This window comes from Grampus griseus (assembly GCF_964374135.1).
Source record: "Grampus griseus genome assembly, chromosome: X".
NCBI lineage: Eukaryota > Metazoa > Chordata > Mammalia > Artiodactyla > Delphinidae > Grampus > Grampus griseus.
In genome coordinates, this window is record NC_138999.1 from 102,860,973 (window position 1) to 102,932,773 (window position 71,801).

Genomic DNA, 71,801 nt, shown 5'->3' on the forward strand with positions numbered 1-71,801 from the left:
AAGGAGAATCAACTGTATCAAACAAGTCACTTAAAGAGAGAATTGTTGGGATAAAGCAGAAAAGGGGAGAGTGATGAAAAAGCAAACATATATTTAGAACTTACTGGGTTCCAGACACTCATTCCTTCAATATTAAGTAATCATATCTGTCTATCATCTACCATCAAGGCAGGCTTCACAAACATGTTAGTGTTTGAGTTGTGTCTTTCTTGAAGACCAGGCACTTGCCAAACAACAGGAGAGGCACAGTGTGAATACAAAAGGAATGGTTATTACAGGCTTAGGGTTCCAGGCACAGACATGAAAGCAGTAAACACCATGTCATATTTTGGAAACTGTACACAGTTTGACACTATCGGTAGTTAACTCATTTAATCCTCAAAACAACTCTATGGGAAGGTATTATTATCTCTATTTTACATATGAAGAATCAGGCTCAAGGTCACACAGCTAAGTGGGAGTACCAGAATCCCAACCCACTCACATCTGCCCAAGTCTTTGTTATTTCCACTATACCTTACTGTGGTTTCTTTTTATACTTGTGTAGTGACCTTACTAAATCTGTGTAGCTAAGCATAACTCAGTGGAAGGGCTCTAGGACTGAATGAATGCCGTTTTTTATCTTTTTTAAAATTTATTTATTTATTTATTTATTTTTGGCTGCATTGGGTCTTCGTTGCTGCACGTGGGCTTTCTCTAGTTGCGGCGAGCCGGGGCTACTCTTCATTGCGGTGCGCGGACTTCTCATTGCGGTGGCTTCTCTTGTTGTATAGCATGGGCTCTAGGCGCGTGGGCTTCAGTAGTTGTGGCACGCGTGCTCAGCAGTTGTGGCTCGCGGGCTCTGGAGCGCAGGCTCAGTAGTTGTGGTGCACAGGCTTAGTTGCTCCGTGGCACGTGGGATCTTCCTGGACCTGGGCTCGAACCCGTGTCACCTACATTGGCAGGCAGATTCTTAACCGCTGCGCCACCAGGGAAGTCCTGGTTTTTTATCTTTTATTGTCATCAATTAATATATATTAAGCATCCACAAGATTCTTGACATTTTAACACAGGAGAGGACAGTTGCTGGCCTCATGGAATTCATAATCAGGTTCAAAAAAGGCAAAGGCAAGCAAACTGACACATGGTTATAAAACCTGATTCCATTATCAGCCAATCAAAAATCTTTTTAGAATGTGAAACAATTGATACCTCCAAATCCATTTGATAAAGGTTCTTGTCTTTAAAAGCTACTATGTTGTTTGAAGTAGGGTTAAGCCTTCAGATAAAAAGAAAGTGAAAGGTGAAATAACTTGTTGAGAAACAGAAAATTAATGAAACTTTCCAAAGACCTTGTCCCAAAAGCAGCTGTTAAGGCCACTCAGATTTCTTGGTCTGCTCTGCTTTTCCTACCAAAAAATTCCTTTCCTGATCATTGGATCCCTTTTAATTATAGGTAACTTTTTTCTTTTTAAATTTTTTTAAATTTGAAGTATAGTTGATTTACAATATTGTGTTAGTTTCAAGTGTACAACAAAGTGATTCAGTTATTTTTATATATATATTAATTTTTTCAGATTATTTTCCATTATAGGTTATTATGAGATATTGAGTATTGTTCCCTGTGTTATACAGAAAATCCTTGTTGCTTATCTACTTTATACATGGTAGTGTGCATCTATTAATCCCATACTCCCAGTTTGTCCCTCCCCCCTCCCTCTACCCTTTGGTAACCATGAGTTTGTTTTCTATGTCTGTGAGTCTGTTTCTGTTTTGTATATAGATTCATCTGTATTATTTTTAGATTCCATATATAAGTGATATCATATAGTATTTGTCTTTGATTTATTTCACTAAGCATAATACTCTCTAGGTCCATCCATGTTGCTGCAAATGGCAATATTTCCTTCTTTTTTATGGTTGAATAATAATATTCCATTGTATATATATGTACCACATCTCTAAGCCAATCATCTGTTGATGGGCATTTGGATTGTTTCCATGTCTTGGCTTTTGTAAATAGTGCTGCTATGAACATTGGGGTGCGTGTATCTTTTTGAATTACAGTTTTTGTTTTTTTACTGATATATACCCAGAAGTGGAATTGCTGGATCACATAGTAGTTCTATTTTTAGTTTTTTAAGGAACCTCCATACTGTTTTCCATAGTGGCTGCATCAATTTATGTTCTCACCAACAGTGTACAAGGATTCCCTTTTCTCCACACCTTCTCCAGCATTTATTATTTGTAGACTTTTTGATGACAGCCATCCTGAATGGTGTGAGGTGTTATCTCATTGTGGTTTTGATTTGCATTTCTCTAATAATTAGTGGTGTTGAGCATCTTTTTTTGTGCCTATTGGCCATCTGTATGTCTTCTTTGGAAAAATGTCTATTTAGGTGTTCTGCCCATGTTTTTGATTGGGTTGTTTGTTTTTTGGATATTGAGTTGTATGAGTTGTTTTTATATTTTGGATATTAACTCCTTGTCAGTTGCATTGTTTGAAAATATTTTCTCCCATTCTTTTAGTTTTGTTGATGGTTTCCTTTGCTGTGCATAAGCTTTTAAGTTTGATTAGGTCCCATTTATTTTTGCTTTTATTTCTTTTGCCTTGGGAGACTGAGCTAAGAAAATATTGCTACGATTTATGTCAAAGAATGTTTCACCTATGTACCTTTCTAGGAGTTTTATGGTGTCATGTCTTACATTTAGGTTTTTAAACCATTTTGAGTTTGTTTTTGTATATGGTGTGAGGGAGTGTTCTAATTTCACTGATTTACATGTAGCTGTCCAGCTTTCCCAACACCACTTGTTGAAGAGACTGTCCTTTCTCCATTGTATATTCTTGCCTCTTTTGTCATAGATTAATTGACCTTAGGTGCATGGGTTATAGGTAGCTTTTAAATTTTAGCTTAGTTTTTGCTGAGTTAGGGGCTGAGCGACATGGACAGAAGGGAAGAGACAGTTTCCTGCACTTCGAAGTAATAGGCCTTCATCATACCTCAGTTGTGGCTCCACACTTTTAAAGCCCTTTCAGGAAAGGGACAAAGGGAAGGCAATTCTGTTGGGGGCCTTGGTGTTGTTGGTGCTGGTGCAAAAGAAAATGTATTGCATCTTACAATTTACTGAGAGGTAACCAACACACATTTGATATCAAGAGTGGCAGCTACTGCCACTGTGATCTGTATTTCAAAGAAATGTCTCATTTTAGTTTTAGTCAACTAAGCTACTGAAAGATAAATAGATCCTAAACTTTCAAAATGTACTTTGTCTTATTTCCTAATTTTTTTTTTTTTGCTACTAAATTTTGGGGGAGGATGACTCAGAAAAATGGTCATTAATCTGCTAACTAGTTTTGTTAAATGCTCAGTTACCAGGAAAATACTACCATCTGTCTTCGTTTCTTTTACAACAGCACACTCCTATTTTCCATGAAATGTTTTTATATTAAACAATAAAACTTTCATAATTTTAAGGCATAATCAAAAACTAATAATGCAGTAATTCCCACATAGATTGTTTTCCCACAATACCAAACCTTGGAGAAACGCCTAAGGAATTTCATTTGGATTTCTTATCTCCATGTGAAAATACAGCTGTATTACACTACTTTGATGTTATGCTATGTGGCTTTACTTTATTGAGGAGAATGTAGAATAGATGAGAGATCGATAGATGATGACATCTTTGTCTGATTTTATGTTGAAGAAAATTAGAGATAGTGAGTAGCCTGGTGGACATTCCAACTGAATGGTAAATAAGTGCCAATTCAAGTTTTTGGAAACTGATGCAATATTATCCTATACGTATTTTTTAAAAGAAAATGAAGGTAGTGCATGGCTCTAGTTGTTGAAGAAAATGCTGCTATTTTGTTCTTTAGTTGAATATGATCAATAACCAGCCTAAAGGGAAATATTTTGCTCTCCAAACACCCATCCCATTGCTCCATTCATCGTGGTACTCAGTCGGAAGTGTATTACCAGAAGAGTTTTTAAAATTAGCACAACTCATTCATATATTCATTCACTAAACAATTATTGAACACCTACCATGTGTCAGACAGTAAAGCCCTCTGAGGAGGAAATGCTATGTAAATAAGAATAATAAATTAACAATGCAAGTGTTAATATTATTTATCTTTCAAGATGCAGCTCAAATTCAGTTTGCTACTCCTTTCTCTGTGTTCTGTACCTTACAAATATTTTGTCGATGTTTGAGTACCTATCTACTGAGCTCTTTGAAAAGGTAGAGACCTTGGTTTATTCATTTTTGTATTCCACAGAACCTAACATAAGATTTGGTACAGATCAAACAGGTGGTCAGAAAACGATAGTTGAAATGAAGGAATTAACATAGTGTTGCATCATTTAGTATTCAGTTAAGAAGATAGTACTTGTCCAAAAACTGAATTTATTTCTTCAAAGTATATATTATAATGCAGTTGTCATCGTGTTATCCTAGAACTTGGATTATCATAAATCATAATGAGTTGATACATTGTTTGATTATATTTATTCTGATTATATTTCAAGGTGGTTTATCATCTAACAGGCTATTAAATAGAGCAGTTTCAAACTTTCAAAAGAAATGAAACCCGTCTAGTCTCTCAGTTTTTACTCCCTAGAAGCTTACACGGAACGTAGACGAAAGCGACTACCTTCCCTCGCATCCCAACCGTTTGTGACCGCATTACCCCATCTTTCCTTTTTCCCACCCTTTCGCCCTCCGGAAGGGGCCGAGCTCTCCCGGTACTTCCCAGTCTTCCTCCGCCCCCTGCGGAAGGAGCCGAAGGCGGAGTGGGACGCCGAAGCGGCACGGCCTAACGCTCGGGCCCCTCCGGAAAGAGCCGAACCGCACTCGGAAGAGGAGGGCGCCTTTGCCTTTGGCGCCTCGCCCCCGCGCGGTGCCCTCTGTCGGCGGCTTGGGGCAGCTGTGGCAGTGGTGGCGGCGGGAGGTGGTAGCCGCGTCGACGTCGACCAAGACTGGAGCGACGTTTAAAGAAGGAGCCGAGTCGCCGCGGAGTCCGGCTTCTGGTTGTTGGAGGACTCCCACCCTTCCGCGCGGCCCGACGACGAGAAGCTGCAGCGCCGGGAAGCAGGTGAGGAGCCGGCCGCGACCCGGGAGGGGGCGAGGGATCGCGCCTGCTTCCTCCGTCCCTGGGCCGCGCCTGCCTTCGCTTTCTCCTCACTTGAACCAGGAAGCGGCGGAGACGGAGGCTCCGCTCCTCCGGCCCTTTCTTTGTGTGGGCCCGGGAGCGAAGGAGGGGACGAACCGGGAGGGCCGCGGCGCGGTCCCCTCCGCCGTCAGGGGCCGAGGGTCTGCCGGCGCCCGGGGTAGGCCCGGAGCGTGGGGAGCCCACCGCGGAGAACCGCTCGGCGTTTTCCTCGCCCCTCTGCCTGCCTTTTTTGCGCCTCTTTTCCCCTCCTAGCCCTTTGATTTAGAGCTTTTCGGCCTGGCCCATCCTCCCCTTCCGTCCCCTTCCCAGGGCATAACAATGCCGCCTGCTTGGCCTCATCCCCTCCCAACACCCCACCCTCCAGTTCGCCACCTTCTACTTTCCCCGGCTCGCCTCGCCTTACTACCCCCGCCCTGACTGTGCTGGCTGGACCTCCATCTGTATTTGCGAGAAGCTGCTTTTCCGCGTGAATGGGGGTTAAAAACCTCGGTTGCAGCCGGCCGGGTGCGAATGGGAAGAGGGGGTGGAAGGAGGAAGATGGGGTTCAGCTGCCGCAGGGAGCCGCGTGTCGGTTGTTTCAGTCTCGCGGGTGGTGTTTCTCTTTCCCACCTTCACCTGCCCTCGGTCAAGGATTTGTCTCACAGGAATGAGGAACGGCTTTTCCACAGTCGGGTCGCAAATCTTGGTTAGGGTGGGTTCAGACCGATTTGTGCTGTTCCTGGGTCCACCTTAACAGGGAAGAGGAGGTAACCTAAACAACAAAATGAAACCAAGTCCCGGTGTCACCTGGACACGTACATTTAAATCATTCCCCCATTGGGAACACCCATGTGCAAACGACAAAAATAGTGGGACCGTATTCAGAAAACCTATCTATCCACTGAAAAGGGACTTGTGTCGAAATCCCCATATTTCGGTAGCCCAGGTTGCTGGCTCGCTGTCCAAAGGTCACCCTTTCTGATGAATGCCTTTATGGTAACCTGGAATTCCTTGGTACCGTTAACAAGCAATGCCTTATAACATGATGTTTTAAATCCTTGATTTCTAGACTTTTCTCCTATTTTTTGTTTTTAAGCTATTATTTTGAAAAATTTAGAAGATATTTGAGACGCCCTGTCTTCCACGTGTATATAACTTAAGAACTGTGACAGTGGTACTACTTTGGTAACTCTAAAGAGAAAGAATATTAGCAATAAAAAGTGTTTCTTTACCAAAAGTACTTATCAACTAATTTTTCCCCCACTTATCTATTTTATTTTATTTTATTATTTTTCAACATCTTTATTGGAGTATAATTGCTTTACAATGTTTAGTTTCTGCTGTACAGCAAAGTGAATCAGCTATACATATACATATATCCCCATATCCCCTCCCTCTTGCGTCTCCCTCCCACCCTCCCTATCGCACCCCTCTAGGTGGTCACAAAGCACCGAGCTGATCTCCCTGTGCTATGCGGCTGCTTCGCACTAGCAATCTATTTTACATTTGGTAGTGTGTATATGTCCATGCCACTCTCTCACTTCATCCCAGCTTAACCTTCCCTCTCCCCGTGTCCTCAAGTCCATTCTCTACGTCTGCGTCTTTATTCCTGTCCTGCCCCTAGGTTCATCAGAACCATTTTTTTTTTAAGATTCCATATATATGTGTTAGCATACGGTATTTGTTTTTCTCTTTCTGACTTACTTCACTCTGTATGACAGACTCTGGGTCCATCCACCTCATTACAAATAACTCAATTTGTTTCTTTTTATGGCTGAGTAATATTCCATTGTATATATGTGCCACATCTTCTTAATCCATTCATCTGTCGATGGACACTTAGGTTGCTTCCATGTCCTGGCTATTGTAAATAGAGCTGCAGTGAACATTGTGGTACATGACTCTTTTTGAATTATGGTTTTCTCAGGTCAACTAATTTTTAATTATATATACATGTATTTATTTATCTATTTATTTATTTAAATTCCGTGTCATTGTTATTGGATATATCTTCTGCAAAGTGCCAAAAATTGTTTTGGGGGTGGTACACAGCAATACTATTTATTGACAGTCCCCCTCCCCTTTTTTTCTAGAGTGATGTCTGCTCTATTCCAGTAAGTTTATATCTTAATTTTCACTAGTTCATTTGGTGTGAAGAAAGTTCTCATATCAATGCTCATAATTCTTTACCAACAAAATTCAATGTTTTGTGTTTTCATGCAAATGAGCTTTAAGAAATGGTAAACTTTTCTTTTCCTTTGTTTTATTTTTTCACAACAGCATCTGTTGACTTCATTTGGCACTCTGTTTAACATTCCATCTCTGGAGATTGTAAGGGTAGGCAGGTGAGGGGAAGTGGCAAGGGGAAGAAGAAAGAGGAGAGGGTAAGAAAGGTGTTTCATAGTTTATCCAGATGAGGCATCCCAATCAAAGTAAGAATAGAAAAATAATAGAGGTAATAATTGCCAGTGTTTATAAATTCTGATTTAGTCACTGGCTGCAGGGAATAGCTGTTGAATATGTTCTTAAAGATAAGTTAAAATTTAGGAAGACTACATATTTTGGACTCAGTGTTGCACACACCAAGCTTTTCTGACATTCAAAACATTCATTTACAGGTGAAATAACTTTTATGTGTTCATGATGAAGATTTTTCTTAAAGTTTTAAGACAGTTAAAAATTAACTCTTAACTCTTCTTGAGGAGAAAATCCAAAATTGGAACTAAGAAAATTAATTTTAGTCTTTAAAACTAGCCTAGTGGTGATGCATGAATCTAAGATTCAAAGGAAGAGATTAATGTTCAAATCTGTAGATCAATTTAAAACTGGCTTGTCTCTTCTCAGGGGAAAGTCATGAGATTTGACATGTGGTCCAAAAACCAGCCTGTAAGAATAATTTATATAAAAACCAAAAAGTTATATCAAACTTCGGGTAAAACTCCAGTAAACTAGTTAATGATGCTGTAGCTGAAATTCTGAATGATGAAGTGCTTTTGTCCTTCTTTCCTAATCTCCCATCCTCCCCCTCCCTTTCTCTTACAGGCATGGAGAGTAGAAAACTGATTTCTGCTACAGACATTCAATACTCTGGCAGTCTGCTGAACTCCTTGAATGAGCAACGCGGCCATGGACTCTTCTGTGATGTTACCGTTATTGTGGAAGACCGAAAATTCCGAGCCCACAGGAACATCCTTTCAGCTTCTAGTACTTACTTCCATCAGCTCTTCTCAGTTGCTGGGCAAGTTGTTGAACTGAGCTTTATAAGAGCAGAGATCTTTGCAGAAATTCTCAATTATATCTATAGTTCTAAAATTGTTCGTGTTAGATCAGATTTACTTGATGAGTTAATTAAATCAGGGCAGTTATTAGGAGTTAAATTTATAGCAGAGCTTGGTGTCCCATTGTCACAGGTTAAAAGCATCTCAGGTACAGCTCAGGATGGTAATGCAGAAACCTTACCTCCTGGTTCTAGTGACAAGAACCTTGAAATACAAAAATCAAAAGATGAAGCCCAAGAAAATGGGGCCACTATAATGCCAATTATAACAGAGTCTTTTTCCTTATCTGCTGAAGATTATGAGATGAAAAAGATCATTGTTACCGATTCAGATGATGACGACGATGACGTCATTTTCTGCTCTGAGATTCTGCCTGCAAAGGAGACTTTGCCAAGTACCAATACAGTGGCAGAGGTCCAGCCTAACCCAGGCTCTGTTGCTATTTCAGATGTTGCACCTTGTGCGAGCAATAGCTCTCCCCCTTTAACAAATATCACACCTACTCAGAAACTTCCTACTTCTGTGAATCAGGCAACTCTGAACCAAACACAAGGAAGTGAAAAATTATTGGTATCCTCGGCCCCAACACATCTGACTCCCAACATCATTTTATTAAATCAGACATCACTTACTACACCACCAAATGTCAGTTCTTCACTTCCAAATCATATGTCTCCTTCAATCAATGTACTTGTGCAGAATCAGCAGCCACCAAACAATGCTGTTTTAACAGGAAACAAGGCCAATGAAGAGGAGGAGGAGGAAATTATAGATGATGATGATGACACTATTAGCTCCAGTCCAGACTCGGCGGTCAGTAATACATCTTTGGTCCCACAGGCTGAGATCCCCCCAAATACCGCTTTTGATGGATCGTTGATACAGAAGATGCAGATTCCTACACTTCTGCAAGAGCCACTTTCTAATTCTTTAAAAATTTCAGATATAATTACTAGAAACACTAATGATCCAGGTTTAGGATCAAAACATCTAATGGAGGGTCAGAAGATTATTACTTTAGATACAGCTACTGAAATTGAAGGCTTGTCGACGGGTTGCAAGGTTTATGCAAATATTGGTGAAGATACTTATGATATAGTGATCCCTGTCAAAGATGACCCTGACGAAGGGGAGGCCAGACTTGAGAATGAGATACCAAAAACATCTAGCAGTGAGACGGCAAATAAACGTATGAAGGTAAAACATGATGATCACTATGAGTTAATAGTAGATGGAAGGGTCTATTATATCTGTATTGTATGCAAAAGGTCGTATGTCTGTCTGACAAGCTTGCGGAGACATTTTAACATTCATTCTTGGGAGAAGAAGTATCCTTGCCGTTACTGTGAGAAGGTATTTCCTCTTGCAGAATATCGCACAAAGCATGAAATTCATCACACAGGGGAGAGAAGGTATCAGTGTTTGGCCTGTGGCAAGTCTTTCATCAACTATCAGTTTATGTCTTCACACATAAAGTCAGTTCATAGTCAAGATCCTTCTGGAGACTCAAAGCTTTATCGTTTACATCCATGCAGGTCTTTACAGATCAGACAATATGCATACCTTTCTGATAAGTCAGGCACCATGCCTGTCATGAAGGATGATGGTATTGGGTATAAGGTTGATGCTGGGAAAGAACCTCCAGTAGGGACCACATCTACTCCTCAGAACAAGCCAATGACCTGGGAAGATATTTTTATTCAGCAGGAAAATGATTCAATTTTTAAACAGAATGTAACAGATGGCAGTACTGAGTTTGAATTTATAATACCAGAATCTTATTGAACTCCTTTGAAATATCAGAAAGTTTTGGTTTGGATTAAGGGTCAGGGCTTTCAGAAGACCTGTAAAACAAAGGTGAAAACAAGTTGATTTGATCTGCCATGTCATCTGAAGGTAGTCTAGTTGGATTATTTGTTGATAATTTTTTAGAAGCAAATTATTCTGAAAGTTTGAATAGAGATTGAGAAGTTTTTCCCCCCCAAGTATCCATTTTTATAGTTAGCTTTCAGCACATTTAAAAGAGGCAAAAAGAAAAAAAAAGCTTGGAGAGATAGTTTCCTGAATAGAATTTGAAGCAGTCTGAATGTTCTTTGAAAATAACTGGAGTTATTAGCATACCCTAGTATATCTTGCAACTTTCCCCTTCCGTGTTAGCACTTTACTGATGATTCTCAATTTTCTTATTATTGAGACTATAAATGTGTCGTGTCTTATATATGGCATAAAAAGTAAACAAGAACTTCTAAAGTTGTCCTGGAAATTTTCAGAATAAATCTCTGCTTGGTTGTGTATTCTGCTAACCCAAATGGATAGCAACCTCCTGCCCCTCATGAAAATGGCCGTGCAGACAAATCTCTCATTTGAACAATGAAGTAGTTTTAGCTAATTAGAATTAAACCTTGCTTTTATTGCCATAGTCTGGAAAAGACCTGTGGCTGGACTACTGTATATATACCTTTGCAGTGTGGTTTCCATGGGCAAAAATACTAAAGGAAAACAAATCTCTGTAGTGCAGACAGGAAGAGGTGAAATGATCTGTCGCATTTGTTTTGAATTCTGCACTCTTATATGATAGCGACAGAGAATGGAAGTAAATGGAGATTTCCTTTTTGCTTGTTATGGTTAAAAATATTCCCATGACATTTTTCAAATTTTGAATCTGAAAGCCACCAAATTAATCTTTATGTATAAATCTTTATAAATGACAAATTTCACAAATGAGACGCCTGTATATTTTGGGCGGGAGGCTACTGGCATATATTTTTAAATGTTCATATTACTTAGAATCTCTAATAGGAAGTTTTTATTTGACATAGTTGAGTCAGTGATCTAGTATTTTCCTTTCAGCAAGACCTTTTAGGTTTTTACTCCTTCTAAAATAAGTTCCATTCCATCTGCAAATTGCTGCAGTATTATAGCATTCAGAAGCTATACGTGGAAGTTAAATAGGCTTGTTGATTCCCATTTATCTTGAGAACAATAAATACCACCTTTCTCCCTTTTAAAATGACACATATTTAAACACTTAGAAAATAAAGTAAAAACTTATTGAAGTGCTAGTACTAAAAGGGAAGCAGGTTGGAACAAATATATAGCCTAGCATTTATAACAGGATTGACTTGTCGAACTTCTGTAAATGAATTTTTGCAAAGGAAAAGAATTAATAGATATTGAAAAAGATTGTTGTGCATAGTTATTAGTCATTTGTAACCTTGCTTAAGTATTTCTTAATTCAACATAGATATTTTCTTTCTCCTTAACCACGTATTTTTGAAAATAGTCTATTTCTTGACTTTGAACTTAAAGCTTTAATCATAATTTCTCATGTATACGTCATTCTTACAGTAATCTAGACTTGAAGATAATGGTTTCAGTGTTTCTTAAGATGGTAGCTGAGGGTATCAGGCATCAGTATTTGCAGTAATATGAGAAGAAAGAAAAATAATATACTCCTTTGCTTTACCAAGGATTAGAATGATGTGCATCTTTCCGTTTTCTGTTCTGTGAGTTGAGACCTTAAGACCATTTTGTAAACTAATCCTTGGAAATTTTTAAATTACCTTACAACTTAAGAGTCTGATCTCTGGAATTGCAATATCTGTTTCCTTTCTTTGTAGGTACTGATAACATTACTCTTTGACTATAGGGTACACTCTGAAATCTTTTCAGTGGAAATTTGTTTGTTTCATTAATGCTGTTTTACCAGTTAGACATAATTCTTCTACAAGTGTGACTGATACTGATATCAGCAGAGCTTCCAGTCCTTTCAGACTAAACTGCTAGGTAAATTAGTTTGTCATAATAAAACTTGGTGGTTTCTACAAGGCCATTATGACAAACCAGGAGTTAATTCTATAATGGAAAACTATCCATTCTTAATTATCTGGATATAATTATTTGCTGCTGCTGTGCTCTATGTAAATTCTGAGGGTGAAATTTCAACTTGGCCTACTGAAGGTATCTTCTAGAGTTTTTTGGGAGGAGGAAAACTGGAAAAATCACTTTAAATTGTATTTTTGCCAGAAGACTTTTACTTGCATGTATGTCAGGGTCTTCTGTTTTTCTACAAGTCTCTATATACAAAGTTCAGAATTCATGCAGAATACTCCTTTGGGATTAAAACCATTCACCCCCAATATTTATGGGGTTGGAAATTTGTGGCAAGAGGCTGTTCAAAGCTTGTCATGGGGTGTTCCTATTTTATACTTAGTTTTCTGGCAATTGAACTTCCTTTTTTTCCTTTTAAGTTGGCTTCAGATTTGCTCCTATGCTAAATTACCTATAAATATTCTGGATAGGAACTTTGAAATAGCAATTTGTTAAAAGATGACAAAATGAAAGTGCTCAAACAAAGCAAAGATTTTTTTTTTTTTTTTTTTTTTTTTTTTTGCGGTACGCGGGCCTCACTGTTGTGGCCTCTCCCGTTGCGGAGCAACAGGCTCCGGACGCGCAGGCTCAGCGGCCATGGCTGACGGGCCCAGCTGCTCCGCGGCATGTGGGATCTTCCCGGACCGGGGCACGAACCCGTGTCCCCTGCATCGGCAGGCGGACTCTCAACCACTGAGCCACCAGGGAAGCCCCTAAGCAAAGATTTTTAAATGTTGTAGCAATCTTGCAAGATTCACTTTAGAATAAATCTTAAATGATTATCATTTTGGTGGTAATGATCCCACACACACAACCGCTATGAGGAATTGATGCTGGGTTTTTCCCATTGTACCAAAAAGATAAAACAAATGGTAAAAATGATGAAGGTATTTTGTATTGTCAAGGCGTGCATATTCTAAAGAATTAAATACTAATTCAGCAGCACTGGCTTTCTCATCTCTGTCAATCATATGAAACCTTGTTCATTTCCATCCAATACTGTAATGTTCATACTTGTTCACTCTTCTCTGTCATGACTTTAAGTTCTACTTTTCATTAACCGTTACCTGATATTAGTTCGTAGAGCTTCTTATGGCAAAAATAAAATGTTTTAATTCTGATTTTTGAGTGCATTTTTTACAAGATGTTCTTTCAGAAATTACATAGCTTATGTTCTGTTGTTTTTCAGTTTTTGTAGCAGGAGACTGGAACTGTATTTCTGATGACGGCATGACAGAATTTCCCATTAGGTTTTATATGTTGGTTAATCACATGCCCATTGTATCTTGAACCATAATAGTCAAAAGTGAGTCAGCTGCTGTCAGTTGCTTTAGAGTGTGATACTTCTGTTGATTCCATGAAGACACATGTAAGTTGATAAGGAGGAGGATAGTTTTATTAATTTGAAACATCACAAAAGCAGTCTGGGTTTCCAACATGGCAGTGATACAGATTTTAAGCAACATCCAGTTATACAGGTTCTGGATTAATATTTTAATGTTTCATGCCCAGTTCAATACTTTAAAGCAGAATTAGGAATAAAGCAGTAAATATTACAAAATGCAGTCAAGGTACATTTTGGAAATACAAATTCCTTCATTACAGCAAATGTTTTTGCAAAAGAGTAAAGCAGCAAATATTAACTTTTCTAAGGTAACATGCACTTTTTATAGTTCAATGTGATTAAAAAAAGAAGCTGCTCAAATTAAGTGTTACAAAATCTATACTGTTTCAAGTTACTTTGTAAAGTAAGAAAAATACATAGAAATGAGTCATAGAATCTTGACACTTTAAGAAATGTGATAAATGTAGGATATACTATGTAATGGTGCCTTTAAAAAAATTAAATACCCATACACGTTCACTAAAGCAAAATGTAAAGTGTAAACAGCAAGAAATTTCATTGAGTATTACAAGTTGATATTTGTATAGTAAGTCAATTGGTTATTAGTCCCTTTTTGAAATCCAATAGAATTTTAATATGCTCAGAACTGTAGAAAATAATAGTAACTTTATATAACGCAAAAGGATTATAGTTGTTCAGATTTGAAATCCAGATGAGACATCAGTCGTGATGCCGAAAGTTAAACTGAATGTTTTGCAAACATTTACTGTGAACAATGAGCACACTGGTTGTACCTTGGTAACTCTTGATGGCTGGGTGTCTACAAGGTAGATGGGAGCACCAGCATTTGCCTGCTACCTCTAATCCATGAAGTTGGGAGGTAGCGAAATTGGCTGGAAATTTTTCCTGTATGTGTTCTGTGTTTGCAGAACTGTCTAATTAGGTACCCTCCTGTAGCCCTGTATTTTTATGTTGTACAAGTATAGGATTATCAATCTTCCTTTAAATCAATCGATTCTCAGGTTAACATAAGATCACAATGAAAGTGTTCATTCTGAAATGAAGGCATGGTGCCGAAGTGTTAAATTCATCAGATTGAGGTTTAAAGCTATGTATAATTAAAAGAACTGTACAAATACCTACCACAATGTGCCAGATGGATTTTAAATCTACGATAACACTTAAGAATTTGTCAAGTTGGCTACATTTGAGGTATTGCAGACAAAGCGGCATTGTAACACTTTCATAACCTTGAACACTGTCATGATTGGTCTCAACAGAAAAAAGGACCAATAAGAGCAGTGGCATTAAAATACAGATGATTCTTTTGGGGTGGGGTGCAGGATACGTGCGGTTTGCTGGGATTGAAGCACAATATTTGAAGATAAACAGTCACAAAGATTAGTAACAATCATAACACGACCCAAGAACCTAATCTAGCATTTTTGAACTCAATTTTAACCGTAAGATTTGTATCTCCTGCAGCAAATGCAACATGTAGTAGAACCGCTGTCTCCTAAGTTACCCGATGTATAACTGAGATCCACTTAAAACATCTCACATGTTCTGTGTATTTCAGTGCTTCTTGAACAATCAATCCTGTTCCCCACTACTCAAAGGACTATTGCACTTTTCCCTTTGGGAGGTACCAATCACAAAAGCTGAGCTGAATGATCACAATAGCCATTTTTACAATACAGAGAAGAAAGGAGTAAGAGACATGGGCAGCTTTTTTCAGCATCCAGACACAAGCAAACAAAATCTTAGAACTCTCTGCATTGGAACTACCGTGTAGCCCCATCATCTGGGAAATTTTCCTTAGGGACTGACTTTAGTGGTAGGGAAAGACAGGGCCTATAAGCCAGGCGCTTCAACCAAGGTGCTAGGGTGGCGATCTGCCAACGGCCGGAGGACAACACTCCATTTACACAAAGTGAAGCAGATGGCAACCACACTTCTGCTGCACACAGAGGCGGGGCCATAGGGTAATGCAGGTCCAAACAAGACAAGCTGCTTGCTGGGATGGCTCTCCAGCCTTGCGCTGCCCTTCTTGGAAGTGCTGGGCTCAGTCTAGCCACCCCTGCTCTGCACTGATAACAAATAAGCTTCTTCCCTATCTTTCCTTAGCCTGGCAGGCCATTGCAAAACTTTATGCATAAGAATCACACTTTAAAGTTTGTACCCTACACACTTCCACTAAAGCAGAAATATAAAAGCCACAATAATCTCAATAGCCAGCAGACATTCCTCTTTAGGGGCTGTAAGGCGGTGGCTTTTCAAAAGGCGGATAGTAGGGTGGAGAGTATCGGGGTGGAGCACTCGAGGACCACATATAGCTGGGCGAAGGAGAGGCAGACTGGGGCTCATCAGAAAGTCCAGAGGGTGGGGAGGATGGAAAGACACTGGAATGCTGTGTAATCAAAATAGAACAACATCAGTTTAGGCAGTGAGGTTGCATTTCTCCAATGTCAGTCATTATTTTAAAATGAATACGGACCCAGTGTGTTTCTGTTTGGAACAACCAAGAGTTCCTAAACCTCGCAGGGTTAATGAGGGGCACGAAACTGAGCTGGTCCCACCTTCTCTCAGTCACTCAGGCTGCAGAGCTCAAGCAGAGAGGCCTTGGAATCCTCCCCCACCCCTCCCTTTGGACCCCTCATTCAGTCAGTTACCGAACCCTGTTGCTCCTACTTCTGTGTCGTCTCTGGAATCCATCACTCCCTTTACCACGTTTATAACTCAAGCCTCCAACAACTACCCCCTGAGCCATGGCAACAGCATCCCAACTAGTCTTCAAAAAGGTAGTTTGGGCCTTAAGAATATTTGAGGTTAAGCCATTAATACCTGGGAAAGTCTTTGCTACAAAAATATATCATCACAGAGCCCATCTCACAGACCAAAACAAAACAAAACCAAAAAACTAAGGTCAGAGAGGTTAAATGGCTTTCTTGGATCTGGGGTCTTCTAACTTGAAGTCCAACAATTTCTATTTCATCTTAACTGTGGCCCACCACCCCAAAGTGCAGGGTATGTCGGAGGGCAAAGAGGAACAAAGGCGTGGAGGTAAGAATCACAAAGGTAAGAGTGAGGAGCGATCTACCAGGTTGCAAGGACACTGAGGACTCTTACTTTGTGCTGTCTAACTTTTGTAGTCTTTGGGAAGGGAGCGAGATATGGGTTAAAAAAAAATACCCAGTGAACTGGAGTGTTAGGAGTCATCTGCCACTTCTCTTTCCCTGGCCCATGTATATACCCTTGACCCTAATGATTTTCCTGCTCAAGGAGAGTTGGCCTGTTTTGTTCACTGCTCTCTCCCCCAGAACTCAGAACAGTGCTTGGCAAGTAGGAGGTACTCTAACTTCAGGAGCATAGAAGATGAACTTGGTATGATTTTTTTTTAAATAAAATCTATTTTCAAAGACTACGGTCACATCTTGTGGGTACTGTTGCCTTGCTCCAGTGGTGGAGCATGGCTGAGGCCTGAAGGCTGGAGGGGTCTATAGGGATGGCAAGAGGCAGGAGGCCAGTTTTAGGCTCTCAGGAAGAGGAAACGTAAGCCAACGAACGGGGCTGCAGAACTGCAATTTTCTGTTGTGCCTTAGCTCTAGGAGGAACTGCTACATTAAAAAAAAAAAGACCCACTTAAATCAAAAAATTTCTCAAGAGTTCAAGTGCTGTCTGGGGAGGTCAATGCCTTTTCTTTGTTCAGCTGGCCGGAGTCTAAGTAGATCACGTCATTTTCAGGCCTAGAGCAATCTAGAGTCAGCCTTGCCATGAGGTATCTGGAGCCCGAGACCAGTTGGCTGATTCTCCTTAGCACCAGTCCTGACCTCTGCACTCCTTAGAAAGCGTTGTCCTGCTTTCTAGGTCTTGCTTGAGACACTGAAATCTCCATCTCCCACCACATAATGTCAGGACTGAGAAGAGGCCGTAGCGGCCAACATCCCCTCCTTCCCCATCACATCCATCCTTTCGATCTGAGAGAAGGAATGACAGGGTCATAGAAAGCCTTTAAAGACAAAAGAACTTGAGGCAGTGGACTCGAGACAAGCCAGATTCCTTCCAAAAATCTCAAAATTTCTCCTCCCTCCAGGAGGAGATATGCTTTCTAAGACACTGGAATCGTGATTTCCTAGTTTTCCACTCCGCCCTGCACAACTCTCTCCTCTCTCTCCCCCCTCTTCTGTTGCTTTCCTCAACTAAGAACGCTGTCCTCTTAAACCAGAGAGGAGAGCAAAAACCCACCAGGGACAAGATCTCTGTGGCCGGGGATGTGCCACTCTGCCCTTCTAAATCCCGTTCCAGGATAGTGAGAGCCAGGAGGCCAGTTCTCTGTGGCCCAGCCACAGAAGGGAGGGGCAAGTTTCTGAAGGTGGAGCTAAAGGCCGTTCCGTCCTGAGAGGCAGTAAAAGGCTGCCGTGGGTAGCAGCTGCCGTGGGTGGCAGTTGTACACTTTGATAATAAGAGGGGGTGGTACAACGGCCTTGGGTTTTCACTTCTCAGTTTCATGTTTGGGAAAGTATTAAGGGGGAAGGGGGTGGGATGCTTCTCACTTCCCTTTGAGGATGCTGGGAGTCTTAGGGATAAACTCAAAGGGCTCCTGGCAGAGCTAGGGAGCTAACTGGCTGCAGTCCACACACATCCTTGGGATTTGTTGCGGGCGGGGGGGGGGGGTCGCCCACCGTACCAGTGCATAGTTTCCTAGCAACAGGCAGGCACCTTGGGAAAGATCTGGCTTTGTTGCAGCTGGAGAGCTGGCCCGGCGCATTTTGGTTCCTGCCTAAGAGTCGACTTGACTAGGGACAGGCAGCTCAGAAGAACAGAGCTTTGAATCCTTTCGCACCACAAAGCATGAAAAGCATGAAAAGCATCTAAATAGCCTACTGCTGGGCCTGGTCAGCTAGAGCTTCCCGAGCTGCTGCTTAGAGGCTGGGGTGGCCTAGGGCGGTGGAGCTACAGAGGAGGGAGCGGGCCCTCTCTCCCGCCTTAGCCTGCCCCTCCCTGCCCCATGCAGACCCACAGTCCGCAAGACCCTTGTGCGTTTCTGTCACGTGTGCTTCTCTCTTCGGAAGCACTGGGAGGCAGTGACTCCAAAAAGAGCCCCGGAACTGGCCGGGTGATAAAGGGTACCAGCAAAAGATGCTGTGTCCCAAGGGTGAAATCCAGGGTCTCTTGGTTCTTTGCATTCCCCCTCTGCTTCTGACCCAGAAAGCAAAGCCAGGGGAGACGGAGAGAAGAGTAGAGAAAAGGAAGAGGAAGAAAAAGGGAGGGATCAGAAACAAGAGAAAGGAGGAGAGGCAAGGAGAACCTCAGCAGGAGAGGGGAAATAAAAAGTTGAGTGGCGGCAGCAGCGGCGGCCTCCTAAGGCTCTCAGCAACCTACGCCATCTACCGCCTCCCCCCGGACTAGCGCGACTCTCTCATTCAAGGGGCCCGATTTATAATGGGTCCTGTTCAGTGGCTACGACGAAACCTAGAGTACCTTCATGTGATTTAATAAAGAGCATAAACAGAGGTGCTCGCATTTTGCAGAGGCTTTTGTTTTAAGCTAAACTTGGCGATTCACCAAATGGCTAGAGTGAAATAGCGGGTCTGGCCCAGTAGGCCAGACTGGGGAGTATGGCTGGAAGCCTTAAGGGATTTACCCCAAAGCTACACTGGGTTGAATTTCCCAGAAGTAGAAACGGATGCTTTATACCCTACAGGATATGGACTGCTTGGCCATGGGGAAATGAGTGCAAGGGGCAAGAGAAGTGAGCGCTGGGGAGGTGAGCAAGGAGGCACCAGCAGTCTTGACTTCTAAGCTTGGACGCCTTGGAGTCCAACATTTGCAAGAGTCACAACATCCTCAGGGCCGCTGACCAGACCCACGTCCTCGCTCCCGTCTGACCACAAGAAACGTTTCCCAAGCTTCCTGACTGGACAGCTACCCAATAAGAGCATGACTTTGAGGGGTGAAAACAAAACCCTATAAATCTCCTCTTCCTTCTATCAGCCTTGGGATAAAAAGGAAAGAGAAGTCTTCAAAGGCAAAGTGACATAAATAGTCCTATTTGGAAATGACCAGAATGGGGAAGTCATTCAGGAGAAAGTCTAGAAAGGTCAGTTTTCCTGCTATGATTTGGGCCCTTTTACAATCTGAGATGAGACTAAGGGAGCTCTGGCTTTTTATTTTTTGGGTAGGTCTGTGCTTCTGGTGGTTTTATTGTCAGAGATGGTGTGCGTTTTGCTGACTACTTTCTATTTATCTGGGAACATAACAGATGTTCCTTCATCCTCTTGGCTTTCTTGGGGAAAGACTGGTATTTCCTCCTATGAAACAATAAGGGAATGGAACTTGGTGAACAAAAGAAAGCTCCACTCAAATACTAAAGTGAAATACTTTGTAAGTTCTAGAAGGAAACAAATCACTTAAAAACATACACCTTAAAACCCATAAATTTATAAAATCTCCAAAAACGAAATACAAAAGACGGCTTGAACCTACAGAAAGAACCAGGAGAGGTATAAGAAGTGTCCCAGAAGTTCTTGGAGTGGGGAGCAATTTAATAGCATAATAAGAGAAAGTAAAGGGAATTCCCTGGCGGTCCAGTGGTTAGGACTCCGCGCTTTCACTGCCAAGGGTACGGGTTCAATCCCTGGTCAGGGAACTAAGATTCCACAAGCCGCATGGCACAGCCAAATGGAAAAAAGAGAGAGAGAGTAAAGAGACCCTTTCTGAGTCATGATTAGGAAGCCCATAATTTAAACCAGTAGAATGCGTAAATATCCTAAAATTAACTGGGGAAAAGATCAGTGCTATACTCAGACTTATAGCTTCTCCAAAGAATCCCTCAAGCCAGTCTCTGGCATCAGACAGACCTGGATACATATTCTTGTCCTCCACTTACCATCTCTGTGACTGTGGAGAGGTTACTTACTTCCTCCATGACTCAGTCATCTCAACTTAAAAATGGCAATGACAAGAGTTATTTCCCTCAAACGACAAAAATGAGATGATATCTGTAAAGCACTTAGCACAGTGCTTGGTACATAGTAGGTGCTCATTGAATAGGAGCTGTCATTAAAAAGCAGAGGCTTCCACAAATCCCTGAAGTGCCTGCTTTGAGCCCACGGCGTAGGGTTGGGTTAGGTGGCTAGATTTGGATCCCTTCTCTGAGTTAGGTACCCTGTGTCTGGGTTTCCATAGCACTCTGGGTAATAGTCTACTTACTGTTTTGTCCCCACTGCTGTCCCCTAACCAGTCCCCTTCAGGTCCCTAGACTGGTCTCTTAATGCAGGGCCTATGTCTCATTCAATCTCTACATCCATAGCTCCTGGCACAGTTCCTGGCACATGGGAACACAGAGTCAACATTGACTGAACTGAAACCAACAGCCTGGGCCACCACTAGCATTGGTAATCTTGTTTTCATGCCTGGGGTAGTGTTTGAATGAGGAATGATGGACAGAGAGATGGCTCCATCCCCTAAACAGGGGCTTCCTGTCTCAGAGCTTGCAGCAGCCATCACCAAGGAGGTTATTGTTACTACTTCAGGGGTTCGTTATAAAGTGAAAAGTCCTAAAATCAATATAGTCAATATAATTTACTTCGATATAAAAAAATGGAAGCAGCCTCTTGGGAGCCATGCATGGCCCCTCTGTCCCAGGATGAGTTTTTATTATGGGCGTCTCCAAAGAATGGTGACCCTCCTGTGCTAGGTTCAACATCCCTGCATTCTTTTAAAGGATTCCTTTGCCTCTGTCACTACTGCAATTACCTATGCCCTTTTAGAACTTATTTGTGTTTTCCGGTCTATATTGCCTATTTGGGGAACAAGTTCCCTGAGTTGTCTACCTGTGAATACAGTAGGCTTTAAAACAAGTTCTAACATCTTTTCCCAAGCTTTAATGGATGCCTCCTTGTGCTGGTGCTATATTTTATGACAGCAAACAAATCCATCTTCACACTATAGATACGTATTCCTATTGCCATATAGAGTCCCAGACCTCCCTGTACAGTATGTAAACCAAACCAAAGTACACTTTATTCAACTAAATAGGGGGTTTTTCAGTTTCAATTATTTTGTTAATCTGAAGTGGAAATTAGGTTGCCCAAGGGCTCTGTTTTTCTCAACTGGCTGGTTAATTGGGACCACCCCCAAACAGTCATGCTTTTATGTCCCCTTGGAGCATTCAGGGCTCTTGGTCAATAGAAGTAAATTCATTATGAGCTTCCCTCCTTTCAAAGGCATTTCCTTGGTCCCCAAATTTTGAATTAACCAGATTTGAGTGTAATCCCATCCTTCTGTGGTCCAGGGTTTAGGGTCACTGTAAATGCCTAAAAGACTGTTTCGTTTGTTTTCCTGAAGTGTCTAGTTCAGTGCTCTGCATACAATGAATTCCTTTTAATTAAGTGCCTTTTGGGTTCTGTTCTTCTGTGCTTAGTCTTAGCTCAAAAGGAAAACGGTAAAGGGCAAATTTGGTAACACTTATTTCTGACCCACGTGATAACAAGGCAAAAGAAGGGGAGGAGGGTGTTATAAAAAATATTTTCTCCGTAGAGTCCCAGTTAGGAAGTCTGGAGAAAAAGAAGGGACTTCTTCCTCATTACAGATTTGATTCAAACCCGTGTGTGGCTCAGAATGCCCTTGTGCTAAGGAGGCAGGCCTCTCCCAGTGGCAGAGAAATGGAAAAGGTCATTGTTGGACAGGGGTCCGTGGTGACATACTCATGAGTACCTCAGTGTAGGTCAAGGCAACTTGGGACACCTGGATCCTATCTCCTCTCCCCTTTTCTTCCCTCATTCTGTTTCTTCTCCTCTTGTGTCTTTCCCACACTCCCCATCTCTCCCATCATTGCCTGCCTATGCAGTCCTTAAGCTAGTCACTGGTACCCACAGGCTGCTAAAGGCCCTCAGGGATAGAGAGCCTGGCTACGTCATATATATTAGGAAGGGTCCATAATTAGGGAGAGAACGAGACAGCATGAGTGAGAGCAAGGGTAATGGAGAGTTCTTTTTCTCTCAAAACATACCTGAAAGTCATAAGCAGAATAAGGTGGCAGATGAGGAGGGCTATGGTAGTAGGTATTATAGGATGCCACTTGAGGACGAGCGTAGTAAGAAACAGTCGGATGGGCATTTTCAACAGAACAGTTCAGTGCTGGGAGAGCTGGGTTCTGCAGAAAAACATAAATTAGAAACAACATAAACGTTCATCACTAGGAGAATGGTTAAATAAACCATGGTACATTCGTACTACAGAATACTATGGAGCTACTGATAAACAATGATGTGCACCTATATTTAGTGACAGGGAAGTTGTCCAGGATATATTGTTAAATTAAAACAACAAAAACAAGCCATTGGCAAAACTATGGAGACAATAAAAAGATTAGTGGTTGCCAGGGGTTGGGGTTGGGGAGAGGAATGAATAGGCAGAGCCCAGAGTATTTTTAGGACAGTGAAAATACTGTTTGCCACCATAATGATGGATACATGTCATTATACATTTGTCCAAACCCATAGAATTACAACAGCAAGAGTGAACCCTGGGGCTTCCCTGGTGGCGCAGTGGTTAAGAATCCGCCTGTCAGTGCAGGGGACACGGGTTCGAGCCCTGGTCCGGGAAGATGCCACATGCCACGGAGCAACTAAGCCTGTGCGCCACAACTACTGAGCCTGCGCTCTAGAGCCCGCGAGCCACAACTACTGAAGCCCACGCGCCTAGAGCCCGTGCTCCACAACAAGAGAAGCCACCGCAATGAGAAGCCCACGCACCGCAACGAAGAGTAGCCCCCACTCGCCGCAACTAGAGAAAGCCTGTGCGCAGCAACGAAGACCCAAGGCAGCCAAAAATAAATAAATAAATAAATTTATTTTTTTAAAAAAAGAGTGAACCCTAAGGTAAACTATGAACTTTGGGTGATTCTGATGTGGCGATATAGCTTCATCCTTGGTAACAAATGCACCCCTCTGGTGGGGGCTGTGGGTAATGGGGGAGGCCATGCATGTGTGGGGAAGGGGTACATGGGAAATCTCTCTATCTTCCTCTCAATTTTGCTGTGAACCTAAAACTGCTCTAAAAAATAAAATCTTTTAAAAAAGGCACCATGTTACATTAATGTAGCATAATCCCAGTTTATGTAAAAAATAAAAACTCAATTATACACATATGTGTGTTTGTCAATGAAATTAATCTGGAAAGAGTCACAACAGACTGTTAACTATGGTTGTCTCTGGGGAGGGCAGCAGTACTAGGAAGTAAATGGGGACTCTTCACTTTCAATTATATAGCCAAGGTTTTCACAATTAATATGTATTACTTGTGTCATTCCCCCACAACTTATTATTTTGAAAAATTCAAACCTATAGAAAAGTTGAAATCATTTGTATGATTTTCAAAAACAAAAAAGAAAAAGAAGAAATTGAGACCCCAAATACAAAATGCCAAACGGACAAGGCTATTGCTATTCCTGTGACAGAAATGTGATCGATCACAAAGGGTTTATAAAAGTTGTAAGGATTCTTGCAGATTCCACCCCCACTTTTTGGGAAAACAAAGCAATGCAGAAAGAATTTAATACCATTCTCATAACACGGTGACATGTGTAGCCCTTCAAGGGTTAAAGCTAATCTTATCCAGGATGGGGCTGCAGACTTCAACAAGGCCAAAACACTGCTCAAGGAAGCCACCACCGCTCATTAGTTCCCAAGCAGGACTGTGCGCTGTACCTTATGAGTGCCACATGGGTCAAGGTGTGGGTAAATGTTCTTTCCATCATCCATGTCATTGACACCCCCTCCATTCATGTGGATAATCGACAGCTGTCTGTAAAATCAACATGTCTTGTTTCTGGTATGTATCGACTTTGCACTAACGGAGAGCAGAAGCTTCCTCTCAAGTGATGAAAATGTGTGGGCAGGCTTTGGCAATGTCACAGGCAACCATGGTGGGATGTTGGCAGAGGAAACTCCCTTATAGCAAGTTTCAACACAGTCTGTTGCTCTCTTCCTTGGAGTGGGTTACTGTTTACATCTCTAGGAGGTTTGAAGAGTTACAAGCCTCAGTCATTATGATGCTGCTCACAGACAACCAGAGAAATGTTTCTCAGCCTCTCTCTTGTGTGGGAGAGAACTTAGATCTTGACCATTCCAAGGGCTGGCTCGCGTTACAGAAGAGTGCTCAGAAATGCCCTTACCTCTCCACAAGGATTCCAAAAAGAAATGTCATCCCTGAGGAAGTCCGAGAAACCATGTTCCGTTGACCTTGTGTCAGTTAAAAACACACCCTCCAGCTCTTGCAAAACGAAACCAGTTCTTCTATGCAAATAAACTAAGCCTAACCATAGAGAAGCAATCATGCAATGTAAACTCTATCTAGAAAAGGTTTTGTGCATGCAGCGAGGCTGGGGGTCCAGGATAATCTTTGAAAGGAAGTTGACTATTATAGAGAAAGAAACACAGGCGGAAGATTAAATAAGCACAAGAAAGCCACAGAAGAGAAGTGTAGAGGACGTAGAGAAAATGGACGGGCACCAAGAGAGGTTGAGGGAGTGAAGGGGGGTGAAGTCAGGAGTCAGGCAGGGGAGAAGCAAAAGGGATGGCCCCAAATAATGGTCTGGTTATGGTTGTTGTTCTTTTTAATATTTACTTATTTTGGCTGCTCCTGGTCTTAGTTGCGGCATGCAGGATCCTTTGTCGCGGCATGCGGGATCTTTACTTGCGGCAAGTGGGCTTCTTAGTTGCAGCATGCATGTGGGATCTAGTTCCCTGACCAGGGATCGAACCCGGGCCCCCTGTATTGGGAGCATGGAGTCTTACCCACTAGACCACCAGGGAAGTCCCATGGTCTGGTTATGTTTTAAATCAGTAATTCTGATTTTCCAATAAAGCTGGGCTCCATCTCTACTTGTGTGTGCATATAGGAGTGTGTGTATTTCTGTACCAATAATTCTGGGGCTTAAGTTATGAGAGCCCCTTTTTTGACCAGTAGCATTCTGAGCTCCAGTGAAACAAACAGTTACTAGGTAGCACAGGAAATGGTCAAAGCCGTCTCTCCTGGACAACACTGAGTCTCTTCTGAGACAACAATTGCGGACTTTTGGAGAGAAGGCCGCTTTGACTTCTCCTCACTTTACTCTAAACCAGAGACATCAAGTAGGAGAAAGTGGCAAGATATCATCACCTTTTAAAGATTCACCTCAAATTCTTATATCTGTGGGCAGCAAGCACTTTGGTCATCAAACATTTGTTCAAGACCCTTTTCACCAAGCCCCTCTGGTCAGGGAAAGAAGACGTCTTTTTTCCTTTCAGGTTCCCACAACTCTGGAAACGATGCTCTGAGCTGATCTCTTTGAAGGCTGCCAGCTCACAGCTTCGGGCTCCCGGCCTCCCTCCTCAGGAATGCCCTTCATCAGCCAGCACCCTTGGGCCTCCCTGCAGCCCCCAAGGCATTCTACTCAAGGCGGAGGCAAGCCAAGAGTCACCAAGCACATTTGGACCCAGGCCGAGGATTTTATGTAGGCCTACCTGCTTGATGTTCCAGGATTTTCCACACCATGCCTCATTTTAATAAAGTGATCGAAACAATGGTTCCTCCTTGGTGCTCCCATCTTATAACTCCCGCTTGTTCTCTCCCGTCATGAATCAAATCTCCTGCCCCTGCTCTTTGCCTTATCTTTCGTTTTCCCCACTGGCCCTTGATTGGGTTCCCAGGCCTGGCATTTGATGACGCTCAGGTCTTCCCTCGCTCTCCTCCTTTCCTCTCGGAGAAGCTCCCAACAGGTGGAAACAACTTGCTTTTAATTTTTTTAATGAAAGCAACTAAACAAAGGAGGTAATATCTGTTAAAACACTTGTAAAACCAGAAAGGGTTCCACTCCCAGCTCTGCTATTTAGCCCTGGGCAGGTAACTTGACCTCTGTTGGCCTGTTTCCTCATCTGTTAATGGGGGGAGTAATATTTACTTCAGGAGGTACTAGTGGTGGTGAGAAGCAGAGAAAGAGGAGAGTAAAGGGGCCATTACTGGCACCTCTCAGGACAGCCTGTCAACAAACCCCTATTCCCCTAGAGATCAAGGTCACAGTGAAATTAACAGTGCAGACTGTACACCTGAAACTAATACGCTATTGTAAGTCAACTATACTTCAACAATTAAAAAGAGTTCAGAAATAAACCTAAACATCAATGGTCACCTGAGTTTTGACAAGAGTCCTTGCAGGAGCCCCACAGAGCCTACCAAGTGGCCGCCAGCCACTCCATTTGTACATCAGGGCACTTGGCTGTCCATGTCCGAGAGCTCGAGGGATAATTCAGAGAAGCCTTAACACTCACCCTGATGTCCCATCTCAACTCGCCAGCCCCAACCAGAAGCTTCGTTTCCAGCCAGAGCGGCTCAGATTCTACACAAGGCCTCTGCTTTCACCTGCCCCCTGGGGAAAGTCTCCAAGAACAAAGGGCATTCTTTTCTCCAAAGAAGCTCCAACCCAGAAACAGCTTTTCTGAAGATTTCTCACCCCAGTGCTCCATCAGGCCCGAACTTACAGGACAGCCTTCTCCCTCCAAGGGGCCCCCCTACCTTGAGGCTTCCCCCGAGCTTGGGCTTTCCCGAGTGGTAGGAAGGGCCCGGGAATGAGAAATGCGCGTATGAGAGAGGGAGGGGAAAAAAGAGAAGGACAGTCGGGCTGGGCAGGAGCAGGGTCACCAGCGGGAACACTCAATACTTCCAGTTAGCCCGGTTCTACTGGGGACTTGGTGCCCAAAACTGCAGTTTTTTCTCTTCCCTGGTCCTACCGCACCTTTCACTTTCCATTACTCATCCTTTTGACAGTCCAGGGCCAAACTACAAACTGTCTTTCAGCTTCCTGTTCCTCAGTGACCCCCCAAATGGGACAGAAACAGCCAAAGGCCTAGGGGTTATCTGCCTCATTTCTGGGGTCAAAGGAAAACGCTTTTTAGGCACAAAATGATTCCCTAGACGTGGGTGGGACATTTCTTTAAAGCAGCCATACTCAACCATGGCCACAGTTGGAGTCACCTGGGGGGCTTTTAAAAAGTATTGATGCCTGGGCTTCAATTTAGACCAATCAAATTGGCATCTCTGGAGGAGCAGTCCGGGCAGTCTGAATTTTTAGAGCACCTCAGGTGATTCCATTCTAATCTGAAGCCAGGTTGAGAACCATAGCTCTAAAGCTATTATCTCCATTATTAGAGATCAAGGTTTATTAAATAAGCAAATAAATGCTTTGAAATGCTTTAAAAGCAAAAGAAGGAAGGACCCCACTATTATGGAGCACCTACTGGGCGCTGAGTCCTGGGGTGCCTTTTCAGACATACACACAAACATGGAATAGAGTTGAAAGGGAGCACGGGGGACGCAGGGAGACTGAGAGTGAGGTTAAGGTTGAGGACAAGACCTAACCAGCAGTTTAGCCTAGGGCTGGGCCTTCACATGCAGAAAGAGTCCGGAGGCTCTTTCTGGAGAAACTCCAGGAGGAAATTCCTGGGGAGGGGGAGACGAGCAGTACTCTTACCTGTAGCTAAAAACGTCTTTGCTTCCAGCTCTCCCAAAGTCTGTTAATGGAAATACCACCCAAAAAGGTTTCGACTAAAAGTGTGTGTGTGTGTGGAGGGAGTGGGGGGCGGTAATTAAAGGCTATGTTTACATAACTAGCATGAGCCCCACCCGCCCCCAGAATGTGCCTCAAAAACACAGGCAGGGCTTCCCTGGTGGTGCAGTGGTTGAGAGTCCGCCTGCCCATGCAGGCAACACAGGTTCGTGCCCCGGTCCGGGAGGATCCCACATGCCGCGAAGCGGCTGGGCCCGTGAGCCATGGCCGCTGAGCCTGCGCGTCCGGAGCCTGTGCTCCACAACGGGAGAGGCCACAACAGTGAGAGGCCCACGTACCGCAAAAACAAAAACAAAAACAAAACACAAAAAACACAGGCGGGCTTCCCTGGTGGCGCAGTGGTTGAGAGTCCGCCTGCCGATGCAGGGGACACGGGTTCGTGCCGCGGTCCGGGAAGATCCCACATGCCGCGGAGGGGCTGGGACCGTGAGCCATGGCCGCTGAGCCTGCGCGTCCGGAGCCTGTGCTCCGCAATCGGAGAGGCCACAACAGTGAGAGGCCCGCGTACCGCAAAAAAAAAAAAAAAAAAAAAAACACACAGGCAACTCATGTTAACAAGAAATGCCTGCAGGCTGATGGCATCACCTGGCTCCTTCGACTTGAGCTGTTTGAAACCAGCTACATTTTTTTTTTTGGCCCCACTGCATGGCATGTAGGACCTTAGCTCCCCGACCAGGGATCGAACCCGGGCGCCCTGCAGTGGAAACACGGAGTCCTAACCACTGGACCGCCAGGGAAGTCCCAAAGGCAGCTACATTCTTGAACCAACGGTTTCTGTTCCTCCCTTCAAAGCGTGGGTCCCCATTGCCCCCAACCGTCTTGCCTCGCTCCAGCCCTGACAGGAGGAGGGGCCTCTGTGGGATGGGAAGTCACTTCCTTCCTTACCATGTCCTTAAAGCCCCCCAGGACAGCGGCAGTGATGATGCCCAGGAAGAGGCCGACGATGTTGAGGATGGTGGCGGACCAGAGCAGGTGGTAGAGGTGGATGATATCCTGGCAGCTGCTGACGTCAATGTACTCATAGTAGCCACCGGTGATCTCCACCCGGCTGGACGGGGAGAAGCACATCCAGTCAGTCTCCAGGGAGCAGGCTGTCCCTCTAGGGCTTTGGCTACCATGCGGCTCAGTGAAAAGACAGATGGGCAGGTGGGGAGCTATCGTAAGGGACATCGTAGCCAACAATGCACTCGGGGAGCAAGATACGATAATCAATCAAAGTGTGACTACCGTTTATCCCCGAAACCCTCCTACCTGCCAGAGAAACACTTGTTACCATCAGCTAAGGCTAATCCTAGGTGGCAATTATCGACACCTGCTATGTGCCCGGCAAGGGGCTAAGCATTTTACAGACATGAATTCATTACATCTGTGCTAATATGGCGGCTTCTAGTCAACAGGTGACTATTAAAATTAAGTAAAAAATTCAGTTCTTCAGTCTCACCAGGCACATGTTAAGTGCTCAGCAGCCACTATTTTAAGGGCCACACTAGTGGCTGGTTACTGTACTGGACACAGCAGATTACAGCATTTCCATCATCACAGAAAGTTCTATTAGGCTGCGCTGCAAATCCTTACAATATTGTGTGAGGTAAGTACTACCACCATTCCCGTTTCACAGATGAAGAAACTGAAGCACAGAGAGGTTAGGAATTTCCTCAAGTCGTAAGCGGTAGAGCTGGGATCTGAATTCAGGCTTCAAAGATTTCAGTGTTTCCTCTCCCAAAACAAAACACCAACAAACAAAAAACAACATCCCAATAAAGTACTAAAGCTGAGTTCCTGCACAAAATCTGAATATCACCTCCTCAGAGAGGCCTTCCCTGACCACTCTGTCCAAAGACATCCCCACCCCCACCCAGCCTGGTCACTCTCTAGCCCACTACTTGCCATGAACTGAATTGTGTTCCCTTCCAAAATTCATATATTGAAGCCCTAACTCCCAAGGTGACTGTATTTGGAGAAGGGCTCTTAGGAGGTAATTAAGGTTAGATGAGATCATAAGGGTGGGGCCCTAATCTGATAGGATTGGTGGCTTTACAAAAAGAGGAAGAGAGAACTCTCCACACGCATGCACACACTGAGGAAAGACCACGTGAGGACACAACAAGAAGGTGGCCATCAGCAAGCCAGGAAGAGAGCCCTCACCAGAACCTGACAATGCTGGTGCCTGATCTCGGACTTCCAGCCTCCAGAATTATGAGAAAATAAAGATTTGTTGTTTAAGCCAACCAGTCCATGGTATTTTGTTATGGCAGCCCAAGCTAATTTCCCTTCCCTAAATCCTCTGCAGCACTTACTCCTTACTAATGTGTGTGCTTCATTACTGTCTGTCTCCCTAACTTGAATGTGAGCTCCATGAGGGTAGGGACTTGGTTTGTTTTGTTCATTGCTGTGTTGGACACATGGTTGGTGCTACATAAATACTGGTTAAATTAATTAAATGGAAGCTCCTGTCTTCCTGGATGTTGCAAACTAGTTTACAACTTGGCCACTGGAATCAATAATGAATCTTAAACACTGTGATTCTTACAATTAAACTTAGAACCAAACCCCCTGGCATCAGGATAGTTATGTGTGACTCCCCTGCTATAAGAATATAGAAAATGAAAAAGAAAAAAAAATTAAACGTTAACCTCCAAAATGAATCAGGGAGAGATTATTCACAGAAGACTTTTAAACTTTACAGATGAATTATCTTAGAATTCTTTAAAACCAGTGCTTCTTTAAAGAATTGAAATCAGTGTGGTTACAGGACAGCCTGCGTCAAAATCTGTGTTTGTGTGTCTATGTGCCTGCCTATGTCACTGTGTTATTTGTGTGTGCCTGTGGGGGTCTCTGTGTGTCTGTGTGTGTGTGTGTGCATGCATCTTTGAGAAAGAGACGGTTAAACATGCAGATTCTGAGGCCCAGCCACAGTCCTACTAAATCTGGCAGAATCTCTTGGGGTGAGGCTCTGGAATCTGTGTTAATGAGCTCATTGATATTTGAGACCCGCTGTTTTAAATAGTAAGCTTCCATAGTGAAATTTTAATGGTGTTTCAATTCATCAGAATTTGAGCTAGATTTCAGGTTTTTCGGGAACATAGCTGGACACCACCTGGAAGCATACACTGAGTGTCTCCTATTAGCTGGCATGGTACTCGAGCCTGGGGATGGGGCAGGGAGGATACACAGATTACTTACCGCTCAAAAAGGCACCGCTGTACAAGGACTCTCCCCTGAAAAAGGCAGGCCTGTGTATAAGGGCGAGTGTGGGGTTGTAGGGGTGCAGGGGAGGCTTGAGAATCAGCTTCTGACCTCTCCCCAGGTATCTTTGCTTATGTCCTAAAACACCGAGGGTGGGCTGGTAGCACATACAGATGGGTGGTACAGCAGAGCAGACTCTGGAGTCAGACTGCATTTGAACCCTGGCTCTGTCACTTATTTGCTGTCTGACCTTGAGCAACTTTCTTAACTTCTCTGAGCCCAGGGGATTTCATGAGCGAATGCACGGAAGCAGTACTCTAGCACATTGTAAGGGCCCCCCCAAAACATGTAGCTGTGTTTTTTCCCTTTTAAGAGCCAACCTCTGGCAAAATGATTCAAACCTTTGAATCATGTTCTTAAAGGCAGTGACGCTTTAAAAGCACAGACCACAACATGGGGCTAGGTTAGTAGTTCATTTAAAAGTATTCACTAATTGTAGAGAATATATATTTGGTTTCAGTTTGAGTGGGTTCAGCAGCTACTAAAATGATTTTTTAACTGAACCGTGAAGCAAAAGAACATTAATACTAGATCTGGTTCAGGGTTTAGCTAATTAATGTGGTTTGTTTCTGTTTGAGATTCACGATTCCATTTGGTTCAGTCTCTGGGCAGAGCTTTGCCTGATATTCCATCGTTTGGATTCTCACTGCTCCCACCCTCAAGCCTCCGTGACTGCAGCGCCCTCCTGCCGGACCCCATCACTGCCTGGTTCAGCTTCCTAACACATTTGTAAAACTAAGTCATTCATTTAATCAAAAGCCTTCCCTGGCTCCCCATTACCTTCAGGAAAAAGTATCCCAATTCCTCAGTCTGCCATAATCCAACTCCAAAATGGAATCCACATTCCAGCCAGGCTGGAATCCTCAGAAGCACCAAACTGGCCATGCTGGGTACTTATTCCAGACCTTTGCTCAGATTTCTCCCCCTGCGTGGGAGGTACTGCGCTCTGTTCTCTGCCTGTCCTGATCTCTCCCGCTGCACAAAGCTTCAACACACACTTCTCATTCTTCAAGGACTCCAGCACCTATTCATTAGCTTTGTACCTGGACTCCCACAGCCTCAGTCTGTTCTTCTCAGTTTGGCACGTTGCATATGTCAATAATTCAGCTATTCATTTCATCTGATATTTACCGAGAGCCTACCCAGTGCTGAGTACCGTGCTGGGTGCTAAAACCACAACCAAGGCCAAGGTGGACACGACGGCTCCGTCTAAATTCTAACCTCTGGAGGGCAAGGTCATCTCTTACACTTCTTTTGTGTCTCCCTCACTGCCTCCTAGCTGGGTGGTAGAAATGTTATGGGTCATCAACAGATACTTGGTGAATGAGTAACTGAGTTCAAAGACGGATCATTGCATTGATCATAAGATTGATTACCCAGTGCGGGCTTTTACCCCCTTGCTCCCAACTTGCCGGGTGTGACTGGAGAAACAGATAACCTCTCTGTGTTTCAGTCCCCATTCAACAGAGTAGGAGGCAACAGATCCTGGAGAAAGCCAAAGGGCATCCTTCTGCTCTTCCACAAGGGCCTGGAACTATTCACCAACTGTTGGTGGACAGGCAGCGGCTATGGGCAGCCTCTGTGCACCTTTCTCTCACTGCGTGTATTCTGTGTATCAGTCTAAACCCCCCTCCCCATAATCCCCCTGGTAAATTGAGTTCCTTAAGGGCAAAATGTTATTTTAAGGATATCTATCCTTCTAGAACAGTCCCTGGCACACAGTAGGAGCTCAGTAAAAGTTTGGCAAAGGGAGGAATGGATGAAAGTGAGCTATCATCTTTCATTTTATTCATCGTCAGCTGCGGCAGTTCACAAACCACGCCCATTTCCTTTCGCGTCCTTTAGGTTACACACCGAAAACCAGTGATATTGACTTGACCTCTCCAAAGCTGAGTGAAGGCTGAAAGGCAGCTGCTGCAGAGCTGCGTCCTAGAGAAACCACCTTCCTGCACAGGGTGAAATGGAATCGTCTATGTTTGGTATTAAAACCTCGCTGCCCCTGACGTCAAAGAAGGTCTGTGGCTTCGAGGGGACAGCAGAAACTCTGTTTCCGTAGCGCTGGACAAATGACTGCCTGATGTTTTTGTTCCCACTTGTTTTTTTCTTGGCCTCCTTTCCAGGAAATGGACTAGAGGAGCTGGTAATTGATTAAAAATAGGCTTCGTGTGAGGAAAAAAAAATACGCATTCGGCAAAATTAAAGTCTCCGAGCCTCAGAATGCTTGCAGCTAGCTATATTTAGGCCTGGAGATTAGGTCTCCTTCGAGCTGGCTGGAAAAAGTCTCGGGTCAAAGAAAATCTTTTCCTTCTATTGTAGGATCATCACCTCTTAAGTCTCGCGCCTTGCTTTCTGACCGCATGGGACTGTGTCCTGATGAAAAGCTCAGTAAGTGCTTTTCTAGTGGCTTTGCCCTTGGAATCTCAACGCTACAGACCTGGGCAAGGCCTCGATCGCCGCCTGAGGCTGGTCCCCAGGCATCAGGTAGGTGAACAGCGTTTCCAGCTCAAAGGTCGTTAGGGGCAGTGTCCCCATGAACCCTCTTAGTTGTCTGGTCCAATAGTTTATTTTCCTGGGGAAAAGGGTGTTCCTTTTTGATCCTTTTTAACACATGTCACTCCCTTATCATCAGGTCTTTCATTCAAGCCTGGTCCTGTGCCGGGGCCTGAGGATAAAGATAAGATGAAGTTGTGTTCGCTGCCTTTAGGGAGCCCAGAGTTTAGCAGAGCTCCTCATAAAATTCCTTTAGGGCCTTGAAGACGATCCTGGCACGACTTGCTATAAGAAAGTCAGTTATTATGAAGTTCAGATTGACAGGAAGATAAATTGGGCTTGAGTCTCCACTTAAAAAAAATTCACCTAAGGGCTCAGCTAAATGGAATTTAAGGTAGGATTTAGTTTATTCAGACCTTTTTCAGAAACACACCTAATTGTGGAGAGAAAGGTGTGCCCATAAGGAATCACTTCTCAGCCCTCTCAGCGGGCCTCCTCTCTCCTCCTGGGATCTCAGAACGGAAAGGGAAAGGAGAGGAGAGCTGGCCAGAGGAAGGGGTGTCAAAAGGAGGGAGGGGGTAAAAACAGAGGGGAGGACTGAGCAGGGGGAGGGGGATGGACAAGGGGAGGCAAGAGGAAAGATAGCGAACTAACCCCAATTCCCCTAGGACCTATTTTACATTCCTTTGATCATTTTTGGAAGGATGGGCTCAGGAAGTACAATTATAGCCAGCTCTCCATCACCGCTAAGGAGGGAAGTCCTTTACAAGTGTTAGTTATTATTACAACATGAATAATTGAATCTCCCAGATAATCCCCAAACCTCATTTGAGTCTTTAAGTTTCTCTTCCTCCACCGCCAAACCTTTTAATGAAATGAGACCGAAATGAGACCGGTGCTAGCAAAGAAAGTAAAAGGGCTGGCGAGAGTCCCCCTTCTCCTCCCATCGCTCCACTGCCTCTGGTCTGTCAGGTCTTTAATCCTCAAACCGGAGACACTAGCCCCCCAAAACCATGAGTAGGGAGTGTGAGTGAGGAGGGGTGCATCCTGCTGACCTCTTTGGACCTAGCTCCATCCGGGCCCCTTCTGCCAACTCCTCCCTCCCTTCCACCCTCCCCCTCCTCAGCACCCCTGCACTGATAGCTGAAAAAAAATACGTGCATGGCAGGCACTGGCTGACACACCCCACGTACAGGGCCGTTTACTTATGTTCTGCATCACCTGCTCACGCATTCCTGTCTATTCCACCTTCTAAATTGCTCTTAAAAGTACTCCTTGCTTTCCACCATCCCCAAACCAACTTAATCTAGACTCCGTTCCCTTTGGCCTGAACTCTTGCAGTGGCCCCCTAGTAGCCTCCAGTCTCTAACCACTCAAATCCATCTTGCACGCTATACCCTTCAATGGCTCCCAGTTGCTCACAGGGTCAAGTCCAGAGGCATTCCTATGGCCAGTGAGCCCTCCATGATCTGATCTGTGACCAGCGCTCTGCCCTCACCTCCCCCACAACTTCTGGGAAGACCCTCCTCACCTCCACCCCACTTGGGTTTGTTTCCTAACTCCCTCCTTATCCTTTAAATCTCAGCTCCCACATACCCTCCTCCTTGACACGCCCCCCTTTGCCCCCAGTGACTCTGACTTCCAGTCATTTGCATAGAGAGGGTCTCCAGTACAGCCCCCAGATCCGCACTGCACTTCTCACACTAGACTGCAATCAATGGCTCACAGGTCGGTCATCCCTGCTAGTCTGCGAGTTTCTCCGCAGGACTCTCTGTATTCCTGGCACCTAAATATGTCTTGAAAGAGAATAAATGATGTTTTAACAATTGAAGGGCAGAGCGCCAGAGTGGTTGTAACAGAACTAGCACCAAAATCTAAGTTCTGTGAGGGCAAGGAATTTTGTTTTGTTTGCTGCTGAATCTCTAGCGTCTGGAACACAGTCAGGCTATTTGTTGAATGTTGTTGAACTTGGACTTAGACAGAACTGAGTGTGAACCCGACCTCTACCATTTTCGAACTCTGTGTCACCTTGAACTAGCTGTCTGTTTCCTCTGAGCCTCAGTCTTATCATCTGTAAAATGGGGATAATAATTCTACATACATCATAGGTAAGAATTAAATGAGATCAGATACTTGACAGCACCTAGCATAATGCCTGGCACAGAGAAGGCAGGTAATGCATGTCAGCTGAAATCCTTTGAAGACCAATGTCTTCTACTTCTCTGATCCCTACCGTGCGCCCTTCCCCCACCCTAGCCCTGCTCGTGCCCACTGTGGTCAAACCATCAGGGGCTCGGCACTCACTTGCCGCAGTTGTAGAGGTCACAGCAGAAGCAGGTGTTGCCCCGGATGCGAGGGGTGCAGAATCCACGGCTGAGGTGAGGGCAGTTCACCTGGGGACACACCACAGTGAGTAGGTGAGCTGGCACTGGATGGGAGGCGGGACCCTCTGGGATTGGCACTGTGAGTTAGTGACTGATGGAGACGGTAAGGATGGCTGTGAAATGAATACACCAATGCACGGGCAGGATGGGGCTGGGCAGGTGGCTGGCTGAACTCGTGTGTGAGGCAAGTCACTGTGGAGCTGGGCTCACGTGCAGCCTCGTCCACAGCCCTCAGGGCCCCATCCCTGAAGGGTGGAGATGGAGAGGAGGAAGGACGGATGGAAGGACGGACAGAAGAACAAATGGATGGTAGGAAATGAGGATACAAGGGGCGGGAAATCAGGGTATGGGGGAAAGGGGACCAGATGGGAAGGAAGACAGAGGGGCCATCACATGCACTTTGAAGTACAGTAGTACCTCTCGAGCTGCCTGGGTAAGGTTCCTCATAACCCTCGCAGAAGGAGAATTTTTGGTTGAGGAACTTATGACCTTATATAGGAAAAATAGGGTTAGGGGGACCAGGGTTACAAGTGAACCTATGGAAGTCATTATTAACATTTTTACAGTCACCAAGTTAACACAAGAATGAGAACACGATGAAATCCAGAGAATAGCAATGATATTTTACACATCTCGTGTTTGCAAAAAAAATGTAAAAATTAACTTCCATTTATCATCTCTTATTTGTGAGAAATCTTCCAGGCTCTCCCCCGCCCCATATGGATGCAATGAAGTGCTTGTAAATTTGTTTCACTGTGTTATAGAGAATGTTGGTGGTAAACGCGCACTTTTTTCTATATTGGGTCCTTCATCCAAAAGCTCATGCCTTTCTGATAAGCTGTTGGCACATACATCTTTCTACTCCTTTCTAACCCGAGAATAGTTAGAAAAATGGTAAACTGGTGATTGGGGAAGGAAAATGGGGCAAGTGGATGGCACTGTTCACACTGTATGTCAAGGAAAACAGCTTCCCCTGAAGTTATGCAATGCAGTCACCATTTTATATCCACTTGCCACCTTTTTCTAACAGTCACAAGTTTACCATTTTTCTAACTATTCTCAGGGGTGGGGGGGGGCATTGACTTTCAATTTGAAGTTAATAGAGAACCAAATGGTCGAGGTTGCTAGAAGCACATGGTAGAGTTTTATATTAAAGGGCTCTCTGGATTGGAGAGAGGTGAATGTGAGCTGAAATGAAAGCTCTCCAAAAATGACCTGGAGCCGAGCTTCACCTCACCGCCCACTGCCTCTGCTTCTGTGTGAGGCAACAAGGAACCCAAGGAGAGCCATGCGGGGCAGGAGAGACACACCCTCACGTGTCCACTCAAGCAGCAACAGACTGGCCTCCGGGCGTGTCGTGACAGGCCTCCCCAGAGCCTCAAAGTGGACAAGGCTTCTCAGTGACCCTCATTTGGCTTCCTGACCCCTTCCATATGTGGGACTCAGACTCTGCCTCCCCGGTCCAGGCCTGCTGCCTTGGTGGGGCTCCCACTTTTCTTCCAGCTGGACATCAAGTCCAGGCAGCTGAACCATCATCCACGGACATGGGGGAGGGACCTACCCTGTGGCCTCTGTACTCTTCGTCTGTCCCTCTCGGGATCAAAGCCACACACTGAGAGGCTGCCTGCTGGGGTCAGAGGGGCAGCCTGTGGCCACAGAACAAAGTAAATCTGATTAGGCCTCATGAGGCTCTAACCTATGACCATGGCCCCATTAGCACTGTGCTCTGACCCACTGAACAAATCAACTAAACATACCTTGTAGCAAGCTGTAGGCCTGGGAAAAAGAGTAAAAGAAAAGGGGTTCCAGGCAGAACAGGAGACTTTCCCCAAAGGTAAGACGTGCAGCCTCCTTCTGGCTCTTACCTCCTCAGCTTCCTTCTGGGATGTCTTGGGCACATAGTGGCACCGGTTAGCATAGAGTGGTTTCAGATCCTGGAAACGGAAACACCAAACCAAATGGGTTTTGGCTTTGGAAAATAGAGCAGCAAGTGCTCTGATTGGTAATAAAAGATTTGAATACACACACACACACACACACACACACACACACACACACACCCAGAGCAGGTAGTGGGTTGGGTTGATTTCTGAAAGCTGCCCATCTAGGGAGCCTGAGAATGTGAGGATCAGATAAAAATGTTCTAATAACTGCTTTCTATTGGGCCACTTGGTTAATGAGAAATTAGGAAATTGACTGAGAAGTGGGTTTCTTGAAATTTCCACTCTGGTTTTCTTTTATTTCTAGTCTTTGTCTCTTTGCAAAGAGTCCCCAGGGAACAAAAGTCAAAACTCCAAGTTATTGCAACATCACACTCCCAATCGGAGGGAGGCCAGCTCCAACAATGAGGATTCATTATCACCTGGGGACAGGACCAGGGCTGGCTGACACGCACCCTCTGCTGTCATTGCCACAGCTTTTTCAGAAGGAAGAGCTCAGGAAGCAAGCCCCAGGGGGATGGGTAGCCATGGAGCCTGCTGTAGATTTTAACTCAACTGAATGATGAGCCATTTTCACTCAATTACACAGATTAAAGACAGTGAACTCCAAAAATACCACTGAAGCCCAGACAACTAACATGGGGCTCAAGGACAGTTGACTAACCCTGCTGGCTTGGGCAGCTTCCTGGTGAGGGAGCTCTCAGACACAGGGACTGGGGTGGAACAGATAGATGCAATCCAGTGCTACCTGGAAACTGTCAGTCAGGGGATGCTGCCCACTTTCCGGGGGACAGTAAACATCCCCTGACTGGTAGGGGGCTTCGACCAAAAGCAGGTTAGCACGGGACAAGCAGTTTATGCAAACTGACCTTTAAACTCGGCCAAAAGCACCTTGGCAGAGGGAGTTTATCTATTGCCCCTCCTTCCCCCTAAACCCACTTCTCTCACTGTTTTCAATAATCCTGGTGGCTGCTTTTCCCCACACATGTGATTGAGCATCTCCTGCACCAGACACCCAAGTGCCTCCTTGCCTCCCTGCCTGCTGCCCCGTCAAGGACCTAGGACCTTCCATCAGCTGCTTCCACATGAATGTCCTGACCGCTCCGTGTTCTGAAAGTACACTGCCCTGTGGGCTCAGCCTGGAGTCAGGCTGGAAAGGAATGAGGGTTCTCATGGTCACTGCCAGCAGGGTTTATTTTCCGACTTTGGGCAATGGCAGAAGTCATCATCATCCTGCCAAAGGGGAGGCTTGATGTGCTGGTCGGAGCCCTCCTGACCTCCTGGTTCTCCAAAGAGCATTCAGCCACCAACTGCCTAAATGAAGACAGACGTGTGTGTGTGATGGTCGCCCATATGCTGCCTCTGGGTGCTCTTGTGCACTGAGGCCCCAGGGGAGGAACAAGCCCATGTGACTGGCCAGTAAGAAAAGGCCACTTAGCCGCGCAGCTAGCCGCGCAGCCTTTTCCATCCGAAGGGCTAGCGACTCCGGAGTGGAGGGCTGGCCACGAGACTGCTTCTTGCTGAGTGTCAGTGTGCTCTGGGCGAGGCCCTCTCAGGGCGCGTTCACACCCATTATTTCATACCGTCCTCATGTTAACCCTGAGAGGCAACCAGGTTACTATCACATCCACGTGGAAGAGGAGAGACTGGGCATGAGGAGGGAAAGGGATTTTCCCAGCTAGTTAATTGCTATATTCGGGGAGGGGAAAGGAAGGAAACTGGAGACGAGAGAGAAGGAATGAGACACATTTAGAGGGGGGTCAGGAAGTAGGTCTTAAGGGGAAGTGCACATGTCCCCAAGCCAAAGGACAGGGCACCAGGAGGTTAAAGGGCTCCAACAACAGGAAAGGCTGGCTCTAACCCACCCGAGCGGTGCTGGGGTCCAAACGTGCCTTTCATTTAAACTGGCCAACAGACATCACCATAGATTAATAAAGCCTTCTCCCTCAAAACTGTCTGGGTACCAGTGAGGACTGGCAGATGTCTTAGGACAGGTACAATGTAGGCAAAAAGTTGTTCTCAAAGACTCCTCCAGCCTTACTCCAACCTCCCGAATCAAATGCTCTACTGCAAGCCACTAACGGCAGGAGGTACAGAGGGCCTAGACTCAGAAGCTGGAAGAAACTTCCAATAAATATAATTTGGATTTTTCTCGCATTGCCTTTGGCTGAGGCCAGTGATCAAAACCTTTAGGAGTTTAGGAGTCGGGAAAATGCAAATCAAAACCGCAATGAGAAACCACTTCATACCTACTAGGATGGCTAGAATTTAAAAGTCGGATAATTACGGGAGTTGGCAAGGATGTGCAGAGACTGGCACACTCAGATACTTCCAGTGCGAATGTAAAACGGTGCAGCCACTTTGGAAAATTGGCAGTTCATCGAAAGGTTAAACGTAGTTACCATATGACCCGGTACTTCCAATCATAGGTATATACTCAAAGGAAATGAAAACATATGTCCACGTAGAAATTTGAACACAAATGTTTATAGCAGCATTATTGATAACAGCCAAGAGGTGGAAACAACCCAAATGTCCATCAACTTGTGAATGGATAACCAAAATGTGGTATATCAATACAATGGAATATTATTAGACCATAAAAAGAAAGGAAGCAATGATACATGCTACAATATGGATAAATCTGGAAAACATACTAAGTAAAAAAAGTCAGGTTACAAAAGACTACATATTATATGATGCCATTAACAGGAAATGTTAATTAATATAGGGAAATCTATAGAGAAAGTAGAGTAGTGGTTGCCTAGGACTTGGGGGAGCAGGGGGAATAGGGAAGTGATAGCTAAAGGGTATGGGGTTGCTTGGGGGATGATAAAAATCTTCTAGAATTGACGTGATAGTTTGCACATACACGTGAATGTACTAAAAGCCACTGAATTATATACTTCAGATGGGTAAATTATATGGGACGTGAACTATATCTCAATAAAGATGTTTAAAAAAAGAAACATTAGGAGTGGGAGGAGGAGGGAAAAGGAGGAAGCCATTTTAGCTCATGATGCCATGAAAATCTACTGCAGGCTTCTTGGCCACTAGGCCTATGTTGCCATGGAGACTGCCTCGGAGTGAAGAGCGCTTGTCAAATGGGGATAATAACACCTGCCCTACATATCTCACAGGATTGCTGTGGGTCTCAAATGAGATAATAGATGTTAAGGCACATTGAAACACTAAATTCACTATACAAAAACAAGGAATTATTGTTATTAAGATGGCGCCTGTTGAAACAAAATAGCACACGTACTATGATTGTCTACAAGCATGCTACAAAAATAGGTATATACTCAGAGGGTAATATGCAAAAATTGCATATGCAATAGAATTGCTATGTTAGGGTGGTAGGATAGTGGATGTTACAAGTTCCTGTTGTGTCACTTGCCTTTTCAAAAAGAAAAAGATGAAGAAAAAGATGGCTCTCTCAGCTAAACTCAAAAGGGATGAGTCTGATGTAGGGGCTGACATATTCCTGACCCCAAAAGAAAACTGGGCTAAAAGCTTCTCTCTTCCATCCCATACTTTTCCCCCTGCCCAGTAATTATCTCCTGACATGCCAGCACTGACCATAGGAATTCCACTAATCTTGGCAAATGAGGGACTGACTCTTATGTCTAGGAGGAGAGTCCAAGAGCAAGTTGGGATTGAAATAATAATGTTAATCATATGCAAATGTTAATATTATGTTAATAATGCAAATCATCCTTTCCCAGATCCATCCATACCCAGGACACTCCCTCAGGATGACCTGCACTATTAGCCAACGATTGAAACGGAATAAAATATGATGGATCCACACAATATTCTGATAATACAATTTTTCTCTAATTCAATTGTTTTAGAAAACATATAATTCCAACTAGTTCATAGGATGTTTTCATTTTCAATGTTGGTTCACTTGGGGGAAAAAATGAGTATCTGAGGTTTTTGTGGGAGCTCAGGAAGCTGCTTGGTTTGCTCTCGATTTGGGTTTGTGGGCCAGATCAGGGCTATACTATGACCTCCCTGGGACTTCTGCCTTTTGTGGACAGCTTCCTCCATTAAAAATTGTTGAAAATGATATTTCATTTATTTTGATTATATCTTATGACTGCATTGGTATAAAGACAAATTTCTATTATGTGTGAAAACATTTTTTTTGGCCTAAAAGTTCATCATTTTTCTTCTGATTTGAAAAGAAATGATCATATTTTTCTGGGACCCTGAAAGTCCGTGGGTCACAGGCACTGTTGTCTGCTGAGCCCAACAGAGAAGGCGGCCCTAGGCCAGATATCTGGAATCGTAAGAGATGGAAAGCGCCGACCGAGGGGTGAGGGCTCCTGCAGGGAGCCCTGTGGGAAGGACCCGAATCCCAGGCTTCTCCAAGAAGGAGCACAGGTTTGGGTTTCAGGAGTAAAGTAGCCTTACTCGAGGCACAGCTTCTCCAGAACAGGAAGCATTTGGCGCCTCTACTCCAGAACTGGGCTCGTTTTGGAGACTCCCAGCTCTGGGGCTTCCTCCGGATCCCAATCACATCACTCCTCTCCAACCATGAAGACAGCGAAGTTCAGGTATCCTAGAAAAGGTGTCTGTCCTCATGGGCTGCTCTTGTCACTGTTGGAGGTGGGGGAGGTCAGCTATTGCCACCTCCAAGGCTCTCAGGAAGTCATGTGGCTTCCTGCGGCTCTCTCCCTACCTGCTCACTCCCAACACCAATTCCAAGCCAGTCCCCTGGCCCTTGTCTCTGACTTTTCCAAATGTCACCCACGTGTCAACAAAGGCTTAGCTCCAACCCCTCCACCATGGGGAAGCCTGCTCTGATCCAAGGTAAACCACTTGGGCACTTAGAGTTTATATGCCCAGCTTAGACCAATTTCTGTAGATGCCCGTGTGTGTCCAGGGATGTCCTCATTTTGACGTCACCTCCTTGAGGCCGGTGATGTCACCTCCCTCTCCTGTGCCCCTCACAGCCCTTAGCACACACCCAGCACACACACACTCGATGAAGCCTTGTTGTATTGCCCATTTACTTTAACCCAGGACTAAAAATACTCACAATGTGTCTGGCAGCGAAGACCCCGTCGACTATGGCACAACAAAAGGCTGCAATCACACCAAAGCTGATAAAGACGATGGAAGCCACCAGCTGTGGGAGTAGGGGTGGGGGACAAAGCAAAAGTGTCTGTTAGCCCTCCACTATTGCTGCTTCTGGAGACAAGGCGATCCCCAAGACACCGCCAGCCAAAGCAGAACTCTGGCCTGCCAGCCCGTGTGAAGAGTGAATGCCCTTTTCAGTCACGCAGCACGAGTGGGAGCGGGGGAGGGCGACGCGGAGAAGGGGCCATTGAAGCACTTCTTACACTTTCAGGGCAAGCTAAGAAATTCACTCCAGGAGTCTATGAGTGCCCAAGGAAGAGAAGGCTGAGGAACTAGACTGCATGGCTCTTCCATTCTCAGACTCAGAAAAATGTTGGACCTTTGACATCATGAAGTCCCACCCCCTATTTTATTTATTGTGGAATTGGAGGCTCAGAGAGGGGAAGTGGTGTGTCCAAGGTCACTATCCAGTCTATGGAAGAGCCTGTGCCCACCAACTCCTAGTCTAGTGTTCTTCCCAACCCCTCATGGTGGGCAATGATGAAGAAGGGATGATTCTGAGGCCCTGCGCAACCCTACATGGCCCTGCATCACTGAAGAAAGAGAACACTCAACTTATTATGGCTTAGGTGTCAAAGACATTTTACAAGGGTTGAAGTCTCTGAAATTGATCAACTCTGTGTGGTACATACAAAAAAGTTCAAGTAAGAGAAATGTTTGCTGGAAGCAGACTGCCCTATTCTCTGATCGTGTTAGATAACAGAAATTTTCCTAGTAATTTGTCTTCCATTACAAGGGCGATACCACAACCCAACGTGGGGGTAGGTGTTTCAAGGCGTAACCAGGGGCAGGGATAGGTACTGCCTAAGCCCGCCATCTGCCCGTGTTGACCCTCAAAACACCCTCTTTGAGGTGTTTGGGGGCTAAAGTAGAGAAATAGCATGGCATTAAGCTGCTCCCCAGGGAGAAGGAGGAAATCACAGTCAAGGCCACCCTAAGGTCCTCCCATCTCACAGGCTAGAAGGTAATACTGATCTCCTTTGGGAGTTGTTCAGAAACGTCGCCCCATAAATCTCGCTTCACAGCACTACCGAGAGTTGGTAAATAATGGATGAAAGATGTCATGAAATTGGCATTATCAGCTATGCTATGATCAGCTCTACAATTAGAACTCCCCTGTCATTTTGAATAATTTAAACCCAAAGGGCAAACACAACTGGCAGCGGAGAGCCCAGGTGAAATGGAAGAAGAGAACTATTAGAACCCCTCTGAGGGTGATTCCCTACATTGCTGGGGGGAGAACACACGGTTAGAGTTCCCTGTCCCTGGAGCTATTACGTTATCTGATTAAACTTGCTGTTGAATAGACCCTAGCATCAGTCTAGATGCCACAGTGACTTGTACGGGGAAGCCTAATCAGTCCACCATCTGACAACTCACCAGGCATCTTGATTTACAAGCCCATAAAACTGCAATATGCTTGCAATTCGGTCTGTACCGTCTTCTCTTGCCCTCTAGGAAGCCTTCTCAGGCTGAAGCAAGAAAATACAACAGTCTGCCCTTGCGGGCCCCCATTCGGACATAGAACTTTGTGAGTTTTACCTCCTGTTATATGCGTACCCTTCCTCTCAACGTTACACATACTTAGCTTTGAACTATGTATGGGTAATGGGAATACTTGAGGTTGGCTTCGTAATTTCATTTCGTCTTCTTACGCCCTAAATATATTTGTTCTGTTAATTAAAGTCCCCTAGATTGGAATCTCCTAAAAGGCAGGAACCCTCTGCGAAAACTCCTCTCCAAGATTATGCATCAGAGAGGAAGGTGTGAGGGTCGCCAGTGAGCCAGGGCTGCAGCAGCAGGAATCGAAGACGCAAAGGCATCCGATGCGAGGACAACTGGCCTGACTGGATAGGCTGGCACACTCCTTTGCGAAGGAGGAGAAAAGCAAAAGGCAAGATCCAGATTATTCCATCCCTGTGACTTAAGGAGACTAGCTGGGCCACTGAGGGAACATCAGGCAGGGTGAGAACAAGTCCCATACCACAGGGTCACTTTAAAACAAGTTCCCCGGAGGCTTAGGAGAAAAGTAAAGTAGCTGTTTCTTTTGTGGCCCAATTTGGGCAACCTTAAGAAATGTGTCACTTATCCACAGAAATGTTGAGCTTTTTCAGGTGAAGAATTTGATTCTATAACGATGAAAACTTACCATTTGCCGTTTGTTCTCCACGAGGTTTGATCCGATGATTCCAAGGAATGATCCAAAGCCGAGCTGCAAAGCAACATGGCACAGATAGCACGTGGGAAGATGGTTAGCCTGACCGCACGGTCGTTCCACCCCTGGGATACAATTCAGGATAACAGAAAATACCCGGGGTACAGATGCTAAACCCGTGCAGCTGTTACACAAATACAGTATGAGTAAGAAAAGTATTTCTCCCACCATTTGCCAATTTTTCCTCGTAGATATGAATCACACCTAAAAAGAAACTCGTGTGCCCAGGAGCTAAAAGTAAAAGTCAACCATAGCTTTTCAGAGGCTGCTTATTTCAATTTCAATATCCATTACCTAGCATGTGACCGGTGAGTCAGTAAGAGATGGATAATGGTGAAAAGCACGCATTATATTCTGATCTTTATCTTTTCTTTGAAAAGAGACCTTCTATCCTGATGCACGAATTACAAAATAAAGGTTTGAAATAGCGATTTCTGATGCATCAGACACGCTAATCAAACGCAGGAAGTACTTTAGAAATCAGCAAGCACCTTAACCTAGACTTAAAAAAAAAAAGAACTATTTTTTGAAAGCCTGTATTTGTGGTTGACCCACTGCCATTTATGTTAGCACTTATTCACCTCTTCTTCCATCTCTGCTTCATTTATGGACAGAAAGCATTCATTAAAGGGTGAATAGAAATGGCGGTGTAAAACCCTGAAAAACAATTTCCCTGCCTAAGCGGCTGGGATGATGGCTCGGGGTAGCAGATTCCACTTTGCTCTCAGTTCTGCCATTAGTGGATTGAGTCTGCCATTCTCAGCTGAAAATGATCACTAACCGATGGCTGCTGTCAGGGGTGAAAGTGGAAGACTTTGGCTGGAAAGACAAGGTGCTCTGGGACTGGAAATCCCAGGCCAACCAGTTAATTCATCCAGTTCCCTCCCCTTTCCTTCCATTCTATTTCTATTCCACTCCAACTCATTCCATTTTCTAACACTCACTGAGTACTTTTGGGAGATAAATAAGATGACATGGCCCCTACCCTGCAGGAGTGCATAGTCTAGTGAGGGAGAGGCAGACTGTGGCTTAAGGACCACAGGCGAGGTAGAAACAAAGTGCTGAAGGAGCAGAGAATAATTCATTTTGTATTATATCCTTGGCTCTGCTACTTATAAACTGTGTGACCTGGGGCTAGTTCTTTAGCCACTCTGTGCTTCGTTTTCCTCATCTATTAAATGGGAATCATAATGGTCATGACCACACAGGACTGCTGTGAGGATTAAATGAGATAAGGTATGTACGTAGCGTGACCTGCATAAGGTAGGCTGCTAAATACATATACATGGTCGTTCTCAGATCTCACAGAGGGGATAAATGGGGTCAAAGACAGGTAGAGTTCACCATGTGGGGAACTAATATCAATTGAGTCCTGGCTGGAAGAATTCATTCATCTGGATGACAGGTTTATGAACTAACTCACCAGTATCACTAAAACTACCTTACATTTGAAGAGCATTTGAATTTAAAGAAGCGCTTGCCTTGGTCACAGTCATGTTAGGGAGTTCGGTGGAGCTCATATCATTCCCATTTGATAGATAGCAAAACGGAGGCCTAGAGAATTGTATGGGCTCATCCCCTCTTACAGCAAGTTCACGGCAGGGCCAGGACGAGCCCTCAAGAACACCCTAACAGCTGGTGTTCTTCCAGCCACACTTTGCTGTATTTGTGGCCAGTGTTAGCAGAATAGTGACCTTCACCTCTGCCCCCCAGGGAAGAAGTTCCCTGTAAGGATGGAGTGAGAAGTCCTATTTGAGGAAGAGCTGAGGGGGTGAAAGTAAAGAAGGAAAAATCAACAGAATTTCCTGAAAATGGGCAGCTGCTTCTAATCAACTGTTTGCTCTCCTGAGGCCTCCGAAAGGTAAGCTCTGTGGTCCTTGCTCGAGAACTGCCCGGAATCATGGAATGTTCAGACCTTTGGAACTCCATCTTGACTCCCCATTACCCGAACAAATAACCAGTTTGCTTTGTTTTGGCTGCCCTCCACTTGTAGAAGAAAAAAAGGCAAATCATGAGAACTCAGTTTCAAGAGCTCTTTTTAGGCTGCACCCTATAATCTATGCCTATTCCCATCCACTGGGACTGAGGTGCAAATGGATTAATCATTCAACAAGTATTAATTGGACATCTACTCTGTGGCAGGCACTGTGCTACACCTGTGATATGGAGGCCAGGAAGCGGGGTGGGGTATGATACCAAGACCAACAAGACTCGGCCTGGAGGAGCTGTAATTAGATAATGGGTCCACAATCCCTTTCTGTAATACTGAAATCAACAAAGCTCTTAAAACCAAAAGGGTTTTTGGTAACTAACTTGGTGGCAAAACCTGACCTTGAACTGACGTGAGGTTATTTTATAATGTTTATCTACTTAGTGTAAAAATTCACAGTTTATTGTAGAAAGATGAAGGTGCTTGATTATGGGGTATATCTCAAGACCCCACTGGGATGTTAGATAATATATGATATATGCAGTCTATTATCTTTCTGAAATTAAAAACAAAACAAAACAGTCTAAAGTTGCAAACACATCTCACCCAAGGGTTCAGATAAGGGATTGTGGACCTGTATAAACAAAGCTAAATGAGAATATAGCCCAACATCCCACAAAGCAGAATGTGACTATTTCCCAAGAACTATGAGTGGAAGGAATCTACGGTAGGGAGTTCAAAGATGGTAGACACCACTGTGGATCCCAGTAGCTGAGAAATGTCCCAGCTGTGTCTTTAAGTTGGAATAGGACAGAGCATTTGGATAAACAGAGAGAGAGAGCACAGGGAGGACGTTCCAGCCCAAGTCATGTTCAGGGGACTGTGAATTGACAATTTTGGTAAAAGAAAGGTATGGGAGACCAGGCCAAGGGCATCTTCAGAGAGCTTTGAATGACAATGCTAAGGAGGCAACAGGAAGCCAATGAAGGTTAGTCTTATCTAGTAAATCAAGGCTCAAGTGTCATCTCTGAAATGTACTTACTAAGCTAGGAACTTTATCTTAGAATGATCTTGTATCTTAGAAACATTTTCAACAGGAGGTAGAAAAAATTTCTGCCTAATTCACAATAAACCACAAAATCCCACTATCCAGACCTCCTTCTACTTCCTGAACATTCAAGTTAGTCAAAACTTTCTTGGATTTATCAAGAGTCTTCACATGTGAAGCTGAAGCCACGCTGGCCTAGAGGTTTCTGACCTATTGACTGTTTTGAATGATCCCTGTTGTCTCTGTATCCTACTACCCCATGGCAACTCTGATATAATTTTCAATTAACTGGACACCCCCCCCTTCCCCTGCCTGGGAGAGGGGACAGAAGCTCCTGGTTTCTTTCCTAAAAGAAAACCCAGGCTGGTGTGGGCCCTAGCAGTATAACAGCTGGTGGAGAAGGTTCTAGAGTGAAAGGCTTTCAGCACTGATCAGGTGGCCAACTCCATCTTGCGGGTTGCATGGGAAACACATGTAGAGGCCTTGTTCTCCTGGATGTAAGGTTAGAGAGCTATAGAGAAGGACCTGGCTCTCTCCCCTGCATTTTCCATCTTCATACAACCGAGGCTCTTGGTTTTCTTTAGGCCTCCAGAGTAGAAAGCTCACTGGAACGCTTCTGGAACGGACTATGTCTTGAACATTCGAGGACAGTAAAAATCCTAAGCCAGTTTGTCTTTCTGTGTTGGTTTTAATTTTTTTTTAATTTTACATTTTAGCCTGTACAGATGAGCACATCTGTAAAGATGCCTGTTGCATACATGTCTTAGGATGATGATACCACATTCTAGCTCAGGTAGAGTAGCTAACACCCTATCATAATGCACCTCACTGTACAAGGGCATCTCGTTTGGCAAAATAAAGATGGCTCAGAAAAGTTTTGCATGACTTAGAGTTATGCAAACGCGATTATATTTTTCAATGCCTGAGATCTCAATATTTAAATGAATTGTATGGTAAGTAGTCTTTAAGTCGTCTTTAAATCTAGTAACTGCTCCCTAATTTGTTTGTTTTAAAATTTTAAATTCTCATGTGCACATTTAACCAGAGTCCTAAAACAGCAGAGTTCCAAATAACCTGACATTTTCCCACAAATCTATACCATGATCTTTATATTCAAACTGACCAATTTGATAGTGTGGAATCTGAAAATGACACATTTTGCTCATTCTGGTTTTATTGCAAGCATACTTTGTTTATTGTGGGTATTTTCTTTTACATCTTTATTGGAGTATAATTGCTTTACAATGGTGTGCTAGTTTCTGCTTTATAACAAAGTGAATCAGTTATACATATACATATGTTCCCATCTCTCTTCCCTCTCGCATCTCCCTCCCTCCTACCCTCCCTATCCCACCCCTCTAGGTGGTCACAAAGCACTGAGCTGATCTCCCTGTGCTATGCTGCTGCTTCCCGCTAGCTATCTATTTTACGTTTAGTAGTGTATATATGTCCATGCCACTCTCTCACTTCGTCCCAGCTTACCCTTCCCCTTCCCCATGTCCTCAAGTCCATTCTCAACGTCTGTGTCTTTATTCCTCTCCTGCCCCTAGGTTCTTCAGAAACATTTTTTTTTAAGATTCCATACAGATGTGTTTGCATACGGTATTTGTCTTTCTCTTTCTGACTTACTTCACTCTGTATGACAGACTCTAGGTCTATCCACCTCATTACAAATAACTCAATTTCGTTTCTTTTTATGGCTGAGTAATATTCCATTGTATATATGTGCCACATCTTCTTTATCCATTCTATTTATTGTGTTTTAGTTCTGCAGGTGGTTGCCAATCCACCTGAATTAGACTCCTCGGGGTGTTTATTAAAATACACACCAAGGTGGGGAAACCACTGGCTTAGAGTTTATATAATACCTCTCTAATAACCAAACTATTCAATTAGTGAAAGCACCCCAGTCCCGGATAAATTTGGATTCTCAGGCATTTATTGTTTCAGAGGTATGAGTTGTTTATTGTATTTGTTATAACATGATCTGACCTATCAACTCAAATGGATTTTTCTGCTCTTCGATCTGCAGTCTTCCCCCCTTCACTTCCTATAACTAAAACCCATTTTAAAGAAACAATCTACAGGAACTATAAAAGCAAAAAAAATTAAGATTAAACCATAGGGCACACTGCTAGGGCTGGCTCTCCTATTAAGATTTCCATATTAGCTCTTAGCCAGACGCACACGCACAGACACACGCCCCCACTGCTTCAACTTCCAGTGCTAGCTGAACGTCAGGTACTCCAATAACAACAATCACGCGCCCTCCTTCCTTTGTTAATGTATTCCAGCCCAGCCACCCACAGGCAGATATTCTACAGAGAAGGTTCAGAAGCACCGTTCATGAATAGTAGTTGCTACTCTTAAATGACATGGAAAATACCTTCCTCTCACCCAGGGAGAGTCTGAATCTTGGCTTGAGCATTTGCTCATCAGTCGGAAACCTTTTACTAAATGCAGCTACCTGAAGCCCACGAAGTCACGTAGACCCTATAAATTGCTTTCCCAAGCCACCAAAATGCAATCTTAGCCCCCCCTTCCTCTGTCCCCCGCCCCTCTTGTGTTTAAAAATAAAACCCAATTCTGCTGATGACTGGTTTTCTTGCCTCACCACAGGAAGTGGACCGGGTGAGTTCTCACATCACATGCTTAGCAGAGGGCACCAGACGGTGTCTGTGGGACACCTGCCCTCGGCTCGGCTCAAGAGCTGCGAAGGAACTTCCCGGGAAGGGCGGGCGGCCTTCAGCAGCTGGGCCCCAGTGTCAGGCCCCGGCTCCGCTAGGGCTATTGAGACGGCTGACTGCGGAATCGGTGACCTAGGCAACAGGCGTCAGGCTTGGTCACTCCCGGCGCTGGTTTGTCAAAGGCATCCATCTTTAATCCCTTCCCCTTTCTTTGCTTCTCTTTCCAACACCCCCCACTCCAAAAAAAGAGTAAAAAAGAAAAGAAACAAAACAACAGCAACAAAGCCGTCTGCCCTCCCTGATAACCTAAAATGTAAACAACAACAACAAAAACCCACCCTAACCTTCCTTCCCGCTCTCTAGCAGTTACAATTGGGAAGTCATTTAGTTGATATTCAAAATACGATCCAACCTCTAGAGTTAGGTTTTAGGGTTCGATAGCAGTGTGTGTAGATCCAAATGAGGTTTTGGTTTGGTTTTCTTTTTCTTTTCTTTTTTCCTCAATTATATTGAGGTATAATTGGCAGACAAAATGGTATATATTTCATTTCATTTCATATACAACATGATGATTTGATATAAAATGAGGTTTTGTATGCAAAGAGTTCAGCGCTTTCCAGAGTGGATTGCATGCAGCCCGGGGATCCGTAAAACAATCCACTGAAGTATGGAAAGAAACGATTTGAACTCTTGTTTCCTATTTTTTGTTTATCTAAAAGAATAAGAAAGAAATTACGCGTTACAAATATTCAGTGAACAGACTGTCACTGGCGCCCTCCCTCGGTGTGAATGTCAGGTGACAAGGCGAGAGCTATCGTTCTGGAGGAGGGCAGGTTCCAAGCAGCAAAGGGTTGGTGGTGGGGCAGCCACCACGTGTGCCCGGATAGTCTTATCTAGTCTTCACTAAACTAGTCCCAAGAAAATGGACAAGGAGTTTGGAAAGACTCCTGTTGATAAACCATGAGTTGAAGATGACCCTAATAATGTAACACAGCGAGAAAATGACAGAGCTGACCCTTGGAACTCTCAGGGTGAGCTCTTTGTCAGCCACACTGTGAGATCACATGAAAAAAACAATGATGCTCATGACAATCTGTTCATATCTGAGAAGAAAGCACAAAATATTCAAAATTATCTAGTAAGCTATTTGAAATAACGACTTACAGCCACTATCTTTAATGAGATTTCATGCGAAGTGCATACCATTCCTTGAAATTTTAGCTAGTGTTAGTATGAAGATATTAAAAATTAAAGTGTATTTCATTTTCATCTAATTTTTGAACTTCCATTTTTGTATGTGTTATGAATATGCATATAATTTGTAAATGAATAATTACACATATTTGAGGAGTAAGCATCCCACATATTTTTCCTGAGAGGAGGGCAGGATGACTTTGGAGATCAGTGCTGTGCGTCACAGACCGTCAAGCTGCAAGGGTCCTCAGATTTCAGGTAAGGTCAGGTGACCCCTATTATATATCTAGGAAAGCAGATGCCCAGAGAGGAAAGGACCTCAGCCTAAGGTTAACATTGCTCATTAGTAACATGTCCTAGACCAGAAAACCAAAGTCCTAAAGAGTGAGACGACCTGCTCAGGATCACACTGCTAGTTAGGGATGGCGCTGGGATTCTTCTGAGTCTTAGTTCAGTGCTCTCCTAAACCAGCCCAGAGGAAATCTGAGCAAACACAGAAACTCAAACAGAATTGAAAACCATCAGAGTAGAACCAAATGTCTGTAGCCAGCAAGCTACTGAGACCTACCTATGCCTTTGATACTCACAATAACTCCCGGGTAGTAACCTCCAACAGTCACATTCTGGGTCCTGGTGGTTGCGGCGAGGCCCACCGTGAGAATTAATACGGACACGATAAGCAAAGTCACGGTGACATAGATGGAGTTTCGTTTCCTCCGATTAAAGGCTCCTGAAAGCACACAGAGAAACTGAAATTGCTCATTTCGGCTTCCAGAAACAAATCACTAGGAAGGTTTTCCTTTCCTACTTCAACTGGTAACCGGGGTTATCTCTGGGGAGTGGGATTATGGGGAAGAGATGGAGCTTTAGTTTTTTGCAGTCATCAGGTGTTACGTTTACAATAATATATATATGTTTCCAGTTTGAAAATAAACAACGGAAGAAATTGTACCAGTTACATAAAAAGTAAACGCATTCGATAAAAGATGTATCATACCCACTTAGTGAAGTGTTTCTTTTTTAAGCCAAATTATAAGGTACATGATAGATGGAAAGTGTACTGTGGAGATATTAAATGAAAATATTTTCAGGCCAATATGCAACTAAGGAGGGTTTTTTCATAAGATGGAGATATGAAATTTCATTTTCAGTGTAAATATCAGAACCAAGCCAGGTACTGGGATTTTTTTTCCATTTATTTCTGACATTTGCCACCTCATGTATAAACTTTAAAAATGGTGTGTTGGCAAGATTTGCCACATAACAAATGTGTGTAATAAAGTAAGTGTTTGGAGGCCATTAGTCCACAAAGATACGTATCGGGGGAGGTAGATGGGGAGGATTATAACTTACACCGTTTAGGCTTATGTGAGGGTGACATAAATACAAATGATGAGAAACCCGTTCTTCTACTCAGTGCTTATCGGACATGATAGTGCAAACCAATATTTTTTTTCGAAAACAGGCTTATTAAGTCAGATAGAAAAATGGTATCTAGACTCGCTTTTGAATTTAATTTTTTTTTCTAAGGAATGAAGCACTGCTCAACACTCTGCGTGCGTTTTTTCTGGAGGGGGTTCTCAACAGGAAATACCAGGGATGAGTTACACCTAGGAGTTCTCATAAAAATAAGCAACTGGGGGACTTGCTGTGAGAGTCCAGTTCTCTAGTGGGGAGCCTTATGACAGGGTTGCCCACTCAGGTGGCTTGGCTGTCATTTATGGGCCTAAAGAGGCCACTTGGGACTGATCGCAGGACCCCGCCATTCTGGGAGGCCTCGCTGCAGCCTCAGGAAGCAGCTGCCTTTGAAGCCGCCCAGACTGCACCACTGGGAGGGAGGGGAGAGGGGATGAAGGAAGGGGGAGGGAGGCGAGAAAACCAGGGAGACCCAGGAGGCCTGATGGTGCTGAGAGGGAGGCATTGTGGCTGGCTCTGCAGCCCCCAGCAGATGCCCCCTCCTCGAGGGAAGAAGAGCGTCAGAAGTGCCACCCTGGGTGAGCCCCACCATCCGTCTCGTCTCCCCCAGTGCGGTCCCTGCCCAAGGCTCCAAGGGAGGTGGGAGGGGCTGGCGGTCTCTCCCCTGACGTCAGCCTCGAAAGTGAGGGCCGTGACTCATCAGGGTCATTTCTAATACGGTACTATTCCAAGACCATTTTACATCGAAATGTAGAAGTGGCTTGAGCGTTTGGAGGCACCCACAGACTAAAGCGCCATATCGCACCCTGGGAGGAGAGGTAAAGTGAGTTGGGAAACGAGGCTCCTCTCCTGGGGGGCCTGAGTCCAGCCTCCAGGGGGAAAAACAACGGGACCGCTGGAGACACCTGTGACATCAGGGCCCTTTGTGTGAGAGGGCTATTTGGGATGCAGATGGAGAGCTGACTGCTGGTAAACAGAGGAGCAGAGCGGGGAGACACAGACTGCGAAGGGTGCGGGGGGAGAAGAGCAGGGATTTATTTCTTCTGTTTATCTGAAGGTTAGTTACCCCTCCTCTAGATTTCGAGGGACCTTAAATGAGCCTCCAAACCAGGATCCCTAAGTCCATTTGATGATAGCCAGTTCTCAGTGAATCTGCCAGTTGGCTCCACAGAGGGGCTCTAAATAACATAAACTTACCAACATCGCCCCCCACCCCTGTCTGCATTTCTACACCATCTTAGCCCTCCCCCCCCCCACCCCAAACTGGCCAAAGAGAGTGAGGGAACATCTGGAAACAAGGGTATCTTTGTGGCACACCAAAGTGTCTCAACACCTCACAGGGGAAACATGTCACCTTAGAGACTAGATGTGGGGGTGTGTGTGTATACAGTCTTTCTAAATTCGGAGTATCACTCGCCTGCTCCTTCCCGGCCAACTGGCTTTTGATCTTATTCACAGCTCTTGGGTCTCCTTTGCAAATATCACTCTAACTCTTAAAAGAACAGGAGCCAGGTCAGAAAAGTGACTCAGCAAACCACATGGTGTCATTTGAAAAATCTATTTTTTTTTCCTGCTTTGGAACCTGAATTGAAAATCCAGTCAGTTGAGAAACCCAGGCAGAGATCCTACAGCTCCACAGGGGCCTTGCCTCCAGACAGGATTAGTTTGGGATAAAATTCCTAAGAAAACTCTCCCATCACTAGGTTGAATATCTATTCTCTGTCCCCTCACATCCTCCCCCAAGTCACCCCTTATTTTACACTTATAAGGACTAAAATTGTGTAAAATGAAATTACTTCTAGCTGCACTTGGGGAGTTGACCATTTTAAGGAACCCCAGGGTGAAACCCTTTGAAAAGTGAAGAATCATCCCTTCCATTTATCTTTAGTGTCAATTTGACTGAAAAGTCACATCTACTTAGAGCAAGACGCACCTGTCCTCTAAAGGAAAAAAGCAGCTCTTTGTGTCTACTTAGGACATTTTCCTGGCTGTTGTTCTATTTAAGAAGGGAGAAGTAGAGTTCTGTTCTTATTAGGGTACAATTTGGGGCCTGCCTTAGATGTTCCCGTAAACACAGGAACATCTTATTCCGATTTTGTTTAGTAAATCAACATATAAAAAAACCCTCAGACACCATAAGGTATTTCAATAAAGCAGCAGGTATGTGAAAACAGTGCCCATCACAGTGTCTGATACCTAGTGAGCAGTCAATACTTGTTGAATAAACAAAAGTCAACATCTCAGAATAGCTTCCTTTCTAATCAAAAAGGCTGTAGGGGGGAACTGTGAGAATAAATATGGGCTACGCTCATAGAATTGGTTTTTTAAAATAGGGTACACCCAAGGGCTCCCCAGATCTAAAAGCTTTCTGGCCAACTAGTGTCGCAACCCCAGTGGCTCTCACTAGCCTGTCTACTTGGCGCCCAGTATCTCTCTGTTTAGACAAAAACAACCAGCCCTGCAACCAACAGCAGTGGGAGAGTCTGAATCCCATTACTGGCACTGCCTGCCCCCCTCCGCCCCCAGCAGCCTCCCTGCAGAACTACTGCAGCCCTCCCTCTCTGCAGTGCCCCTCCTCCACCCCAGATTCGTGACGACCAGGATGCTCTGCTCTAGAAGGGCCCAATTATTTGCTGTCTCCACCCTTCCCAGTACAGCCAGCTTCTCCCTCCTCCGAGTCCCCTCCCTGGTCAGAGCCCCACCTGCACTGCGGTCTTTGAATCTGAGTCCCTCCCTTCTTCTGAAACCTTCTCAAAATTCACCTCCTCCGAGAAGTTTTTCTTGATCAAGCTCACTCTAATCACTCATTATTTCATGTCCCTGAGTTCCTAGATACGTCACTCAGTAAGTATATTAATTATAACTGCTACAAGTACAGTTGTAATTGTGGGTCTGGTCCACCACCCATATGATGTCCACCAGTTCCAGGATTACGTATCTGACGGGAACCAAGGTGTGGGTTGCCAGAAGGTAGGATGATTGTCTCTGCTCACTTGTTTTTTCACCTAGTACCTGTTCTTGATTCCACCCCTTGATTATAGGGTGTGTAATCTCCGTCAGAGTGCAGCAAGGATGGAGGCCCAGTATCCTGTCCTGTGCACTATGTTGTTGCTGACTGGCTAATTCTTCGGGCTGATCTTTGAACCGATTCGGATTTGCTTACCTGAGTCAGCTTTGCCATACAGGGAGGCTCCCAGAAGTCCCAGCCTTGAGCATCGGTGGAAACAGGTGGCTGCCCACACAAGAGCCTCAAGGCTCTGCCAGTCTCCCAAACATTTCCTTAAAGGTGCTGAAATCCCCCCTTTGGGCAATTCTTTGACCGGAGACATCCAAGGCCACCGGTGAATCACAAATATGTTATTTGCAAGGGAAGGAGAGTCCCGCTGTAGTAGAGGTGCCTTAGCGCCTGGGGGCGGTGTTGCCAAAAGGGAGATGGGGGTAGCTGGGAGGGGATGAAGGGGCGCCGGAGTCAAATTACCAGCCACGCGCCTGCTCCGCCCCAGCCAGCCAGCAAGAGTAGAGTGCAGGCACCTTGGTGCAGTGTGTGTCCGTGTGTTTTATATTTTATTGTTTTGGCTGCGGTTGTGTCCTGCCAGTAGAGGGAATCCCCTCAGAAATGCTGCCCTTGGAGGCTGAAATACTAAACCCACCCACCTCCACTTCCCTTCCCCCCCATGCAAGGGAAGGAGGCATTGCCAGGGCTGAGTTAAGTGGGCGTAGCTCCTAAGTAGCCTAGACGCTGTTTCAGGCCCGGGCTGTGCGGGACCAGCGCCAGGGAACTCCGGGGAGACTCCCCTGTCCAAACTCTGGAAACCCAGGGTTACCACTCGACTGGGGAATTTGCTAGTGCCCTCGGTCTGCGCACTTTACGAAGCGGGCTGCGTGGAGAGGGCTCGCGCGTCCATACGGGATCTCTGATTCTTTCCCCTCAGTGTCGAGTCTGGGCTGGGCGAAACCCACTCATCTTCTTGTTGCGCAGATCTTTCGGGAAACGCATGATTGGCTGAGGGCCCCTGGGAGCCCAAGAAAGAGCTCTCTTCATCTCGTTCCCCAACCCACAGAGCAGGGTGCCAAGGAGCAACGCTCTACGCCCGGGGTCCCTAACCTGCCCACTCCCGCACGGGTAGACGGGCGGGCGCGGGCGGCCGGGTTTGCAGGCGGTTGTGGCCCACTGCGGGGATGCACGCGGCCGAAACCTCGCATTCTTCCACCCAGCCCTCCCTCGCGCACTGGCCTGGCGTCGGGGAGCCAGGGCTGCGTTGGCGCCACAGCTGGCCAAGGTGAGGAGTGCATTCTGTGTGCGTGTGCTTGTGCGCGTGTGTGCGTGTGTGTGTGTGTGTGTGTGCGCGTGTGTTGGGGAGAGAGAGCTGGGGGGGCTGGTACTGCTGGGTTCTGGATTCGGACCCGAGTCCTTGGCCTCATTTGTACCACGTTGCAAATAACTACGCCCTTAAAAATAAAAAAAGAGCAAATTCTTATACTGAATATGCAAAACCACTGGAAATACGGATCTTTCCACCATCCAGGAGATAACACTTTCTGGGGCCCCTCCGGTGAACGACTTCTGTTGAGACGAGGTCTTTTGCAGGCAGTAGGGAGCTCACGTAGGGGTTTCAGCCACCTCCCCGCCCCCTCCCCTCGATGTTCCCGCAAATTCTTCGGAGAAGACCTGAGCCGACTGTATGGCAAGAATTCGGGACGGAGGGATTTTGCAGAATGTAAAGTATGTTGGAAAGAGAGAGTTCGATTTGGTTAAAGTGTATCCGAGGCGAATTTTAAGGTTAGGTGGGATCATGGTTTGACAATCCCCTCCCGCTCTCCTGGGCTCCAAATTAATTTCTCCGCCCAGTGAAATCATAGTACTTGGGAAGGTGCCTAACCGCTGAGTGGGACTGGGGTTTTTGTTTGTTTGTAACTACCAAAAAGCAGCTTCTAGGGGCAGCCAGGTTGGTGCCTGGAGGCAGCTGTCCCCCACTTTTCATGAGGAAAGGTGTTGAACCAAATCAGGCTAGTGGGTTCCCCCCCCTCCCTCTCCCTTCCACCCTGAGAGGAAAAGCGCGACTTCAGAAGACGCGCGGGTTCGCGCTCGCTTTCTTTCTCGCGCTCTCACTCGTCGTCCCCCCTCTTTTTTCACACTCACGCACAATTCCGGGCATTTGGAGCAAAATAGGAATCGAATTCAAGGAATGTTGATCCTGCCGCTGCAGACGGCAGGGCTGGGCGGTCTTGAGTGATTCCTCAGGAATTCCCCTCCTGCCAGCCCCCCTTTTCTTCTCCCCACCCCCCGCCGCCCATCCCCCAGGGTTGCGCAAACCCCCCCATCAGCGAGGTGCAAGTCAGGCCTCCCCCACCGCAGCTCTGAATTTCAGGGCAGCTTCGACAGAGTTGGGAGGGGGCGAGGACCCTGCTTCTTCTAATTCTCGTTAGTCGTGAGCTCTTAGAAGTGACGGGGACTTTGCAAAGAGGGAGCGTCTAATGGAAAGCGAAGGCGCAGGTTGCAGGGAAGTGTTTTGATCTCCAGACAGCTGGGATTTACCACCGGCTGCAAGACTGTCGGCACACGCACACAAACACGCACACACCCGCACTCCGGGGCAGGGATACTCCGACGCAAGCTGGGCGCTCGCATCTCCGCGCGTCGTCCCCGCCTCCGCCGGGCCGCTCCCCTGGGGCTCGGGTCCGGGACCCTGACGCTGGGGCGCGCGGACCCCCCTCCCTCGCCCCGCTTCCCGCTCCCTGGCTCTCGGGGCAGCCGGGGCGCTCGCAGTCCAGGGGGCAGCGCACTCACCCCTTGCCGCCGCCGCCCCTAGGCAGGGCGGCTAGACTTACCCATGGAATCCGGCAGGGACATGTCGCTGGACCGCTGCTGAGTCAGGGACTGATGCATGGTGAAAGCTGCCCTGTGGCCCCGGCCCCCGAAGCTGCTTCACGCGCCCCAGGCTCAGGGCGCCCCGCAGAGCATCCTACTCCGCGGCTGCGCTCCCCGTCCCTCCCGAGAGCTGAGAGAGACTGCCTCTGGTTGCGAGCTGCAGCCCAAGTGCCGCCTCCTCCTCCCTTCCCCTCTTCTCCCTCCCTCCTCTCCTGCCTCCCTCTGCTCCGGGAGGCAGCAGCATTGGCGGTCCGAGCAGCGACGTGCGCTTGCGCAAGACCCCCCTCCTCCCTCCCCCTCGGCCCCCCCATCCTAGTTATCCACCTCCCAGCCTCCCAAGCCAGACAGGGAGCCGTTTTAGCCCCTTGGGGCCAGGACTGCGTAGAGAAAGAGGGGGAGGCTACAACCTGGGGCCGACCGGTCTTCTCTGTAGTTTGGAGAGAGGGTCTTGGGCAAGCACCCTGTTCTAGGATTTATAATTGGGGAGGGGGCAGAGTAAGAGGTTCAGAGCTGAGAACACACACACAGACACACACACAGACACACACACATTTGTGCAGGTTTGGTCTTAGTGCTTCCAGAATGACATAATGGAGCTGGAGATGATCCAGAGAAGGGCCACTCTATAATCAAGAGGATGGGGGAGGGTGGAGGGGGCTGCCATATGAAGATAGATTAAACAAATGCAGACTCTTTAGTCTAGAAAGATGAAGGCTGGGAAGGGATGTGACTAGAGTGTATAAAATTATGCAGAGATGGAGCAAGGGAACACAGCCTTATTCACCAGATCTGAGAATTCTAGAACCAATAGCCCCCTAAGAGCTAGAAGGAGATTCAGCTAAAGCAAATATGACTCTGCATCAGCACCCGAGTTTGTGCTTTTGTTCAAGGTGCTTTTATGTTAAGGATCTCATTTTCTCCTCACAGCAGCCATGCAAGGCAGGAAGAAGAGGTATCGATAACCCCATTTTACAGTTGAAGAAACTGAGTCTCAGAGAAGGGATGAAAATTTCCTGTACTCACTCAGCTAGTACGTGACAGGGGTGGGATTTGAACCTAGATCTGTTGGACTCCCAGCTCAGTGCTCTTCCTGCTACGGCAGCTAGTAGAGAAACGCTACTCTATCTAGTATATTGAAAACCTGAGGAAGTCATTAGCCCCAAGAGGTGAAATAGGATGAAAACACAAGTAGCCTTGGAAAGAGTGAGAAAGTCATGGCTGACAGACCCACTGTGCATTGCTAAGGGAAACTGGGGATGTGGTAGGAATGTTCCTGATCTTGGAGAACAACCAAGTCCTTCCCCAACCCATCCTCCCAGACCCCATTAGGCTATTGGGCTGGAATCACTACGTTGTTGGCCTAGAGGGTGGTTCTGATGTCCCCAAAAGGGCTGAACAGGATGAGGCCTCCTTGGAGTGCCCCAAGATATCTGGCTGGTGGCCAAGGGAGGAGGAAGGTGAGGAAGGGGAGAGCAGTGGGCTCCAGCTCCTTGTGGAAACTCAACCCTGTGGGCCTGGCATCGCAGGGAATTCACCTGTTTGAAGGCACTCATTCTGCCCCAGTGAGAGGTCCCAAGTTCTGCTTGCCAGGTCTCCTTCCAACCATCTCCCCCTGATGACTGCTGCAACCCTCTCTCCATGTGCACCCTCAAAACATCCCCAAATCAAGTATAAAACACTCCTGAGAGTCGATGGGATGAAGGAGAGTACTTGGTTCTTTCCAGCTCTGGCTTGCTAATCTACTGCGAAGCTTCATTTCCTTATCCAGGAAATGGAACCAAGGGCCCTTGCCCTTTCCCATCTTCCAAAGGAAGAAAAGAAGCTTCCTGAAGGTTGAAAAGGAAGCCCTTTGTAAAGAACTCAGGGCACCCCAGGGGCCACGCTGAAGGCCATGTCAGGTATTATTAGCAGCTGTACACTATAGATGCAGTTTAGAAATCTGTGATACATGCCCTAGATAGAGACAAGATGCCCACTATTGTAGGGGTGTGTGTCTTAAGCATGTTTGGCTTATGTATCAGAGTCTCCATAAACTCCACAAAGGCAGAGAGAAACCCCATATGTACACTCTTGCCATGTGTGTCTCCAGTTCTGTTTACTAGTCTCTTCCTTCCCCCAGTCTAAATATCTCATATATTTAATGCGAAGACCTCCTGCAACCAGCACTGATTTCTCAGGAGTACTTCATAATTAACTGATTTTGTTTCTGTGAAAGTAGCCTTGAAGAGGTTTTTATACAGGCTGCAAAAGACACCTTCACACCTTCTTCGGGGATTTGGGCCCCCCAATAGCAACGAGACAGCTAGAGATCCCTAAAGAAGCCAAATAGAAACTTGTTACTATGCTGGTTTCGATGCGTAGAATGAGGACTTTTCACTTTAGAGAGAAGCACGTTACGGGATAATTGACACAGAAAGCGTATGTAATCTGACCTTTATAATCAAAGCCGTAAACTGGGGAGGTGCCCTTAATGGAGGTGAGCCTTGCTTTTTGCAACATCCATATTCCTGAATCTGGCGTGAAAATGAAACACTATTTTAAAAAATACTAGAGGAGCTAACTATTTCAAAGAACTGCATACTGTATATTTCCTTCTTACTGTCTCTTGGGGTACCGTATGGGACTTGGAACACAGCAGGCTCTCAGTCAAGTTAAAAATGACTTTGAGACCAGTAGCAGTGGCAATAGCAGCAGCTGCGGCAGCTCAGAGAGTAGTAGCAGTCTTCTCCCCAGAGATGCTGTGCTTGTTTGGTCAGAGGATCTGGGATAAGGGGAGGAACTAGAAGGGGAACTTGGGGATAAAAAACCACAGCACATTTCAACTGAGCCTGGCACAGAGACCCCCCTTCCTCCAAAAGAAAGTTTATTTTAACTCTGAATGAGATGGACAATTAAAACGCAAGAGGCGAATTTTCATGGGCTCTATTCTGATTTCCTTCATGTCAGAACACTTGTGGGTTTTATACATAAATTAGCTCATAGTAAAATTTACCAATAGTCAAGCCACCTAGATGAAGAAACGGGTCTTTCATGCTAATGAAGGCTACTATAAAACTGCTTGGTTAGCTTCTGATAAAAAAGAAATTATTAAAATGGCTTAAAATAAATCCTTTTCATTGCAAGCTTAATCAAGCATACAGTGTTGCCCTAGGTTGCAAACTGTTTTATAGCATGAGGAAACGTTTGCCAATGGGGCTGCAGCCTGCTTCTCTCCGTCTTCTTCAAACCAATGATGAGCGCGCTCCCCAGAAGCCTTCAGACCACTAGAAAAATGCCAGATGGCGCTCTGCCTCTAATACGTTCGCCCTGGGAATAGTCATAGCACTTCATCACGCCCTTATTTTGATGATCAGTTTGACTGCTTAAAATACCATAGTACCTTCCTGATTCCAAATATGGGGATGCAAACTAGAGGGATCATATCTACATGTGTACACAAACATACATGCATTCATGCATATTTGAAATAGTGGCTGCACAAGTATTCACAAATGCACAGACACGTGTACACACACATACCTATTTACATCCTAACCATTCCCTCTCCACGGTGGTTACCACCACCTACCTCTCAGCTGCAGACTTGAGTTGATCAAGTATAGAAAGGAGCTTCAGAATAATGGAGAACCTGAAAGAGTCCAAACATCCCTAATTGAGACTGGAGTTGTGCCCACCAGGTTACCTTAGGTCAATGCCTAGTACCCAGTGCCTGCACCACAAACAGCTGAATCAGAGGAGAATCATGGTTGGTGGTGTTATTTTGCCCACGAAGCTTGACTAGTTCCCATCGTCAGCTGGGCATTTTTTTTGAGTACCAGGAAAATCGCCACAGCATCAGGGAATAAAGCTGGTACTTGTCTTTACTTGTTATTGTTTTCTTCCTATTCTGTGACCTGCTTCAGTTACCAAACACTATATCATAAATAAGTGTTTTCCAATACCGATACAAAATTTTTGATAACATGATTTTAAACGGATGGAACATCATTTATTTATCATTCCCTGGTATGGGATATTTTAGAGGTTTCTAATTTTTCACCATTATAAATAACACAATGAACTAAATATTTGCATCCTTATTTCCATAGGATACGACGTTACCGTGGACTTGTTGGTTCAAACGTTTCAAATATATTTCCCAATTAAAACATTTTAATCAACATAAGTAAAGTGCACAGGCCTTACGTGTACATATCGATGAGCTTCTACATAACTATATTCCTGTAACCATCACCCAGATCAAGATGTTGAACCTTCCCAACATCCCAGATGGCTCCCTTGAGCCCCTTCCCAGCCAATAACCCTCCTAGATGTAACCAGTATTCTGATTTTTATCATCCGAACATATTTAAGGTTTTTAATAGATATTGCCAAATTGTCCTCCAAAATATTTGTAGCAAAGTACATTCCCACCATCAGCATGTGAAAGTACCTGGGGCCTCGCACCCTCTAGGCTTTACCTTGCAAAAGAGATGTTTTAGCACTTAAGACACACCTGGTTACAGTCAGCGACCGGAAGGGCCAGTCAAGAAGCCAGCTTGGAGTTCAGCTGGGCGCTAGGCATCCAGTGGGAACCACAGATCTAGGAGCCAGAGGTGGAGGGCAGTCCACAAGTACCTTAGAAACTGTCAACTGCTCAGTTGCTTTCTCTCTGTTGCACATACCCAAAGTCTTCTTTTTTATGCAGCTTTCAAACTTTCTATAGTGATCACTTAATTATGCCTGGTACACAGTAGGGACTTAAATACTTGTTAAATATATGGCAATTTTTATCCATTGCTTTTTTCTGATTACTGAAATAAAACATGACACTGTAAATATTCTCCAAACTGCAGAGATGCATGATGCAGCAAATTACCCTCTCCCCACAATTCTACTCCCCAGAGATAACAACAATTTACGGATTGGAGTGCATCTTTCCTGGTTTTGTTCTCCATGTATACTTTTCCTTTTGTTTGTTTTGAGAGTTAAATACTCCTTTTAAAAAGTAAATTTTCTCAATAATAAAATAATATATTTTTTGTTAGGCATTGTAAGTTGCATTTAGTAGCGTTCCAATATGCCACATCAAAGTTCATCTTCAATCAGTCAAACCCAACAGTAGTTCATCCTTGCACAATAAAACCCCCTTCAACTTGTATTACAATACCTACTTAGCTCTTATGGGCAGGAAATGGAAATTACATCTCGCTTCTGATCACTAATGTGTGATGAAGAATAGCAAGAGAATTATATGAAAATGAATATAAAGAAATGATTGTGATTTCAAAGTACGTGGTTTGGAAACATTACCAAAAGCATAAAAAATGATACAGGTATACATACTTCTAGTAAGTTCTTGATAGGAAAGTTCTGAAGAACAAACAACCTGTTTCTTCCTACAGAAAGTAGTTTCTTTTTAAAATCAGTGTTTTTTTCCCCACAGAATTTCACATTTTCCTAATTTGAAGGCATAAAACAGAGAACAATAATGCATGCAGAAATAATACACTAGGGAAATCTGGATATTCAAAAAGGCTAGATCATGCTTTTTTGAATTTTAGAATAAATGTGACAGGTTAATAATCACAAAATGTTAAGGTTAGAGCGAGATCAGTGATAAAATTAACATATTTTATACTGTAAACTATTTATTGAAGGAAAAAAATCCATACAGAAAAATTCACCATACGTACTGCTTTACAATCAGGAAAAAAGGGCAGGAGATGATGTTGAGTGGCCTCAAACCCACAGGAATGGGTTGGGAGATCATTTGGTGGGTTTCACCGTTTGGATGCCCGGGTTTACCTGCCAGAGATGGTGGTTGGTGGGGATCGTCGAATAGGATTCAGTGAAGCTGTAACTGCCTTGTTTCTTTCCTCTAATTAATTACAGAGCTCAGTACATCCTTTTCCTTTATCCCCATCAAAAAACATTCATTAAACACCTAATTAGATGTGGCATTGTCGCGGGCAGGGGCGTGTATGTCCAACTGCTTTTTGCAGGTTTGACTGGAGAGGATTTCTGTGTTCAGTAGTTTCTGGGAAGCAATAGATTTGCTCCCAGTTCAAACTGCTCCACAGAGCCTTTAAAAATGTTTACACTCTGTGACCCAGTATTTCCACTTCTGGGAACCTCTACTAAGGAAAGAGAAATCTGGACTAAGATTTATGTGCAAGGATGACCATGGCAATGTTATTTATAATAAAGAGAAAAATTGGGGAAAAAAACCCTGAAACGCCCAAATTTAGGGGAATGATTAACCAGATGATACCACAGCCATATGATGCACATATTATACAGCTATTAAAATTGGGTTTTCAAATATGAAGGACATAGAAATATCCATAATAATGAGCAAATATGTAGGTTAAGAACTGCATGTATAGTGTGATCCTAATTTTGTTTAAAATTGCATACACATGCACAGAAAAATGCCTAGAAGGAAAGTCATAAACATTCACTGTAGTTACCTCTGGGAGGTGGAAATATAGGCGACTACCTTCTTTTTATACTTTTCTGTACCTTTCAAATATATCCAGTGAGAATGTATTATTATTCACATTAGCCCCCCAAACCCTCCAAATGCTATTTTATAAACAAATTAAACAAACAGGTGAATGTTTCATAATTGTACTCTATCCTCCCTGCGGTGTGTGCTTGGGGCCACTCAGGGCTCACTTACTCTGGTTCTTCTCTCTCTCTCTCTCTCTCTCTCTCTCACACTCACACACACACACACACACACACACATACACACACAAACGCACGGCTCTGCTTTCAGTCTTCCTTGCCTGAGTACAAGTTTCAGGCAAGGTGTCACCTCTCTAAAGGGAATCTGTACTTCTCTTTCATTGTGTGATTAAAGCTTGTTGATGCTGGCAGGTGGCAAGTACTTCTTCTGGTCCAGCTCTTTCTATGCCCCTGAAATTACACCGGTAGGGGGCTGTCTACTCTGTGGATTGCCTGAAAGGAACAGCTTTCTGGGAAACTGACCTGCCTGGGAAGATAAAAGGAACTCTGCCTGGGGTAGGGTGAGGTGGCTGTAACTTGAGGGAAAGATAGAATATAGAGAGGGATCAAATGAGCAGCTTTGTTTATTAGGGTACCATTAGTAAGGTTGTATTTTAGTGTTTTGCTGTTTAAAAGAAATACAGCACTGCAGCTCAGATGGTCCTGTAGGAAGTTCTGTTGAAGGTGAAATGCCCCTAACTCCATGCCTTCCTCTCAGCTCTGCTAGGAACCCAGATCCTGCTATAACGAGGAAGCAGTTGCTCAATAAAGTCTGCCTTCCTTTAACAAACAGCCAGCGTGAGATATGCACCTAAATTTCGAACAATACAGAAGTGTATAAATTAAAAAGTGAAATTCTTTCCCTCCCCAATCTCACTCTTCAGAGGTAAACTCTATTAAAAGTTTGGTGTGTATTTTCCTAGACTTTTCCACTTTTGCTATGCATATATAACAAGTATATGCATACACACACAGGGAACTACACACATAGGTAGTGAACAAAAATGGAACCAAACTATAAATATTATTTTTCAACTTACTTTTTAAAAAACCCAATATTATTTCATGGGCATGTTTCCATATCAGTATATATAGGTTTACCTCATTTTTTTAGCAACTGCATAACATTCTGTCGTGGGAATGTTTCAGACTTATTTAGCCAAATCCCCATGGTTGGACATTTAATTTAGTTTCAGTTTTTCATAGCTACAAGCAATAGTGCAATAAACATCCCTGTACATATACCATGGAATCATCTTAAGGGGAAATCTTCTTTCCATCAGCTGTGCATTACCTAAGCATTTGCAATTAGTTTCCTGGGCTCTAGAGAACAGTTTTTAATGGCCATGCCAAATGTTCTGTAGCATCCCGAATGGTCCAAAGCATCCTTTCCAATTAAGTCGCAGCCTACTACATACTGCATTTTAAACGACATTATGCTTTAAGGACAGGGCACTGTCTTACATTACTGACACAGTGTTATAATGCTCTATCTTCATATTAATGCCCTGGACTTGAATGGGTACTGCCTGTAGAGGGTGGGGCAGCCAGAGACTGCTGGTACACATCAGCAGGGGCAGCCCAACCAACCCAGGGAGACACAAATACGTGATCTTCCCTCCTCCACTTCCACCCAGCATCTCTCCACCACTTCTGGCAGGAAGATCCAACTAGAGATAAGGTACTTCATTTGCCACCTACTGGCTTGGGGAAAAGAAATAGGGGAGCACTAATTGTAACATCTGAAATGAAAGAGACCAGGCTGCTTTCCACCCCTCTCGCCTCCCCACCTCCCTCCCCTACACCCAGGTGCTCACTGTCTCCACTAACCTTCTGGCTGTTTGCAGGCCCTTTCTCTGGAAAGGGTCACCCTACTTGGAGGTGACCTCAGCCATTGCCTGCACTGCCATCAAAACACATCTCTTTTTAGAACTCTCAGTTGCCAGTATTCATTTGTGTTAGCATGACAGACAGCGCTTAAGGTTTGGCATCAGGAGACCATTTTCTACCCCTTGGACTTTGATCAAATCAGTTAATCTCTCTGAGCCTCCATTTTGACATCTGCAAGATGGGGATAGTAATAATATCTTCTATCCCCATCAACCCTGGGTTGATGTAGAGAGGAAATGAGGTAGCATAGGGGAAGGTCCACTGAAAGCAAGGAATAGTGTTCTGTGATTGTAAGGTGCCGTTATTATTTATGGATTCTCTCTTCCAGATAAACCAGTTTGATTTTATTTTGTTTAAACAGGGGATTTCTGGAGACTACAGTGTTTTAGCTGGGAGGAGTGCTTATTACAGTGAAAATGTCAGGCAGTGGAGCAGGCCAGTGGGGAAGCTGTTTTGAGATGGGGAAACCCTTCCAGACCTTCAAAGCCACGTGTGTAGGGGGCTGCTGGCACCGCCAAGATGGAAGGCTGACCAGAGTCCCCCAGGCAAAAATGTCAGAAAGGTCTTTGTTTCCCTTTTCTATCTCCGGGGGAGAGGAAGATCGGTTGGAAGGGGGCAAGGACAGCAGAGATTTCTGTGGGGTGGCCTGAGGACCTACTCTCCCCGGGGAGATGTGTTCTAGCAACTGTTTGGTATATTTTTAAAGGTCAGAGAGGCTTTGGCTCTATAGGATGGAGTGGCTGTGACACCTGATTAATGTCTGTGCAGTACTTTCCAGAATGAAATTTAATCAGCAGAATGATTGCAGCAAGCAGCTGCCTGGAGGAAAATGATCCTGTTCTAATGGTGGCTTGTTTGATGTGTTGGCATTGTAGTGGGGCACGTACATTATAAGTCCAGCCCAGGGGGGCCCAACTAGGACACTGGATCAACTAGTAAGGAAATGCTGCAAACAGCAGCAGCCCTTCTATGGCTCTGTGTAGGGTCATCACTGTCGGATTGTCAGCTCCTCCCCACTCCAAGGACCTTTACTGTCCGCCACCTTCCTGCCCCCAGGGTCTTCCCTGTCAGCTCCGTTAACCCCCTCCTATCATTATTATCCATTCCCTGAGTCCCCTCAGGTCCATCATTCTTAGTGCTTCCCCCCTCCAGCTTCCTCCAGCACACTCTCGCAGACACACAAGCATACGTCCCTTCCCTCCCCACACAGGTGTTCTCAAGGCTTAAGTGAAATGAAAAATGGTCTCTCCTCACAAAATGACTGGAGTCCCTTGGTCTAATTAACCCTTCTTGGTCTATTTTCCCATCAGAAGCACAGAGGTTGTTATACTGACTCACAGAAATTCTGTAGTCAGTATTATACTCCTTAACAGGTAGGAAATGCAGCAGATACCTAGGTGACTGCCATGTCCTGCCACTCAAATGCCATGGTGTGCCTTACACCCAAGCTGACTGTGCTGGGCCTTCTTCACCAAGGATCTGTGGTTTGAGATGTTTTCCCAGTAGTAGAGCCAGGTTGAATGAGCTAGTCACACTTTCTTGCTGCTCTTTGTTTCCCCAGTTTGAAAAACTTCCACTTAACTCCTCCAGGGTGTACCCCAGAATCACCACAGGGACCTGACCCAGGATGAGGGAAGTGTTTGGAATTATTGAGGCCCCAGTTTACAGTGGAAAGGGTAGCCTTTCAGGACTAAAAGGATCAAAGTGGATTGGGCTGTAAGAACCCTTTCTAAATGCAGAGGGCTGAGCAGGCTCTTTCCCTGGGCAGTTGGGAGTACTTCAGGACTCCCAGGCTTGGTCTGAGGCACCGCCCCAGGGTCCTATGTATGAAATGAACCTGAAAGCCAGGAAAAACAAAGAACTGACCAGTGTTCCTGGCCACAGCAAGTTGTGCAGCCGTGTGGGAGGGGCTGGAGGCGGAATTGAACCAGAGAGAGTAGAGACTGTCTTTAAAGTTAGAAAACACCTTGAATAGTATAGGACAAACCATTATTGAGCACTTGCTATGTACCAGGCCCTAGAAATAAACAAGATTCAATAAATAGATAAAATCCTCAAGGAGGAACTCTCAAGGAGTTCACAGGGTTTTTTTTGTTTGGTTTTTGGCCACATGGTGCAGCTTGTGGGATCTCAGTTCCCCCGCCAGGGATTGAACCCTGAACCCGGGCCCTTGGCAGTGAAAACATGGAGTCCTAACCACTGGACAGTCAGGGAATTCCCTCAAGGAGTTCACAGCTAAGTGGGGGAGAGAGAGATCTGTAAAGAAAATAAACAAATAAAAATAATAATTTCAACACAAAAAACTAAATGCAATGGTAAAGGAGATTTATCCCGGATTCTGACAGAGGACTGAGAAGGGAGGGGAGAAGTGGTGCCTGATTTAAGTATTAAAAGATTTACTCATTCACTCATTCATTTTCTAAGATGTAAGTCCCATGAGGTCAGGGGCTTGTTTTGTTCACTGTTGTAGGTCTAATGCCTAGAACAGTACCTGGAATATGGTAAGAACACAATATTCATTGAATAAATGAATACATGCCTATTCTGTGCTAAGTGCTGTGTTAAGCACTTGGGATACATGGGGGAGGGGTGCTGAAAAAGGAAGAGTCAAGGAAGATTTCTAGGTTTTTGGCTTGAGCAGAAGGATTGGTGTTAATTCTTCCGTGGTAGAATTTGGCAGTGAAGCTATCTGGTCCGGGCTTTTTGTGTATGTGTGTATATGTGGGAATTTTTGATGGCTGATTCGATCATTTTACCTGTATTGGTCTATTCAGACTTTCTATTTCTCCTTGAATCGTTTTGATAACTTGTGTCTTTCTAGAAATTTGTCCATTTCATCTATGTTATCTAATTTCTTGGCATACAATTGTTCATAGTATGCCTTTAAAGAAATTTCTCTAAGGTCAGTAGTAATGTCCCCAACTATAACTGCTGAATTGTCTATTTCTCCCTGTAATTCTGTCAGGTTTTCCTTCATGTATCTGGGGGAGGGGGTGTTTTTTGGTATGTATATATTTACAATTGTTATATCTTCCTGAATTAGTGACCCTATTATCATTATAAAATGCTCTCCCTTGTCTCTAGTAATAATTTTTGTCTTAAAGTTTATTTTGATATTAGTATATCAACTCTCTTTTGGTTACTGTTTTCATGATGTCTTTTTTCATCCTTTTAATTTCAATTTAATTGTGTCTTTGAATTCAAAGCATGTCTCTGGTAGACAGCATATAATTGGATCATGCTTTTTTATCCATTCTTCCCATCTCCTCTGCCTTTTGATTGTAGTGTTTAATCTATTTGAATTTAATGTAATTAGCAAAAAGGTAGGATTTATGTCTGCTATTTTGCTATTTGTTTTCTATACTTCACATCTTTTTTGTTCATCAGTTCCTCCATTACTGCTTTCTTTTGGGTTAAGTGGATTATTTTCTAGCCTACCATTTTGATTACCTTTTTTTAAAAAATTAATTTATTGTTTATTTATTTATTTTTGGCTGCTTTGGGTCTTTGTTGTTGCACGCAGGCTTTCTCTAGTTGCAGAGAGCAGGGACTACTCTTCGTTGCGGTGCGCAGGCTTCTCATTGTGGTGGCTTCTCTTGTTGCAGAGCACAGGC

General features: G+C 44.7%; 2 protein-coding genes across 2 annotated transcripts; one reads left to right on the forward strand and one right to left on the reverse strand.

The window, feature by feature from the left end:
- Positions 1-4,930: 4,930 nt before the first annotated feature.
- Positions 4,931-12,773, forward strand: ZBTB33 (zinc finger and BTB domain containing 33). The gene is made up of 2 exons (XM_082681373.1): positions 4,931-5,077; positions 8,177-12,773. The coding sequence occupies exon 2, from the start codon at positions 8,179-8,181 to the stop codon at positions 10,195-10,197; it is 2,019 nt and encodes a 672-aa protein (XP_082537499.1). The 5' UTR covers positions 4,931-5,077; positions 8,177-8,178; the 3' UTR covers positions 10,198-12,773.
- Positions 12,774-13,675: 902 nt separating this feature from the next.
- TMEM255A (transmembrane protein 255A) lies at positions 13,676-59,923 on the reverse strand. The gene is made up of 10 exons (XM_082681832.1): positions 59,766-59,923; positions 53,108-53,250; positions 45,596-45,658; positions 43,346-43,435; positions 38,221-38,289; positions 36,773-36,844; positions 36,276-36,364; positions 29,121-29,283; positions 22,641-22,784; positions 13,676-16,037 (listed from the first exon to the last, which is right to left on the reverse strand). Exons 1-10 carry the CDS (start codon positions 59,821-59,823, stop codon positions 15,879-15,881), a joined length of 1,050 nt encoding a protein of 349 aa, XP_082537958.1. The 5' UTR covers positions 59,824-59,923; the 3' UTR covers positions 13,676-15,878.
- Between the last annotated feature and the right edge of the window lie 11,878 nt (positions 59,924-71,801).

Bases quoted from the DNA above. Each gene is read 5' to 3' on its own strand.
- TMEM255A (XM_082681832.1), bottom strand. From the start codon at position 59,823: ATGCATCAGTCCCTGACTCAGCAGCGGTCCAGCGACATGTCCCTGCCG. The intron at 45,659-53,107 runs GTGAGTATCAAA...GTTGCTTTGCAG, and splicing joins GTTACTACCCGGGAGTTATT to CTCGGCTTTGGATCATTCCT. The intron at 36,845-38,220 runs GTAAGAGCCAGA...TTCCTATATAAG, and splicing joins CCCAGAAGGAAGCTGAGGAG to GTCATAAGTTCCTCAACCAA.
- ZBTB33 (XM_082681373.1), top strand. From the start codon at position 8,179: ATGGAGAGTAGAAAACTGATTTCTGCTACAGACATTCAATACTCTGGC.